Consider the following 72,089-nt stretch of genomic DNA (forward strand, 5'->3'; position numbering starts at 1 on the left):
ATTTCACAGATTTGCTGAGAGGTTTAAAGAAGTTAAAACATGCACATTCTTCAAACAGTGTCTGGGACATGGGCACTGATCAGTAGCTATGACCATTGTTCCAAAGATCTGACCACTTTTCGCTGCTTGCAGAGAGGTAAATGGTAGACGTTCAGATCATGAGGGAGAAACAAGTCTATTTTTAAGAGGAGAAACTGTGACAAGTAATAGAATATCTGCCTGGTTTCAGGAGAGGAGATGGTCCTAGAAACTTGGTGCGTCTTACACAGCTGCTGAGCCCCAACTCAATTCAGTTCATCAAAAGTATAGTGAGGATCTGCCGTGTATGAGGCATGTAAGTGTTGTGGGGAAATGGGTGCTTCAAGTGTGGAGCCCATCCTCTACCTCAGGAGGTGGAGCAGACAGGTAAAAAGGAAGAGTAGAACACGACAAATATCACAAACACTCAGGAAGACCCTAAGTTTTGAGAAGGGAGGAAAGCCCTCCTGGGTGTTGGAGAAGGTACAGGGACAGCATACCTCAGAGCAGGAAGGCAGGAAAGCTTGGCATATATTTGCGAAGAGGGTAGAGTCTATCTTGGTTGGAGCGAGCTTGGGAGAGAAAGGGTGTTGGAGAAGGTACAGGGACAGCATACCTCAGAGCAGGAAGGCAGGAAAGCTTGGCATATATTTGCGAAGAGGGTAGAGTCTATCTTGGTTGGAGCGAGCTTGGGAGAGAAAGGGTGTTGGAGAAGGTACAGGGACAGCATACCTCAGAGCAGGAAGGCAGGAAAGCTTGGCATATATTTGCGAAGAGGGTAGAGTCTATCTTGGTTGGAGCGAGCTTGGGTGAGAAAGGGTGTTGGGCTATCAGTGGAGAGTGTGGGATGCAAAGGCAGGGTGAGTTGGCACTGCATCAACAGATAATGGAAGTTCACTGGAGGCTTTCTGAGCAGGAGTAGAACCTTTTTATTTTGTGAAACTAATAGACCATAGTAGGTGAGGAAGGTGGAGGGATGAAAGATGACAACTTCTGTTCATTTGCTTGTTTTGCCTGGGTCACTGTCCACATGATGGTATCTGCTAGAGACAGGGAAGTCAGAAGAAGGGGCCAAATCACTGGAAGAAAGAAAATGCTTTACTTGGACAGTCTGGAAGGGAAGTGCCAGTGAGTCATCCTGGTGGCAGTGACTGGCAGATTGTTAGAAATGGAGGAGCTAAAGAGAGTGAGGGGCTAAGAATAGAGATATGGGTTTGGGAGTTAGTGGCAAATAGAGTCAAATCATGGGAATGTATATGATGGCCTGGGAAGAAATTATAGGAGTGGTAAGAAGGACTAAGGGCTGAGCCTGGGGGACAGGACATGGAGGGGAAAGGTAGCTGAGAGGATCCTTGAGGAAGACCGAAGAGGAATAATTACTACTGAGGAGAAGCAAGGTTGTTCAGTGTGATGGATGCTGAACGATGGAGAAATCAAGAAGTTAAGACCCAAGGAAAGGCTACTTTGGGGCTGCTGGTGACCTGGCAGAGCCGTGTTCATAGAGTTTTGGATGAGCAGAGAGAACATGGTAGTGTGAAGGGTTGTGGGAAGACCTGAGAGACTTTGTGGAATTAAGGAAGAGATGAGCCAGTAATCGCATTCAGTCCTGCCTGTCTTCCTAATGCGTGAATGAAGATCAGAAAAGAGAACCAGAGAAAGAGGCTGGATGGCTGCCAGAAGTCAGGATATTAAGAAATTGGTATTAGTAGCAGAAATGCAGAGTGTGAGAGGGTGTATATAAATGGATCACTAGGAAAATAAAGATTGTTTATAAAATAGAATTGCCTGATTATGAATCAAATATGAATCAATTAAAATATTTTAATATAGAACATTGATTCTTAAGGAAAACAACTTAGACAATGTCAAATATATTTAAAATATTGGGCAGGGAATGGTTATGAAGGGGGAAAAGCACACACTTTTCCAACTGCACCATCACTAGCCCCACGACTTACTGTGAGTTATAACCCCTCTGCTTCACATTCTCATCTAATGGGGATAGTAACCCTTTTCAAGGTTGTCTCATTGTCGTAAGGACTGAGCGAGCTATTGAGGAATCTGGATGCATGAGTTATTATCCCAGTGCCTTGTGCATGGTGAGTAGGTACAGAGTAAGTATTAGCTATCATTACTGTGAGCTTTTCTTGTCTGTTGGTAGTGCAGTCTTGGAGGGAACAGTTTGGCAGTCTGGGCCCTGAGATTTTGCTGGGCAGATGCTCAAATACTTGCCTTGAATGGATAAATGCAGCTGAAGTGGAAGTGAAAGATCCTATGTGACTAGACAAAAAAGGGAAGAGAAAGGAAAGGTTTAGGAGATAACCAAAGTGCATTTGTGTGTATGTGTGTGTGTGTGTGTGTGTGTGTGTGTGTGTGAGAGAGAGAGAGAGAGAGAGAGAGAGAGAGACGGGAGAGAAAAGGGAGAGAAGATGGTAATAATGGTAGGGAAAAACCAGCATTTCGTAACTGGTAGAAATGGGTTCCATGGCACCACTGCATGATCAACTTAAATATAGGAAACCCTGCAACTTGTGGTTTCACAATTCACAGTTGTGAACACTGGTGCTCTTTATCAAGCCCTTCAGTCGAAACTGCAAGTATACAGTCCAGAAACACAAATTTCTTTAGCTTTGACTTTGTAGCTAAGTCATCCTAATCAGTGACTCTCTATCCTACCCACACCCCAACTCAGTAAACCCAGAGAATGCTGAGAATATTAGACCAAAATATATGGTGTACAGTTTGGATTTGTGTTCTGTCTTCTCTAAGTCTCAGTTTTCTTCTCTGCGATGACCACCTAATATCTACCTTTTTGAATGTCTATGGAGATGCAGCTGAGTACTTGGTAACCTGGAAAGTGCTAAATAGAGGTTATCTTTTTTTATTTATTTGAGACAGAGTCTTGCTCTGTCGCCCAGGCTGGCATGCAGTGGCACTATCTCAACTCACTGCAACCTCCATCTCACAGGTTCAAGCGATTCTCCTGCCTCAGCCTCCTAAGTAGCTGGGATTACAGGCACCCACCATCATGCCTAGCTAATTTTTGTCTTTTTGTAGAGACAGGGTTTCACCACGTTGTCCAAGTTGGTCTTAAACTCCTGGCCTTAGGTGATTTGCCTGCCTCAGCCTCCTAAAGTGCTGGAATTATAAGCGAGAGCCATTGCGCCCAGCCAGAGGTTATCTTTTTATCCTAGTTTCCTTTATTATTTTATTTTGGATTTGTTTTATGTGAATTCATCCGAAGTCGACTTGAACCTGTTTACATTGTAATCTGTGACACATTTTGGACAATAAAGTTCATATGCTGACTAATTAGCTCCTTTCATTCATTCTAAATTTACTTTCTAAGTGTTCAGCTTCAGGGATTTCTCTTCAGGAACATTCCTGGATCTGGTGATCAAGTGGATCACTAGAGCCTCACCAAGACTTTCCCTCTCATTTCTTATTCTCTCCCAGTCTGAGGAGACCCTGACTCTGCCTGGTGAGGCTGTGCTCTCTGGTGCTGCCCATCCCGGCAGCCACAATGGGAGTGTTCTGGAGTTCTGCCCTGTACATGAGGTTTGTCCAGGTTGGGGAGGGAGCTGGAGTCAACATTGTATCCCAGATGTAGGCAATATGGTCACTGCTCTGGCAAGGTAATCTGTGAGTTTCTTTCTTTCTTTCCTTCCTTCCTTCCTTCCTTCCTTCCTCCCTCCCTCCCTCCCTCCCTCCCTCCCTCCCTCCCTCCCTCCCTCCCTCCCTCTCTCTCTCTCTCTCTCTCTCTCTCTCTCTTTCTTTCTTTATTTCTTTCTTTCTTTCTTTCTTTCTTTCTTTCTTTCTTTCTTTCTCTTTTTTCTGAGACGGAGTTTCACTCTGTCACCAGGCTGGAGTACAGTGTTATGATCTCGGCTCACTGCAACCTCTGCCTCCCAGGTTCAAGCGATCCTCCTGCCTCAGCCTCCTGAGTAGCTGGGACTACAGGTGTGTGCCAGCATGCCCAGCTAATTTTTGTATTTTTATTAGAGACGGGGTTTCACCATGTTGACCAGGATGCTCTCAATATCTTGACCTCATGATCCTCCCGCCTTGGCCTCCCAAAGTGCTGGGATTACAGGCATGAGCCACTGCATCCAGCCTACCGAACAGTTTTTAAGCCCATCCTGCTTTCTCTTTTGCTATCCCTTTCAGAGTGAGGGGGAAAATGCAGCCATATTTGAAAATTATCCCAAACATCTGCTGGTAGCCTCCACACAATCCAATGTATTTGACGTATTATGAAGTCCTTACACATGACTTCTGGATGATCCCTTTTCTTCAGCTACCCTCCATTAACAGACACGATGTAGAATTGCTTATGTGTATTTACATGGATCTCTCTCTCACCTCCTCCCTCACCTCCCACCCCAACTCATCCCCCACCCCCAAATACTGAAGTGTTAATGGGGATGGTGCATTGTTTAAGCTGTCACAGTGTGTGATCAAGACAGACTGAAAGTCATCTAAACTGTCAGTAGTAATTCCATTCTCTAGGAGAGATGGAAAATTTTTGCATGCAGGAGATATTAGTGGCTTTGTTTCAGTCTGAGTTGCACACAATTTCATGGGCTACTGTAAGGTGGAGTGATCCCAGATTGCCGGGGCTGCTCCAGGCATCCTAAGGGATAATGTGTAAGTGATCAGTAACCTGTAAAGTGCTGAATTAAGGTTATCCTTTTATCCTAGTTACCCTTAATAATATATTTTGGATTTGTCACATGAGTTTTAATCTAATGTCTTGTAAGTGGGTGGAGTTCTGGTGTGTCCTGATCTTTCTTGATCTACCTGGAGTCAATCAACATCCAGGAGTGAGGAGTGGGGATGAAGAATGGGGATTCTAGAACCAATATCTAAAAATATGTATGGAGGTGGGGGTGGGAGGGAGTTCCCAGGAGGCTATCAGGAGGATTCTTGCTTCCATATGCATTTATCCATAAATCATTTGTTGGGGGCCATGTTGTTTGGCGGCCTCTGTTGTTGAGCCATGAGGTAGAGCTGGTGGCAAAGATTTCACTCTGCCAGGCTCCTTGCTCTCTGAAGAAAGGCATCCCCTCTCCCTCTGTGAGGCCCACACTCTGCCTCTCAGCTCATCACTCAGTTTGAAACTGGGCTGTCTGAGCTGTCTCATTCCGTTTGTGATCATGTGTCATTCCGACTTTCTCTATTTCTTCTTCTTTATTTACTATTCTTTGGTCTTCCTCACGCTTTCAAAACTGAAGGAACGGTTGAGTTGCCATGGCAACCCTCTGCCCCCTACCTCTTTTTTCTTTCTCAACAATTTTTCTACATTTTAATAAAATGACTATTTATAGTGCACAAAGCTGCAATCCCCTCCACTGCAGCTCTGCAAGGGAGGTTTTCTGTCTGACCAGAATACTAATGACTAAAACATGGCTTTCCAGTGAGGAAGTGAGGAAGCCCTCCAGAGCAATCACTTTGGAAGACATACGTGTTCTTTAAGACATTGTTTAAACACTCTCCTAGCTCGCAAATGACGCCTGTAATCCCAGCACTTTGGAAGGCCAGGGCAGGTGGATCACCTGAGGTCAGGAGTTCAAGACCAGCCTTGGCAACATGGTGAAACCCTGTCTCTACTACACACACACACACACACACACACACACACACACACACACAAAATAGCTGGGCATGGTGGTGCATGCCTGTAATCTTAGCTGCTTGGGAGGATGAGGCTGGAGAATCACTTGAGCCTGGGAGGTGGACGTTGCAGTGAGCTGAGATTGCATCACTGTGCCATTGCATTCCAGCCTGGGTGACAGAGTGATACTCAGTCTCAAAAAAAAAAAAAAAAAAAAAGAAAAATCAAATCGATCTTTTACGGTTAAGGATCCAGTAAATGAATATAGACAAGGACTTGAAAGAGTGTTGTCATTTGTTATAGGCATTTGAATTATTATTTTAGTGGCTTATTCACATCCATGAAGACTGTTCCAAAGATGAGGTTTTACTAAGGTCTTATAGCTGTTGAGGGATGGGACTGGTGGAAGGGGTTAGGAGTGGTTATTTTGTATGGAATGAAACATTTAGACTTCATTGAAGAGTAGAAGGAGTAGCTTTTAAATTCTTGGTGTTCAATAATGAAAATATTCATTTTTATCGTGTTGTTTTGGGACTTGATAAAAACAAATTTTATATAGGAGCAAAGTGGGTTATTTTAGCTTAATTTGAACTTATATTGTTTATTCATTCAAAGGGCTCACAGGTGGAAAGTCTCTGTGAGGTTATACAGTGATGATCTGGTAGTAGTGCTACTTACACTTTCATGCGCATATAAATCACCTGGGAAGTTCATTAAAGTTCAGATTCTAATTCAGTGAGTTTGGGATGGAGCCTGAGATTCTACATTTCTATCAAGCTCTTAGTTGATGCTAATGCCTCTGCTCCCTGAGGACCACTGAGTAGCAAAGTTTAAGGTGTTTTGGGTCAGCTCTTCCTAAAGACACTTTTAAACAAAGGTGTGGGTTGAGAGGAAGGGGCTCTCCAATTTCCTAGTTAGATACACAAGGCAGGGAATTATCCTGGAATTATATTAGTAGAACTGGGCCCTCATGAGAGAATGAGGTTAAGAATCACCAGTGGAAGCCTTTTCTTTTTCTGAGGTTTTAACAAGAGAAGTCAGGGAAGACTACATAATTTTTTTTTTTTGGCCAGAAAGCTCAGAGGTGCCTGATTGCATTGTATATAGGCTCTTCTCTTGCTTTATAAGTCAAATGTGATTACTCAGTTAATTTTGTTCTTGAAGCATTTTCAGAACCCAGTGAAACTCATCATTTTCCTGAATGAGAGTTAAGACGTTTTTTTCTGGTGTGGATTTATTCAGAATATTTTGAAGATATGATTGTTGGACCAAGACCCAAGTGAAACTGAGCCAAAAGAAGATGTAATTATTAAAACATTAACTTGAAACTTCAACTCCTGTTTGAGAGCTTTGCTTTCCTATCTAAACATCTGGCAATCTCTGAAGCTTTTTTTTTAAACAAAACAAAACCTGTGACACGTTTTTAAGAACTAACAATAATGGTGATATACAACAGCTGCAGTCTCACTTCCGAACGGAGGAATTAAGGCTCCTGTTAGGAGATAAGAGGTCTAGCGACTTTATAGGATGAATCAGCTAGTGACTCACAATTACGAGTCATGTGATTTAAAAATCTCTGACTGTGAGTTTGTCTTTTGAAGACTGGGCAAACTGTGAAGGCATATGTGAAATTAGAAAAAGAAATGTGAAGTAGACTTCCTCTTTATAAATTAGCCATGACTCAAAGAGCACGGGAGAACATCTGTATATGCTCATTTTATTAGAAAGGCTATATCAATTGGATTTAGACTTCTAGCCATGTAATCCGTCTTCTTTTTGCAGGCAGGATTATCTCTAGGCTAGTACAGAAAAATTGTCATTTCTATTAGATTATTAAACAAGGTCTGTATCATCTCTCAAAAAGACTCACAGATGAAGATATGTTGATATCAGTTGAAGGGGAATTGCCCTTTTAGTGGCACTTTCAGCCTTTGCAGATGCCAATTCAATCAACCAGTAACAACTCAGATGGGAGATGGGAGAGTGCAGCTAAGATGGACAAGAATACACATTTGAAAATGCAAAGCTTTTCTGCAGCATTAGGGGTCATGGAGATGTTCAAAGACTTTTCAAAGAGAAATCACACAATAGGACTCCAGATTAAAGGCTCCTCGGTTGACAGATAACCAGTGGGAAAAGATGAAATGAGAATCATCTGAGAATGGCTATCATAACCTATCCTTAAAACAAAAAAGCTTTGTTCATTTTAAGCTTGTGGGAGCCTGTTATAGTAGCAGCCTTATAATTTGTCACTGAATAAATCACCAATGCCAAGTTACATTAATTATATCTTTCTCTTCAGCTCCCTACATTTCTCCTTAATAGACTTAAAGGAATTGTGATGAAAAAGGATTGAGACCATTTGCAACCTTTGGAGTTAGTGTTTTGCTTTCCAATAATTGACATTTTTATCTATTAATACAGTTAGGAAAATTCACATTTTCAGATTTGATAAGAATTTTGCCTAGAATTATCAGCGACTAAAATCTTACTCTAAGTTAGTCAATTGTTCTTGATGATTATAATGATCTAAAGTTTGATGCCCACAGCCTCATGTAGGTTAATTTCCATTAGATTCCATAAGAATCAGAGAATGTGCGTATGTTTTTGAACTGGGAGATTAACTGGGATCTACAGAGATATAAATGGGCAAATCCAGTACAGTTGAAACACAAGAGTTCTTATCCAAGTGGAATACTTCAAAGGGTTGGAGACTGAATTAGCCCTCTGATGAAGTCTAGAAACTACTGGAAATGTTTAAATACGGTGGTTTAAAATTACACTTGAGATAAAATCAGATTTCCTGTTTCTGAGTGAAAAAGCTTACAATAAGGACCTTGAAGATTCCTGGAATATTAAACAACGCTTCTAAAGCAGCAACTGGATGAGGTAAGTGTGGTTGACTAGAAAGTACAGATTAATTTTCTCAACACTACTCGTGTTTCAAAATTAAGAGGAAAAATTTCCAAGAGAGAGACATATTTGGGGTTTTGTTGAATCCAAAATAGTTTTAAGTGCTGCAACAGTTTGAAACAGTTTTAAAGGTTTTCCACTGCTAAGACAATCAGCTAGTTTCCTCAAATTGCATTTGTTTGACCATTCTAGTGTTGAGAGCCTCTTAACAGTGGTATATCAATATGCAACAGCTCTTGCAACTTATAAAAGATAAGTAGACTGACACTGGCTACAAGGAGCTGAAAATCCTTCCCGATCTCATTGGCCTCACTCAGTCCTTCCTACTTAGTCACCAAGCCTAAATTCCTCTCTTATTTCCTGAAGGCCCCTGAGCTAAGCTAATTTTCTCTTCTTTGAGACGGAGTTTCGCTCTTGTTACCCAGGCTGGAGTGCAATGGCGCGATCTCGGCTCACCGCAACCTCCGCCTCCTGGGTTCAGGCAATTCTCCTGCCTCAGCCTCCTGAGTAGCTGGGATTACAGGCACGCGCCACCATGCCCAGCTAATTTTTTGTATTTTTAGTAGAGACGGGGTTTCACCATGTTGACCAGAATGGTCTTGATCTCTTGACCTCGTGATCCACCCGCCTCGGCCTCCCAAAGTGCTGGGATTACAGGCGTGAGCCACCGCGCCCGGCCCTCTTCCTTCTTTCTCATGGTTCCCTGAACCTACCTGGTTCAGGGAATATGTCAATATGCCATAATCATAGGTGTTCTCATTTACCACTATTTCAATGAGATATTTGAGGGTCGAAGTTACATCTTCTCAGTGTCTTCTTTATTTAACAAATGTTTATTGAGCATCCGCTATATACCAGGCACTGTGAATTCAAAGATGACAAGGACGCAGAGTTAGCTTTCAAGTTACTCGCGGTTTTCTGAAAGAAACAAAAGAGTAGACAGTTATATTTGTGTCAAGTTCTTTGATGGACAGCTCTTGATGTAAAGTATCAGATAGCTACTTAGCTGAAATCTTCCTGGAGAAAATGTAAGTTTTGGAGGATAAGCAGCTATCATCCAACTGAGTAGAAGAACAATGTGGATGAGTGAAGTGGGGAAGAAAAATGAAGGTGTGAAGATATTTATGGGCAAAGAGATCAGCAAATGTGATGGCATATAAGGAATTCACAATAATTCAGGGTGAGTGGAGCAGAGAGTACATACTGGAGAGTGACAATTGATGAAGTTATAAAGGTAGACAGAAGCTGGACCGTGAAGGTCCTTGGATGTCATACTAAAAGGTTTGGGCTTTATTCTAAAAGGATAAAGGAGGAGCCATTGAGGTACTTTAGCTGGGAGAATCATTGGCACATTTGTGATTCAGAGATCATTTTGTCTGCAGTATGAAAAATTCACAAGACTACTGTAGTAACATAGGCAAGAAATCACAAGATACAAAAAATAATTCAGAGGTGAAGAAGGTAGCTAAAGGTGCATCAATAATTTAACGGCTGTGAAGAGTGAGGGAGAAGTCTGAGGTTAGTTGATTGCCAGATTTCCAAACAGTAGCATTAAGGAGAGGTGGTTTAATTACACAAGACAAGAAATACGGTTGAGATGACATTTGCTGACAGTGGGAAATGAATTGTTCTGCCTTGGACATGTTGGGTTTGAGGTATCATCAATAGTTTAGAGACCATCCAAAAGAATATTTATGGCAAAGAGATTGGTATACAAGAGATAAGTTGTCTGCGTGGGTCAGAAGACTCCATAAAGCTGGCTAATGCAATCATGGCTTATTGGAAGGTTTAGAAGAATCTCATAGAACCCAATGACAGAGGGTCAAGTTGGGCCTCCCATCTGTTGGAAAATTGTCTGTAGCTACTTTCAATCTTTCACTGGGGCAGTGTGATTGTTTTGCTTCATATCTGTTTCATTCTTCTTTTTGCTTCTCTGCTAGACTTAGTTACTACTTCTCCAGAATATAAACTACATGGACTTAGGGCTGCTATCATAAAACATCATAGCTCTTTGCCTAATTGTTTCTACTTCTAAGTCTCCAAGTCTCAATTGAAATTTGAAGGAGAGAGAAACACCTGGTCCAGTTGGGTTAGGTGACCACCCGTGGACAGAGAATGCGCTGATGTGGGTTTTAGGACTGTCCCTTCTAGGCTGTGGGTTGGCAGGTTCAAAGGTGAACAGGGCAGAAATTGTTGGCTGAGGAAGTGACTGGTACCTGGAATATGGTAAGAATAGCACTTGGGTTATAGCTCTGGACTGGAGATAAAAATCTGGGGAAGTAATTAAAAGTAAGATATTGGATGAAATTACCTAGGGAAAGTGTTGACTCTGAGAAAAAGTGAGGCCTGAGATCAGAATCTTGGGGAGCAGCAGTATTTAAAAAGTGGTAAGAGGAAGACAAGTCAGTGAAAGCGACTGAGAGGGGATGGAAGAAGAGATAAGATTTCAAAGTCAAGAAGGAGGGAGGGGAGGGGTCAACAGTGTCAAATTCTACAGAGTTGGAGAGGTAGAGAATTGACGTATGACAAGGAAACTAGTATTAAGGAAATGTTCAGTGCAGAAGTGGAGACTGAAGCCAGATTACAGAGGGGTAACCATATAGCAGAATGCCAAATAAATGAGGGGTCAGGATGTAGAGATGACTTCTTTTTAAGAAGTTTGGCTTTGAGCGGAAGGGAGCAAATAGAGCCAATAATGGTCAAGGAAACACATCTACTGATCATAGATTCTGAGGTGGGGAGATACTGAGGATAAGGAAAAGGCAGACAATATTTAATGCAGTCAAGTTCTGAAGGAGGTTGAACAGGATGGACTGGAGCTCCAGAGATTGGGATAACTTTTCCACTAAGTGAGAAGGAGAAATTGCATATAAGAGCTACTCAAATATTTTTGAAAGAATAAATGAATAGACTAAGGGAATGGTGGTTGATTTAGTTTGCAGACTTGGGTTTTTATTTATCTTGGTGTCTCACCTTAAGTTAAGGGGATTGGATCTTGAGCCTTGCTGAGGCAGGACGTGAAGATGGTATGAGACAAATGTAACAGCAAGGGCTTTATTCTGCCTTTCTTTGAGATTTTCTGATAATAATACTCTCAGTTTCTTCACTTCTTAGGGAAGCCAGAATTCGAGATAAGAGGGGTGTTGGGGAAAGGGAAATGTGGCTAAACAGAAAGAACTGCAGATCAGGAGTCAGAAAACCTTGTATTCTAGTCACTTTCTGACATTTACTGACCACATGACCTTAGGTAAATTGCATAACTGTGCATCCATTTTTTTCTTTTATAAAAAGCATGTGATACTACCTTCTCTGCCTATTTCACACTATATATATATATATATATATATGCATATATATGTACATATATAAAGTTGCTTTGAACTATATATGTCTATACTTAAAATATTGTAAATATTAGAAAGCGCAGTACAGATATAATGTCCCATTAATGTATATTCCAGACATTCTGAGAATGAGGGTTGCCTCTGAGGGATGCTCTGTAGAGCTGTCTAATCTTTTCTAACTCTACATACATGTATGGCATGCCCCTGGAGTTCTGTTTGCTAGGTTTTTTCTTGGCTACTACACATGCTGAGAGCTTGGCCTGATAGTGCAGAGCATTCCTACTGGCATGGAAAGTGCCTGCAGGGAGAAGCATATTAAAATCACAAATTCAATACTTCTCGAGACTAGGACATGCAAAGTTCAAACAGCCTTATAAATTGCCTCCAGGAATAAAGGCAAAATTTAACTCTACTTCAGAAATTTTCATTCACATTTATGAATGTCACTTTCCTCTCTCTTACTTCCATCTCTATTGCCACAAATTTAGACACAACACAAGCATCTTCCTCTGCTGAATTCCTCAGCTTCTCTATAGAGGTAAATGAAAACTAGACTTAAGGTATATTGATCATCGTTTACTCCAGATTCCAGATTCCTATTAGGCCCTCTGGCTAACTTACATCATGCTGTCTCTGATTGCTTTTAGATTCAGGTTATATGGAAACAGCTGTCTGTTTTCATGGCTGGCATAATGGGTATAAATTAGCAATACCTGGCATCTGCATTGTAAAGGTTAATAAACAGCACCTATGAATCAATTTGTGTTCATCTTCATTTAGAAGCATTTATTATGCCAAATCAGACCAGGCATGGGTGAGGAACTGTGCCACGTTTATTCATTTTCTTGTCAATTGTATGTTTTGAAATTAGGTTTCTATTTATTTTTTCTCTTGTGGCTCCATTTTCAAAAAAGTGACTTCACTGATCTTACATTTTAAGACAGTATTGTCACTGGAGTTTTAGTTCCTCATTTGGCTTTTCTAATTCCATGATATAGTCTCCTCATCTATGACTCAAGTTATCAGATATTATTGAATGTAAAAAGGATTATTTGAAACAAAATTAAGTAACCAATTTTTACTGTGATTAATGAAACCTATAAACAGTAAATCTAAGGGAGAGAAAGTCACAAAATTGATAAGGGTTTTAGTACAAAGGAAAGTACAGAAAAGTGAATGGATGATTGAGTGGGTCCTAACTCATAGGAAGTATACAGTAATAATTATATACTAATTTGTTTCGGTTGAAATCCAACAGAAAAGTTTGAATTCTTTTGGATGGAGGCATGGTTCAAAGAGATATTGGTAATCCCTTGGAAACAACCTGCATCTCTTAATTTACTCTGTGATTGTTTCCAAAGGACTTAAAGATTTGGTCCCTTAAAACAAAATACTTCAGGCCTGGTATGGTGGCTCATACCTGTAATCCTAGCACTTTGGGAAGCTCAGGTGGGCGGATCACCTGAAGTCAGAAGTTCAAGACCAGCCTGGCCAAAATGGTGAAACCCCATCTCTACTAAAAATACAAAAATTAGCTGGGTGAGGTGGCACATGCCTGTAGTCCCAACTACTCAGGAGGCTGAGATAGGAGAATCACTTGAACCTGGGAGGCAGAGGTTGCAGTGAGCCGAGATCATGCCACTGCACTCCAGCTTAGGCAACAGAACGAGACTCCCTCTCAAAAAAACCAAACGAACAAAAAAAAACTTTACAAATTGTCACTTATGGAGTTCATCACCAAAATTCTATGACCAGAAAGCTTAAAAAGTCATTTCTCATGTCAATTGGAGGATTAGAAAAATATGTTTTGCTCTTTTCTCTAATAGCTAATCACCACATGTGTAAAGCCATCTAAATCTGCACTTAGTTTTTACAGACAAAGTAAAATTCCAGATGGAAATGAGAGAGGGCCTCTATTTTGGTGATGTATCATTTGTTGACATTCCAAAAGTACAAACACATTTGAGTAACTAGCTGTTATTGGGAAAAAGAAAAAGCATTAGATTCAACATTGCTAAGCACAAAATAAGAACAATGGGTATGTACAGGGTGATTGCTAGAAATTATACTCTCTTATGATACAAAGACATTGGGCATACATAGAAAATTAATATTTATTTAATATTTGACCATTCTGGATCTAAAGAGGATCCTAACCTACTAGCTTGGGTATATATATATATATATATATATATATATACTACATACTGACATTCATACCTCCTGACAGTGCTGTGAACAGGGCAGTGCACACACTGGATGTCCAATAGATATTTGTAACTGAAATAATATACATTTGCTGTGCCATAATTTACACTTATATAATTAGCACAAAGCATAATAGCACAGACTATTGTCAATAAGTTTTGCCTTCCTTGAGACTCTACTGGGCCTCCAGCAGTATAAGGTAGGGAGCAACGGAAGAAACCTAGGGAATGTTGGCATTCAAAGGGCTTGCTAAGTGTAATACACAGACGTCTTCACTATAGTCATGTGGGAGAATACACAAGAGTCTGCGGAGTTAGTCTCAAAGGCAGCTGATGCTTGAGCTACTGACAACAGTCCAGCTTTTGATGTTTCTTTCCTCTTTTGCAAAAAGAAAAGGAAAGAAAGGAAGGGATGAAGGAAGAACGGAAAGAAAGGAGAAGGAAGTCACTTGGAACTAATTAGCAATATGCACAATGGGATTTTTTTCATCTTTTATTGAATTCTGCATATAACATTAGCAAAGAAAACATTTTAAATCCAATGACAAATTTTAAAAATGAATCAGATGAAAATATTACATAATCAAAACTCACAGGTATTTTCTGATATTTACTTAACAAAAGGCCCAAAATGATTATGACAAGAACATCAGAGAATATGGTATAAAGCTTATTTCAACTTAACAATAATATGTATTAAGTTAAAACAACTCAATGACAAAGAATAAACATAGAAAAAAATAGAATATGTTTGGTCTTACATCTTATTCAGAATTCCATTATTATCACTGCTCAAGAATATTTCATTTCATACAAAATAATATTTGCTTGACTTATTTATTTGATGAAGAGAACGAAGTTCAATGTTAAAAAAATTTAAATTCCAATATAATAAGTTCTATTTAAATATTCACAGTAACATTGCATTGCTAATCAGTAGAAGTACAGCATGTATCACAGACTGTTGACTTAACAAGGGAAAGCAGTAACAGTGTCTCTCTGTTGTCTGAGAAAAGAAAAAAAATGTAATATTGTGTCATGAATTGAAACACGAATGTCTTTCTTATTCAAACTAAGCAGTCATTTGATTGTAACTGGGAAAATTCTTTAGTAAAATTTAAAATATGTGGATACATTTTACTAAATATTTGAACTATGATAAAAGTAATATTGTTATCTAATACTTGATAATCAATTCTTTTTGAATAGTTACAGGAAATGCCTTTTCTTAAAGGCAGGTTTTCTCCCCAGTTCCTTTTCTCTGTCCTCTACTAATCACAGAATAAGTGTGATGAAATATGCTGAAAAATGGTTACTAGGATGAATCTGTTTTTTTTTTTTTTCCTCTGAATTAGAATGGATGCAGTTTCTTGGGTTGCATACTGCTTTATTCAACTGTTCAGAAATCAGTCATTATGATGGATTTTTGAAAAGGGAGATTAGAAATGGCAGTCAAGAAGATCAATTTTTATTCTAGGATTCTGACATCAAGTGAATTCAGTGTCTGTGGTCAGGGTGTGCATTTTAGGTGGAAAATGTTTGAATATCACTCTGTGGAAGGACTATAGTCTGAAAGTATCTAAAAAGGTCTGACAAGAACAGCAACAATTTATTTGCACTAAAACTGGAAAATTCCTAATGTATCTTTTAAAACTTTTTGTCAAAGTTTTAAAGATAATAGCAGTGACAGGATAAAAATAACATGACAAAAGGTGAATAGAATAAAGAACATATGAGGTTAGTGACCATATTATTCTAGACTAGTCACTGGATCTTTCTAAACCTTGGTTGTTTAATCTTTAAATTTCAGAGGACATTAGTATTTCATATAAATATTTTAAAGATTAATTATGTGAATGATCTTTGCAAAGTATGATAAGCAAATCTTATAAGTAAATGAATGCTAGACTCCATGAAAAAATTGAGGTGTTGTATTTGTTATTCTGACTTCTGCATAATCTATATAATACTTCAAAAAATGGATTATTATAATATGTAGCATATTACCTAGAAATACTACATACACTGCTTCCCCTTGTACGTGTGTGTTTATCTATCTATCTATTTATATTTGTTTGTGTATACATGTCTAAAAGCTTTTAAACATAAATTATACCATTCTGTGGGATAGTTTTGAAATGGTCTATATAGTGCCCTTAAAAGTGAAAAAAAAGAGGATATTCTTATTTGGCTTATAGTCATACATTTTATGGCATTTAAGAAAAACACTTTGATAGTTTAAAGTAAACTAAATACTTAACCCCACCCCCACCCCCAAACACAGCATTAAGTGATCACACCATAGAAACAATTTACCAGAAGAGATACTACTATGATTTGTTCAGGATAGCCAGTTCACAAATTATTGTAAGAGACAGTATTAATACAATATGTTAGAATCACCGTTTATCAAGTTTCATCAACTTTAAAAAAATGGACAAAATCACTTCTCACAAAGATCACAGTAATACATAAGTGACTCAATTATACCTAAAGTGAAAATTCAGATTCATAAAACCAAAATGATCAGATTAAATGTTTTAATTAATTGCTCCGCTAGTCAAAATACACACTTCCTATTATGACAGAGGCCTTTAAAAACTGCCCCCTTTTCTGAATGGAAGGGATATAAGACTAAACTTCTGGACAAATAATCTCAGTATGACAAAAAATCTCAGTATGACAAAATATTTCTGTATTAATCAATTTCCCGAGTATCCAAATTTTAGTATCCTTCTAATATCTTTCTGTCATAAAACCAGGAACCAGAATATACTCCTGTTTTTCAATAGGTACAGTTGCCTCTTACCTATGTTGTGCAAAAGCTAAAATCCTTCTTTACCTAACTATCCACTATTGCCAAACAGATGTGTTTGGGTTATCCCTGAATTTTGTTTCTCACTCCTGAGCAAAATGAATTACAATATGGCTCTATCAGGCCTCCTTTGTATTCAAAAACATTCACAAAATTTTGTGACTATTATTTTAAATTACAGTCATTTCTTCTGGGACCAAAAGAGCATTAAGTTTTTAATGTGACAAAAATGCACCTTACAATCTGCTACAGTTCATTGATAAGCATAATATACTTGCTTCTGATTTGCTACATGTTTATAAAACAACAAATTTAAAGAGAAGATTAACTGGAACAGACATTCTGTTTAGGTAACTCACTCAGCATTCAAAGATGAAATGACAAATTAGAATAGTTTAAAGCCAAAGTCAAAATAAAAAGATTTACCTTTTATATGTCTTGCTGAGGTCAATTATTATTATTAGAAATGAGAACATTTGGCCTTGCAATCTGTTCAGTCACTCAAGTAGAAATATGTGGCGTCTTAGTGAACAGAGGTGAGCAACATGTACATGTACACATATAACAATCTGAAAATGTCATAGAATTCTCAGAGATGAAAAGAGACATATAGATTGCTAAATTTAAAAAGTCTTCACTTTACAGATAAAGAAACTCGGGCTCAGAGAAGTTAAAGGAACTTTCCTAGGGCACATGAGAGTTTTTGGCAGAGCCAGCGCCACAGCACAGACACCTGCTCAAGCTCTACCAATCTGCTTCTTGTGTAAAAGGAGTCAAGAGTTCATAAAGCAAACACTTCTATCACTCCAACCTTTTCCCACATTTCCCTGCTCTCAGGCTTAAAATGTTGAGTGTGCAATAAGGCTCTGGCACTGTTTTAGCATTTCATAGACAATTTTCAAGTTGGCTTAATATTTAATTAAACAAATACCCTTCCCTCCTTCCTGCTATTTAATTAATGTTTCCTTTCTGCAGACTGATTTTTCTACTTTTTTGATCCCATTACAGATCAGTGAAAATTCTAAGGAGAAAGAATCCTATTTCCTTTTCTCACAATCAATTTGAAGAATGATGTATTAATGACACTTTCAAGGCTTAAATCTTACTTCATGTAGTCTTTCCTGCATAAGAAAATCTGGGTACTTTTTTCTTTTCTTTTCTTTTTTTGAGATGAAGTCTCCCTCTGTTGCCCAAGCTGGAGTTCAGTGGCACAATCTCAGCTCATTGCAACCTCCACCTCCCATGTTCAAGCAAATCTCCTGTCTCAGCCTCCCAAGTAGCTGGGACTACAGGCATGCGCCACCATGCCCAGCTAATTTTTGTATTTTTAGTAGAGATGAAGTTTCACTATGTTGGCCAGGCTGGTCTCAAACTCCTGACCTACTGATCCACACACCTTGGCCTCCCAAAGTGCTGGGATTACAGGCATGAGCCACTGCATCCAGCCCTAAGTTTTCTTCAAAGCATTTCTCAAATGTGTATAATGAGAATTTGGGGGCTGGTAAGGGTTTTGGAGATCACTGAATCCAGCATACTCATCTTACAATTCAAGCCTGCAAACTGAAGCCTAGTAATGTAACTGATTTACCTAGGGTCCCACAGGTAGAAAGTAGATAAGAATTCTGGTCTACTGTTATCTAAACAAGTTCCATTTTTACTATCCATTCTGTGAACCATATTTAGTATGACGGTTTACTCATCTGACACCATCCTGCACTTTTATCACAAAAATCCGGGCTTTATCTTTATTTAAAACTGTAACCTGAAATAATAATTCAGACGTTAAATATACTATAATGCATACAGTTGTGCCATTGGTGTTTTATAAAGGTAATTTTTGTGTCTATTTTTGTAACACCTACTGATCCTTACTAAAACATCTAAAACCTCCTGTGTCTAAAACCTCCTGTAACACAGTTGATTAGTTTGTTTCAATCATCCCAATAGCTGATGTGGATTACTTTACTGCTATCCAGGCTGTAATAATTAGTTACAAGGATGAGTTGGCTGCAATGGACTGACTATTCTCCAGGCCAATGTCTCTACTAAATGGGCTAACATAGAACAAAGAAAAGGTAATGGCTATATTTTCACTCTAATCACAAATCATCTTGACTAAAGGTTCACATAGCTCAAACCTGAGATAGCTGTCAGACTTTTATTTTCCTGTAGTGATCTGGTTTCAAAGTTTTGACACAAAGAAATTACCAGCAGATTGTGAGAAATTCATTGTAGACTTTGCCTCAAAGAAAGTTACCTAGATTGTATCTCGTATTTATCTGTCTGTCTTGCTGCAAGTATAAGATTGTTTTAGTTACTGATTCTCATACAATGCAATTCGTTACTTGTATTCCATTCTGTGGGGCATCAAAAAATGTATAATCTTGGTTTGCTACTGAAATGTTTTTATAGTAATTAAAATTCTATAAGTGCTCTTATTATCACATAGCATTGTTACACATTTAAATAACAGAAGATTGGTTATTTATGCATTTGTTTAGACATATTTTGAAACTAAAATGTGGAAATAAAAACTGTTCTATATAATAAAGTTTCACAGTTTGACTTTCAATAAGGCTTATGAAATAATATACAAATAGCTACCATTCTGCTGAAATGTCACAGTAAAATACATTAATGGCACAGAAGTGAAATGTCCCCAAATGGGAAACCATCTTTATGACCTCCTAAATCTCTTTTCCAACTAAAACTTTTCTTTAATTGAAAAAGAGTTCCATTTCTAAAAGAATATAAAAATAGAAAATGAGTCAAGGAAACTTTTACATATATAATTTTGAAGAAAAAGTTATAAACATTAGATGAAATATTATATTTAAGAATGTGCTTTGTTGCACCATACCAAACATCCCATGAAAACAAAATGAAATGAACATATTACATATGAACTGTTGAAAGTGTAACTAAATGTTATAATTTTAATTAAGATAGAATACTAAAACATATAATATCATATACTTTTGTAAAGTTCATCTCAGCAAAAACCCATAACACTAATTTGGAAATCTATCATTTTGAACAAAAAATAAAATAATGTTTAATCAAGCAAGGCACATTTCTTTCAGGCAAGTCTGTCTTTCATACCATTTATTTGGGCACAGTGTAGACCTCACTTATTTGTATGTAAATGGGCAAATCTATGTATGAGAGCCTTTGGTACAAAACACACCTTCACAAATAACATTGCACATAACCCAGAACATGGAATATAACATGACTATATCTCATGATTAAACACAGCCCACTAATTAATTGAAAAAAGAAAAACGTAATAGTTGGCTTGTTAGAAACAAATTTTAGGCTTTCTTTATCTGCAGCACTGATTATAGTTTTTGAATGATTTGATTTCATCAAAATGTCAAAAGGTTGCAATGATACCTTAATATTTTCAAGATTCTTCATCTATTGATCAAATGTCTTTTATATGGCACAAAATATGAAGCAAATCCTCTGACGTCAGAGTTGTTCCCTTAATATAAAGCATTTGTTAGAGACGTAATATTTAATGTCAACTGAAATAAAAATATGTGCTGTCAGATGGATCATTGCCCATCAGTGATATAATTGCCACTGTATTCTTGATCCAGGCAATTTAAAATGGAGCATCCTACTGGTCAGTGCAGCTCTACAGTTCTTTATGTGGGGGTCTCTTCAGGGATCTGTCAGACAGAGTAAACACAATAATTTACTGGCACATTTAACTTAAAAAAAAATGATAAAGTTTATGTCAACAGAAAATGTTCCATTTATTATATTTTTTAAAATGCTGGCTTTTAAAAAACTGTTACCCTGAAAAGTTCAGGCAATTTAATTGTCTAAATGTATTAACTATGTATTTCTTTTAATTTGTCACTTAAAATTATAAACATTTTTTTCTACTAATAATGACCTTGAAATTTAGTCCAAACCAGTGTGATAGTTTGCTTTTAGACAGAAAATTTATCTTCATCCTTTGAATCATCTGAAAAGTTCTGAGTACCTATTGATTTTTAGAAAAATGTATGCATTAATTTTCTCAGTGTATTTCCAAGAACTTTTTTTTCTGGCTATCCATCCTACTGTGGTAATCTATGATAAGAACTCCTGAAATAAATATCCAATGCTAAGTGTCATGGAAAGAAAGAGAGAGAGAGAGAGAGGGGGGGGGGGAGTCTCCAAATGAGTGCTGAGAAAACCATGGTCTATGTGCTAATAGGATGTCATTCCTATTATTTATCTCTTCATTACAAATAACTTTTAAATCTGTTGATTCTTTAAAATATGAACTCTCCATAGTTATGTACCACTCAAAATATCCCAAATTAAGACAATAATAACCACTTCACAGGGTCTATGGAGGATCAAGAAATAAAGGTTAAAGCTATGGTGCTTCTCTCTCCTAACTGCCAAAATAATTACTGAGAAATTTTGATAGCAAAATATTTCTTAAAAAGAGCCAAAGCAATATGAAAGTCTTATTTACTTTCTACATCCAGAATATAGAATGGTGTTTGGCATATGTACATACTTTATATGCTTCATGAATGAATAAACCTCTATCACCTTGGGTAGTGTCTGACACATAGGAGGTACTCCTATTGAATGAATAAATGGATATATAAAAAATAGATTTAGGTACTCTAAAAATTTACTAACTATATAATATAAAGACAGAAATTATAATGACAAAAATAAAAGATGTTATAAACCCAGCTCTGGATTTGATTATGTGAATATCATCTATCATAATATATGGAGAAGACTATTTCCCACATATACTCCTGGTTTTAGCACATGGCCAAAACCAGCGGTAAATGCCCAAAGACGGTGCTTTGAAATTTGAGTATGCTTTTGATGGAAGAATCATTCACTTGCTAAATTAAATACTGGATGCCTACTGTGTGCTGGGCAATCAATTATATATCTATAGAAAATTTTTTCTTATTGTCCTTGATTAAATACTTGGTCACCTTGATCTTTCAGATAGATCACTGCCCATCAGTGATCTGAAGTCTTAATATTGATGTTTAGGTAAAAAGAGAGTACGTTCATAGTATGCTTAATTTTCACTATCAGAGTTTTAAAGTTATACAGTTATTAATGGCTACTAATTATAAGAAATCACAAGTAACATTAATGACCTACATTCATTTTATTTCTGAAGTGCCTAGGCTCTGCTCAATGCTATTGCGGCTTTGCTTCCTTTCAGAGGTCTCCATTAAGCTATTCTTGTCTTGCTGCTGTTGTATTCTTTTTATATAAAAGGTTGGGCCTTAAAAAAAAACCTCATGTATTAATACCTGCCTCTGAAGGCTCTTAAGATTATTAAGTAAGAATGGTACAGGACGACATCCTAATCAAGTATAGGTGTTGGAGTTGTAATTCAACAAAAACAAAAATAAAAGTAATATCAGGATAATAATCATAATATCTATACTAGTGGTTAAGATGTGGGTTGAAAGGCTTAGAAGAATGAACATTAAGTATCAAAATCAATTCTATAAAAAGAGAAAAAGGTGGTACAATAGAAAACAGTGACCTATAATTGAAGATAATTTACCAAATAAATGTTCCTACTTATAGAACAAGAAAAGAGAGTAAGAATGGTCAAATTTCAATAATCATCAAATTTATGAAGAAGTTATTAATACCTCCAAAAGGCCTAAAGAAAAGAAGTACAGAAACCTAGCTTTACTTTTAGTCTCATTAACTTATATTTGATGAGAAAAGAGTTGAAGTCATTCTATAGCATGTATTTTTATGGGAACTTTGTTTTCATGTGTCTATATACTTTGACATCTATTAAATTACTTAGAGTTAGCTACACACTAATAAGTTTTTTTTTTTTTTTTTTTGAGACGGAGTTTTCGCTCTTGTTACCCAGGCTGGAGTGCAATGGCGCGATTTCGGCTCACCGCAACCTCTGCCTCCTGGGTTCAGGCAATTCTCCTGCCTCAGCCTCCTGAGTAGCCAGGACTACAGGCACGCGCCACCATGCCCAGCTAATTTTTTTGTATTTTTAGTAGAGACAGGGTTTCACCATGTTGCCCAAGATGGTCTCGATCTCTTGACCTCATGATCCACCCGCCTCGGCCTCCCAAAGTGCTGGGATTACAGGCGTGAGCCACCGCGCCCGGCCCCACACTAGTAAGTTTTACTAAGCAAATGGTAATGAATAAGCTCAAGGACTAGAAAGATTTCTTACTCAGTTATATATGATTTTCTGATTGAGGTCTTGAAAATTATGTACTCTTAGCAAGCAAAAACCTTGAATCTCAGTAAAGTCAGTAATATGGTAAGATGTGAGCTTTTAAAAAAATCTAGAAAGTCATGGGAAAATGAGCTGTAAGGTATAATCGATACTACTTTGAACAGTATTTAGATCTACTAATAATAAATATCCTCAATTTTTATGGTCACACAGTAAAATGCTCTTCTGAAATCAGTTAAAAGGTCTGCAGGTAAAAGGTCTACAAAATCCAGGTATAAAGCAATTCAAACAGTTCTTACTTGGAGAAATTATTTCTGTCTGTACTTTTTGGTCACCCAATACATTTTGCTCTTTAGAAGTCTAACACATAGTCGCTCTTGTTTAACATGCATTTCATAATAATTTTTTATAGAATATATTCATGATTATCTGATATTTTATTGTCCTGTAATCAGACATGAGGTAAATACAAAATGTAATGGCACATAAGGCTGCCTCTTAAATGTCTAACATGTTGACTAAACAAGGTTATAATAGAAAATCAAGTAAAACTCATACTAATTTAAATCACAAAAATAAACAATGTCACAATCTTTCATCCAAAACCAGAAAAAAAACAGATTTCAATAATACATTTTGTGTCATTTCTTTAACGATCCATAACAACATTTTTCCCAGAAGAGCAAAATGATCTTTATCCTACGTGAGCTTAACTGTATAAAGTGGTGTAAGGAGAAAACAGTTTCTAATTTCTAATTGCCACATATGTAAATTCAGTCATATACGTCAGTTTTAAATTTGTTGACACATTTGGTAAGGAAATTGTGCCACTTGGATATGCAGAGGCAACAATCAGGTCATTCTCTTGTCTGGTTTGCCTGAGAAATCCAGGGAAAGGAGAAAATTCAAAAGGGGTGCAGAGAAAATTCCTCTCTATTCTTATTAGGAGAATCTTTGTTTCCTACTGCAGAGGAAAGTGCCTTGGTTACAATATTACATAAAATCATGGAAATATCTGCAGTGGTCATATCAATGCTTTAATTAGTTTCAGTAATTCCATACTATATGTGATATTTCAGTGGTGCTAGGAATATCCCAAAACTAAGAACCAAAGGCTACTGGATTGCTTTCACCTTCTATCTTATTATTTAGAAGCAGTCTAAGTTTTGACATTTTATAAATATCACTCTAAGAATCTGCTCTTACTTATCATTAATTAAATGTCCCCATCTCCTTTCATGTATGAACAATCACTTCAAAATATAGCTAATTTTTAAATGTCATAATTTTAAGAGGTAATGATAATTACATTTAAAATTAGGTTATTTTGCAAAAGATATCCAGTCAGGCCATATCTACAGTGATGTAATTCTGTAATGTGATTCACTAATGAAATATAATGTTTGATTTAATCAGCTTCCATAGTAATGAAGACTCCATGGATTTTTAGGACTCATCATTAACTGAAACCGAGAATGAACTTATAGGGAAGTTTCTTAGAATGTCTGATACATAAGCTCTCTGGAGATATCACTTGTTTGTTCTGATTTTGCTGTGCCATTCTGGTCAATTAGTCAACATATTTATGTTATCATTAATAAAAAACACTCTATTAGCTATTATGTAGGATAAAAACACGGTCTTTATGAAGCATTCTAACTTCCAGGTATCCTTAGTGACTAGGTACCCTCAGTGATATCTCATATAAGATAACAGTTAAGTTACTTACATTAAGGGATTCCATCCCCATACTTGGGTGGTATAACACTTCTTGTGGAAAACTTGCTGGAGCATGTTTTAACAAATTAAAGCCCTCTCCAGGGAATTGATCACAAGGAATATTGTCCTTCAGAGCATGATGAGGAGCGTAAGCCACATAATGATTACATGAAGAAAAGATGCGTGACATGAAAATTTTGTTTACAAGTTAAAAACACCTCAATTTTGAATGCAATTTCCTTCCTCTCATCTCTCCTTCCAATAGACACTTATGGAGCACCAACTGTATTTCAGGTACTATGCCAGGTTTTGGGTGATACAGCACACTGAGCAGACAAAACTCCTTGTCCTCATGGAAGGGAATGCAAAACAGACATGAACAAAATAAACCAAATACTTAATACATTAGAGGAAAAATTAAGCAGAGAAAAGATATACAGAGTGTTATGAGGCTGCAATTTTAAATACTGTGGCTAGTGACACCTGAAGGAGGTGGTGGAGGCAGTCATGCAGATAACAGATGCTAGAACATTTCAGGCAGGGGAAACAGCAAATGCAAAGACCCCAAGGTGGAGCATGCCTGGTGCATTTGAAGAAGATCAAGGTGGCCAGTGTGGCTGCAGCACAGGATCAAGTGGGAGAGGAGTTGAAAATTAGGTCAAAAGGGTAAGGAGGGCAAAATGAGACAGGGCCTTGCAGGCCATTGTAAAAAAGCCTTTATTTAGTACTCTGTGTAAAATGGGGTGCCAAATGGTGGTCTTGACACAAAGATGTAATACAACTTGATAAGTGTTTTAAAAGAATCACTCTGGTTGTTATGTTGAGAATAGACTCAAATAAGAGGAAGGATGGAAACTGGAGGACCAATCGGGAAGCTACTGTAAAAATCCAGGTGAAGATAATGATGGTTTTTAGATCAATTACAAGTGGTAAGGCTCTTGAAACATGTTAAAAGTAGTGTCAACAGTATTTGCCAGTAGATTAAATAAGGAGTGTAAGAGAAAAAGAAGAATCCACGATAATTCCAAGGATTTTAGCTTGAGCAACTGGAAAATTGAAGCTACCAGTAGTGGAGGTGGGGAAGAGGGCAGGAAGTACAGGCTTGATGGTATAGAGAGTGGAGAAGGAGGGAAACTCAGTTTGGACATATTAAGTTTGAGATGTCTATTAGATATCCAAGTGGAGATGTCACATAGATAGGTGAAAAATTCAATTAGGAGCTCAAGGGAGAAGTCTATGTGGGAGATACAAATTAACATACATAGGTAGTCTAAAACTATGAGAATAAGATGGGATGAAAAATGAACAGATGAAAAAGAACCAGTAAATAAGATTAAGAAGGAGAGGCCAGAGACGTAGAAAAAAAATCCACAGTGTGATATCTTGGAAGTCAAATAAAGACAGTCTTCTTAGAAAGGGGGAAGTACCCGACCATGCCAAATGCTTCTGATAGGTCAAATTGAAATGAGAACTGAGAAAGGACCACTGCGTATCATTATACGAGGTCACCGGTGACCTTGCCAAGTACACTTTTGGCAGAGTGATAGGTGTGACAGCCTTTTGGAGCAGACTCAGGAGAGAGTGGGAAGGGATTCAGTGGTGAACAAAGAGAGATATAGTCCCCACTCTCATAGAAGAAACAGAAATTGATCATATAACACAAATTAATATAAAATTACAGCTATGTCAAGATCACATACTATATTTAACACATTCTAAGACACACATTTTTAGATTTGAGCATCTATGAAATTGGGATGCACCTTAAAATCACTGGTACTTTATCCTAACAATTGGAAATTAAAAAAAAATAGTACATAAATAATGGTATTTCTTATAATCAAGGGCATCTTAAATTTAATGAACTACTATACTGTAATAGGGGAGTTGAAAAAACTAGAGTCATGAGAGATGCCCTGGAGAAGTACTGAAGTAAAAATAGAAGTCAAGAGGTGAGGCGAGAAAGAGGAGGCTGGCAGTGAAACATTTGCAAAGATCTCCATTAGCTGAAGGAGGAAAGGGAGTTTATCCTGTATCTGGAAGAAGACCAGAGTAACTGGAGCGCAAAAGAATGAGGGGAGAAACATAAGCAAAGAGGAGATAAGGCTGGATATGAGATTATGTGGGACCATAAAAGCTATACTAAGCCTTTGGGTCTCTATCCTAAAAACAAGAAGACCCTGAAAGAATTTTAAGCAGGATGGGTTATGTAATCAGATTTTAGTTTCAAAAAGATCATTCTGGCTACCAAGTAGAGAAAAGGTCAAAGAGTGGCCATAGGAAATGTAAGGATGCCATTAAGAGACCTTCGCACTTACGTAGGATAGAGATGACAGTGTGATTAGAGTGGTCCTGGCAGTTCCATAGCAAAGTGGGCTGTTTTTAGAGATATTTGGGAGGCTAAATGACAAAATTTGGTGATAGGTTGAGTATATTTACTATTTCTATGAATATTATTTCATTAATAAATACATTGAAAACACTAGGCAATACATCTGTGTTTTAAGTAAGGCTGGAAAACAAGAAAAATGATTTGTAAATATTGATGCTGCACATATGGAATCAAAACCAATATTTTGGAAATTCACTAATTTCAGAAAAAATAAAATCATTTAGATCTACAGATAGAAAGTAAACTGTATTGCAGGATTGGAAGTAATCTATGAACAGGTGAGGTGTTTCTGTGTAGTGTGTGTGTGTGTTTGTGTGTGTGTGCGTGTGTGTGTGTGTGTAATAAATTGTCCCCACTGCTTCTCTTCCAAATTAAGTATGTTTTAATTTACAGAATATGTTTAAATGTATAAAAATAAGAACGTTAGTATTCAGAGAGACTTCCATAATGAACGGGAGTTTAAAATAAATGTAATGGAAGACAAATGAAATAACAGTGCTGTGTGATATAAAACACGTAGGCACAATGCTAACTTTCATTCTAAAAAGTTGCTGGGGGCCTCTATAGAGATTCCCAAGAGTCTTTGTGCTATGAGATTAGGAGTGGGTGTGAGGTTGGAAGCTCACTGGAAGAGAAAAAGCTTCTCCCCAGTCACTATCACCATATCGGAAGGTATGACCCTTGTATCTGCAAAGTCAGTCTTGTATGATCAAATTTATTCATAGCATTCTTCAGATATGATGAAATATAGCCTTTTCTCCACTTAAGGGCTGTATTGCTAACAACTAGAATCCCAGGTTTTATTTTTTAGGGCAGAGTTCCTATTCTACACTGTTGAGGTTACAACAATAACAATATGGCTCCCAAGAAAATGATGGGGGCGCTTTTCTAGTTCTCTTCTTAAAATGCATTTGACGGCTAATGGTGCAAATTTTGAAATAAAAGAAAAAATATCTGGTACAAAAAACCCAGAAAAATCATAAAAGTGTTTCTTTTTAAAATGAATTTTTCTTCACAATTTTGAAAATTAGCTCACATCATCATTAAAAACCAAGACAAACATCTGAAAGCTTTCTAGTAAGTCTGAATCATTTAAATTATACTTGCAAACTGAATATGAGTACATAAAGAATACTATTATCATATGCTATATAGCAATGGCCACTTTCTGCCAGAAAGTTAAGGGCTGAGTTACAATAATAAGGTCTAGGCTCTGATTGGTTTCTGCTCCCTTTTTCCTGCCTTCTTTGATTTACTTTTGCTCAAAGGTTATCAACCACTTCCTAAATGTATATAAAAAACAAATGATTTCACTAATATATATAAAATTGTCCCCCAAACCATAAGGAATTAATAGTACAAAAATCAGTAATTGTATCCTTAGTTTAAAAGGCCTAATACAAAACAGAAAAAAGAAGCTCCCACCTTAAAAATGCAATCCCTAAATATCCTCTTCCACATTCTTATGCTCCTCACCTCTATCTCACAGTGTTTCCATAAGTCTTCAGATTATGGGGCACGTGTGCTTCCTTGCATTTCTTAGTGGGAAGGGTTATCACTTCTATTCACAGCTGAGAGGTGGGAAGGACTTGGAACTGCTGTAGAAAATGTTGAAATTTTAAATGTATAGAAGTCAGTAAATTATAGTTATGGTTCTCAAGGGAAAAGACTACTAGTATATATTATATACATTGTATTTATATACTATAGCAAAGCAAATACTTGAGTATGTTATATGCCAAAAAGGTAAATAAGTTTTATGTCAACAAACCATAACTTTAAATCTCTTCATACTGTGCATTTAAAATTTCAATACTAAAATTTTATTTCAAAGTTTAGAAATAACTGACATAATGCTTCCTCCTATGTGTAAGGTGCCTGTGGTTATGTCACCATAATTGGTGCATCATATAGTTTTAAAACATCACAAAAGAAATAAAATAATAACAATGTTAACTTCTCTGTTTCTATCTGGATTCCTTAGCTGTAGGGCATATACATTTTTTCCCAGGGTGTTGATGCTTGTGCACTGATCCAGTCATGCCTCCTCACATGAATCTCTTGCTGTACACAGACATATATATATTTCTTCAACATCTTAAGACATTCAACTGACCTCAATAGTGAAGCATGTAGTTTGGCAAAGCTAGCCAGCATATGAAAACATAGACTCATTAGTATTTTGCTTTAAGCCCAAGTCACTATCCATTTTTATTTCATAAATGATTTAAGAACTTAGAGAAAGGTCTGCAGCTATTATGTCGGAAAAATTATATTTTAATTAATTAATTTATTTATTTTAGAGCACAGATGCCCTTAAAGATCCTTGGAGTGGTTAGGTAAGGCAATACTGTCACAAGTTTCAATGAACTGGCAATCTCTTTCTGCTTTTAATACTTCTGTTCTGAATAATTTCTTCCCTCTTAATAAGGGAGAGTCAAAATATTTACATGACTTTCTGGAACGGTTCTTCAGTAACTTAAGCAAAGTACAAGGCGATAGAAAAATAATTTGCCTAATGCTATCATCTATTGTTGATTAAAACACAAGAAAACAAAAAAATCTTAAAACTGAAAAATATCTATTGTCCTAGCAGTTATCATTAAACACTACCATGACTGGTTATATAGATAAACCAACTATAATAAAATAATCTTTTGTTATTAGAAAAGTCCATCTCTTCATCTGATTTAAATAACTTATATTTGATCCTTATATTTGGTTAAAATATCTGACGTTTTAAACAGGTTAATTTTCATTATACCAAAATGAAACAGATTTCTGGAGATATGTTATCTACATGAACTCATTAATTAGTGACATGGGCTGAAGCCAAGACTAAAGCGTAAGAGATTTATTTTTTGTCTTTCAAGTCACCCAATAAAAGTAGGATGTGTTTCAGAGCCAGAATAACCTGGCTTTAAATCATTGCTGAGTCCCCTGCTAGCTGTGAACTCTTAGAGAAATCACTTAACTTTAATCATCTATTTTTGCCCTCCTAAAATGAGGTTAATAGCACTTATTGCAGAGTTGACAAGTGTCCAGGACATGGTTGACCCTTAATCAATGGTAATTATTATTATTGAAAGGAAATAGGAAGACATTGATTATGTATTTCATATTCATGAAGCATTGTATTAATTATACAATGATTAATCTCTTAGCAAAATCTCTGATGCCATGTCATGAAATTATTTTTTCTAAGTATTGTACCTGTATTAACATTTACTGTTCACAACAAACCTATGAGGTACTATTTATCACCCTCATTTTACAAAGAAACTGAGGCACAGAGAGTAATTTGCTCAAGATCATAGAGCAGTCAGGATTCAAACCCCAGCAATATGACTGCAGAGCTTATGCTTTTAACCACTTCATTAAAAGACTGGAAATAACAGCAGTCATGTAAGATAATGGCTATTCACTCAACAAATATAAAAGGTGCCACATTCTGTGCTAGGCACTAGTACCCAAAACTTTCAAGACACAGAGCCTATAGCCTTTAGGGAACTTACAATGTGGTGACAACAAGCAATCATATTACCTCAAAGTTATGACTCAAAAGCCAGGATATTTCTCTGGATTAAAGAACAAAGGTCCCCTTTAAATTACTGCCAGTTAATAACCATAAGAATTATGGCACAACCATAATTTACTTAAAGAATTAATCAAGGTTTCTACATCTTCAGAATAAATGTAACTAAAATTGTCATTGCTCTTCATTGACCTCTGTGTTATTTTAAGAACAGATACAAAAATTATTTTTATGTAATTGTTATAATGTATCTAACATATTTTCAAAATGTGTCTTAAAAATAATTTCTGGTCATTAAGGGTACCAAAAGTTTGGTCAAGAGGTAGATCAATGTCAAAGGTTAACTCAAACAAAAAGCAAAGAAAACTAGGTAATAGAGTCATATTTAGATATACATAGATAAAAACAAACAACTAATCTATGATCAGGTATCTTTAGATTTCTTGCCTCTATTTGTTTGGTGTTTTCCTTCCTCATCACTCTCTTGCAGTCTCAATCATTATTTTTCACTGTCTTCAATGCATGCATCATAAATGAGCTCCTAACTGAAAATACTTCATGGGCTTTAAAAATAGGGTTACTCTAATTTACTCTGGAAGGATAGAATAGTTACATGCTATCAAAACCAAAAGGCAATTATGGATGATGTATAATTTATATACTGTATATGAAACAAAATGATTATGTTTAAATGTTACTCTTATTTTTAACCATTTTTGTTTGAAAGAACTGTACCCCTGCCAACTATTACATAATTATGTAAATTAAAATTGGACCAATAATCTAACAGCAGTAGATTCTGCCATTTATCCTTTTGTAAGGGGAAACAGGTTGATTGGAGGCCAAGTGAGTTAGTAAAAGGAATGGAATAATTTTCAGTTCTGCTTGGGTGAAGGTTATTCTGAGTAGCAATGACTGTTTTTTCATTCTTTTGTAATAAACAGGGAAACTAAAGGACAGTTAGCAACATGGAAATCAAATGAAAAAGGTGTAAATTATCTTTAAAAAGACACCAAGCATGTAACTAACATAAAACTATTGGTTTTGCAAATACCATCAATCTAGATATTAATGACAGTTCCCTGGCTCTGGATACAAAAGGGACTGCTCCCAGTAGATCACATAGTGCTCACCTGATTCTGTCTGTCTTCTGGCAACCCTTGGCATATGGCTGAAAGTTGCAGGTGTTCTCCCAAGAGCTGGTTACTTCCTGTCCCTCCTTTTTATTGATTTTCTGCAATTCATTCAGTTTAAAACGTGCATCCTTCATCTATTTGAAGATTAGCTTGTCAAGTGCTGTGATGATAGAGATGTTGTGGGATCTGTTTTTTTTTTTTTTTTTTTTAAGAGAAAGAAAGCCTGAAGATCCTTTGTTGTAAGGTTTCAGGTACACTAATTGTATCTCTCATTTGCTTATGCACAGAACACTTTTACATTTGCTTTTCAAATCCATTTGCTGGCTTGAAAGTTCTTGGAGAAAGAAAACTGTAGAGAAGAGTCTTTAAAAATTATTGCCTAATAAATGGCACTTAATCCAGATCATACCTTATTGTGGTTAATATCTAACATTCCAAACACCATATTTTCCTTCTTGATTCAGTCATGGGATGACATCAATGATTTCCATAGTTAAAAAATGCATTTGGGATTCATTTCACTTCCTTAGAGTCTCAGACTTAACTTTATTTATGCGGTTTATTCAAACAGTGGTTTTCCTTTACGAAATCATTTAAGTAGGAACCATCTGGAAAGGTTACTGTGGAAACAGCAGGGACTGGAAGGTGGGGCTAGAGAGCAAGAGATGCCATGACAACCTTTTTCGGGTTTCCCAGGAAACATGGGTTGCTATGGGAACTGCATCAGTCAGGTCCGAATTAGCAACTTCCGCTGGAAGGGGTGTCTGCCACTTTAATCTTCTTGCGATACTGCCGAAGCTTATCTCTCAGATGCATTAGGAAATTTTTTGTTTCTCTCAGCAGCACTGAAAACATCTGTTTCTAGACTTTGATAGATGTTGGGGCTGGGACATATGCACAGAACTTCACAGGAATCTGTTAGTCTAATGCTTTAGAAATGCTTAGCAAGCCCGAAAGAATTAAACTAATTAGTCAGATCAGGACATCTCGGGCATTTCCCTTCATTCAAAGTTGTAGAGACCCTTAAAATTCTGGGAAAAACCAAATAAACTCGTGGTGGGTTTACAAGTCATTATTCTAGTTAGAGTCTTCATCCACATATCTACAGGGTAGGCAACTGAAATACTTATTCAGTAAATAATGTTGAAAGGTCCATCATACTGAAGTATCATTTACTACAAACTCATGTGCTTAGGAAAGAAACAACTGCCATTAAAATTCTGAGGTTAAACAGTTACTCTAACTGTTCTTTAGTTTCGTTTCCTCCCAGGATGTACTGCTTTTTTTTTTTTTTTTAAATAGGGCGTGTACTAGAAATGAAGTTTAATGTAAGTTTGTTGTTTACAATATTGAGAGAGAGAGAGGGTAAGAGGAAAAAGGAGAGCTGAGAGAATGCAGCCCACTTGCAAAACAGGCACCTGTTTCAGTATGAAGCAGTAGGGAGAGGGAGAATGAAGTGTGCTTCCCACTTCTTCAGGTCCTTTCCTTGATGAATGGTCTGGAAATGTATAAAACAAGGGCATAGGCAGACCAAGGGGGCACGTTCCACACAATACTGAGCACAGCATGTCACTTGTATTATATATTAAACATCGGTGAATATCTTTTTGATGTTGACACAGGAGTTGGGATTATTGTTCGTGGTGCAGGTGGCAGTGGAATTGCCCGTTTTGAAAGGGATCTGGGGGAAAGCGCTATGGTTCATACCCCCCTCTTCGATCACCATATACTCCGACTTACTCAGAGTCGAGTTACTCCTTGCTTTTCGGAGCTCCTCGGCTGAAGAGGAGAGGTGCTGGCAACTTCCTACGTGCATGTACTGGGCTTGCTCTTCCCCTTCCGTCTCCCGGTGGTAGAAGTAATTGAAGTTGGACACAATCACGGGAACTGGCAATGCGATGGTCAAGACACCGGCGATGGCACAGAGAGATCCCACAATCTTGCCCCCTATGGTCACTGGGTGCATATCACCATAACCCACTGTTGTCATGGTTACCACTGCCCACCAGAAGGCATCCGGGATGCTGCTGAAACCTGAGGTGGGGTCGTCTGCCTCGGCAAAGTAGACCGCGCTGGAGAAAAGGATGACCCCAATAAAGAGGAAGAAGATGAGCAACCCCAACTCTCGCATGGACGCCTTCAGCGTTTGCCCGAGGATCTGCAGCCCCTTGGAGTGGCGGGAGAGCTTGAAGATGCGGAAGACCCTCACCAGGCGGATGACCCTCAGGATGGCCAGGGACATGGCCTGCTGTCCGTTGCCCTGTCGCTCGGCCAGCTCTGTACCCAGAGTGATAAAATAAGGGATGATGGCCACAATGTCAATCAAGTTCATGATGTTTCGCGAAAAGGTGGCTTTGCTAGGACAGGCGAAGAACCGCACCAGCAGCTCGAAGGAGAACCAGATGATGCACAGGGTCTCCACCACGAAGAAGGGATCGGAGAAGCTGGAGGCTCCCCCCGAGGCCCCCGACGTGCTGTTGCCGGCTGCATCGAACGCGTCCTGCGACGGCGAGGAGGGGTAGTCCTTCTCGTCGCGGAACTCCGGCAGCGTCTCCAGGCAGAAGATGACAATGGAGATGAGGATGACCAGCACGGACACGATGGCGATGCCCCGGGCCGGCCCGGAGCTCTCGGGGTACTCAAAGAGCAGCCACACCTGGCGCTGGAAGTCGCGGCGGGGCAGGGGCCGCTCCTCCTCCCGCAGGAAGCCCTCGTCCTCGCGGAATTTCTCCATGGCCTCCTCGCCCAGCTGGTAGAAGCGGATCTCCTCGGAGAAGATGTCGATGGGCACGTTGACGGGCCGGCGGATGCGGCCCCCGGACTGATAGTAGTAGAGGATGGCGTCGAAGCTGGGCCGGTTGCGGTCGAAGAAGTACTCGTTGCGGAGCGGGTCGAAGTACCTCATGCGCCGCTTGGGGTCGCCCAGCAGCGTCTCGGGGAACTGGCAGAGGGTCTTCAGCTGCGTCTCGAAGCGCAGCCCCGAGATGTTGATGACCACGCGCTCCCCGCAGCAGTCCTGCTCGCCCGCGGCCGGCAGTGAGGGCGGCAGCGGCTCGTAGCGGTCGCAGCCGCCGCCGCCGCCGCAGCCGCCCTGAGGCGGGGCCCCTCCACCGTCCGCCGCCTCCGGCTCCAGCAGGTGGTCCCCGGGCACCACGGTCATGTCGGGCGGCAGCTCCGGGCCTGCGGCGGGCTCCGAGTAGCCGGGGTTGACCAGCGTGTGAGCGCCGCCGCCGCTCGCGGGGCGCTGGGGAGGGTGGGCGCGGTGGCGGGCGGAGGGCAGCGGCGGCGAGCGCAGAAGGCTGAGGTGCTCGTCCATGCGGCGGGGAAGAGGCGGCGGCGGCGGCGGGGCCGGGTCGCTCCTCCTCGCGCTCCCCGCCCCTTCGCCGCCTCCGCCCCCGAGCGGAGCCCGCCGCCTGTTGCAGCTGCCGCCGCGAGGCTCGGTCAGGGTCTGGCGCGGTCCGCCGGGCTCCCGCACAGAGACGCCTCCTCCCTCCGCCTAGCGCTCTCCGCCCCCTCCCCCGCGGGGCGCGCGCCCGCCTCCGCGTCCCTTCAGGATTCCCGCCCACTGCGCGGGCGCGCATCTCGCGCCCTGAGGGAGCCGCCGGGCCTTCCCTTCTTACCGCCCTCACGGACCCTCGGTGTCAGTGAAGCGCCCTCATGTTGCACCTCGGCGCCCCGCGGGAATGCCCACCCAGCGGAACCGGCCCACGGGGAGTCCGGCTGCCGGCCCCGGCCCCTGGGCTCCTCCCGCTTCTGGTCCGCTTCCCTCGCCCCCGACCCGCGTGGCGGCGTCCCAGTAGCCAGGAGCTCCTGCGGCGGCCCCGCGGGCGCCGGCCCCTTGGCCTTCACATTCCCCCCGGGCCAGCCCGGGGAGGGCAGGAGGTCCCGGTGTCCGGGGAGGGAATGCAGGCCAGGCGGGCGCCCTGGGCCGGAGGCAAGCCTGACACCGGCATCCCAGGCTCACTTGAGGGTCGAGGGCCGCCAAGCCCTGGAAGGAGCGTGGGGGGGGGGGTCTAACAATTTAGCTCCTGCTAGGATGAGAAGCCGAACGGAGTAAGGGTGCTGATGGGCTTCGCAGACTGAGTCCGAAGGAAATGGACCCTTAAAGGCCTTCGGGCCCTGCCGCTTTAGTGATTAGTTCACACCCATTTTCGCTGCGGAGATTTCGGCCACTGGGAAGAATCAAGGACCAAGTTTCCGATTGGGATTAGCAGTGACAGCCTGGCCTTTGTACACTGCAGAGACTTCCTGTCGGCGGGGAAGTAAGAGGAAATGGGAAAGGAAATTCACATCGTCTAAGTTGTGTGGTTACAAAGTCCCACTCTATGGCTCAAGTGTGTCGTGGAAGGGATGAGAGCAGGATCTGTACCTAGACTTTTTACTTCATATTTCAGCACTGCCCTTGTGGTGGGGAATTTGTCAGGCTTTATTTGTTAAACCCGGGAGGGCATTCATTCTGCAACTTGTACCTCTTGCTTGATCTGGGCCCAGAGGTAACTTACATGTATCTTCTTTAAACGTATTTTTCCAAATTGTTGGGGTTTACTTTGAACACAATTGTTTCCAGAAATTTTAACAATCTAATATAAGCTAACCCTAGGCTTTAAAGAGTCCATTTTTTAAATTGTATCATTCAAATCATTTACGGAAGAGGAACTGTTGTCTAGACAGCTCCTCACCCACCCCAAGTTCGCTGACAGTTCAATTTGAAGTAAGTGATTTGTGGTCAATACTTCCCACCACCACTCCCAACCGTAGGGTTCTCTAGGGCTCAGAGTAGGTCCTGGCCAATTTATACTGCTAGCATCTACCAAAGTGCTTTGTAAATAGTGGGGATCAGTACGTATTTGTTGAATTGAATTCCCCAAGGAGTGGCTGTTTGCACTGCTATCCGCTTTGGAGTGTCAACATTTCTTCTTTTTGAGCCCAGGATCCTATTGGGATTCCTAAGATGCGGAATGAGGAGAAACAGAGTTCACCATAGAAAACACTGCTCATTTGGCCGGGCGCGGGGTGGCTCAAGCCTGTAATCCCAGCACTTTGGGAGGCCGAGGCGGGTGGATCACGAGGTCAACAGATCGAGACCATCTTGGTCAACATGGTGAAACCCCGTCTCTACTAAAATTACAAAAAATTAGCTGGGCATGGTGGCACGTGCCTGTAATCCCAGCTGCTCAGGAGGCTGAGGCAGGAGAATTGCCTGAACCCAGGAGGCGGAGACTGCGGTGAGCTGAGATGGCGCCATTGCACTCCAGACTGGGTAACAAGAGCGAAACTCCGTCTCAAAAAAAAAAAAAAAAAAAAAAAAAAAAAAAAAAAAAAAAAAAGAAAACACTGCTCATTTATTCCATAGGACTTCCACTTCTGGCTCTCCTGGGCACAACAGGCACCTATGTACTTTCATTGTCCCTTCATCTTCTGTTTCACCTCCTGATCAGTGCCAGGCAATGCAGACAGTCACTTATGTTGTGAGATGGCAAAACTAGGCAACCACGTAAAACTCTGTTTCTTACAAAACTCCAGAACATTGGAGTATGACAGACACCTCATTATTTTGCATTTTTTGAGCTGATGATTAGAGTAGCAGTATGATCAATCATTCATATATTTAAATCTTGGAATGAGACAGACTGCTGCAATGATAGCTCATGGAAAGGCAAAGACCCTATTTTTAAAGACCAGATGTTTCATGTGCTTCTATGTCTGACTTAGAAAGTGATTTATTCCTTCTTTTGCAGGAATTAGTACTGAAATTAATATTAATCAATGGCAAGGAAGACCAGAGCAGAGGATAGTCCTGTGATGAATGGTCACAAGCTTCTCCCAGCTGTGAAATATCTTTCGTTCAGAAATGACTATTTCCATTGCTTTCATGTATTTGCCTTGTCTGGAAGACTTTAATTATGAGCGTCTTAGGACATATATAAAGCCCTTACTTTGTATTTGAGGCCCGGAGAAGTTTAGCAATTTGTTCAAGCTCACATAGCTAGTTAACAGCACAGCTGGGCCCAAAATCTTGGACCATTTCCAAATCCAGCGTTTGCTCTACTGTATCGCACTGTGCAACTCTTACGTTGATCACTGTGAGTACTTAATATACTAGATTTCTAACAGCAGCCTATTTGCTTCTGATTGCCGACTAGTTCACTTCAATTCATATTTATCTTAACTGAAAACCACTCCTGACGGCTGGTCGGTTGTCTACAGGAAATGAGTTGGTGGGCTCATTCTAGCGCTGTTGGATAGCTGAACCCATCATAACAAATCAATGCCAAAAATGGCATTTTAAAAGGAAAACATACCATTTATTTAGTACCCCCAACAGAGCAGCTCAAAGTGATTTGAAAATGTCTCATTAATCCTCATGACACCCCTGCGTGATAATAATAATATTATTATAATGTTTAGGCGTAGAACTGTGGCAAAGCCAACAGCTTCTCTGAGCATGTGCAGTATTTTCTTATATTTCAGTCTGTAATACCAGAGCCTGACTAAAACCATCAGGTTTGCAAACAGCAAGGGTAAATAAATCTTGGTGTTTGGCCTTTCTATGTTGCTGTAGGCATAGCTTGTGTTTCCTGCTGACCACATCAATCCTAGAAATAGTTCACTATTTGTTTGCCAGATGGGATTAGCTCACAAGTGTTTGAGAGTGGGACAAGGCAGGGCTAGAGATCTTGATCCACAACTATAGACGAATAAATGGCGAAAGAGCACCTGCTAACAGTGTAAAAGTGTTATTATTTCTCCACATCCTCTCCAGCATCTGTTGTTTCCTGACTTGTTAATAATTGTTATTCTAACTGGCATGAGATGGTATCTCATTGTGGCTTTGATTTGCATTTCTCTAAAGACCAATGATGATGAGGTTTTTAAAATATGTTTGTTGGCTGCATAAATGTCTTCTTTTGATAAATGTCTGTTCATATCCTTTGCCCACTTTGTGATGGGGTTGTTTCTTGTAAATTTGTTTAGGTTTCTAGTAGATTCTGGATATTAGCCCTTTGTCAGATGGATAGCTTGCAAAATTTTTCTCCCATTCTGTAGGTTGTCTGTTCACTCTGATGATACTTTCATTTGCTGTGCAGAAGTTTTTAAATTTAATTAGATCCCATTTGTCAATTTTGGCTTTTGTTACTATTGCTTTTGGTGTTTTAGTCATGAAGTCTTTGCTCATGCCTATGTCCTGAATGGTATTGCCTAGGTTTTCTTCTAGGTTTTTTTATGGTTTTAGGTATTACATTGAAGTCTTTAATCCATTTGGAGTTAATTTTCTTGTAAGGTATAAGGATAGGGTCCAGTTTAAGTTTTCTGCAAATGGCTAGCCAGTTTTCCCAACAGCATTTATTAAATAGGGAATCCTTTCCCCATTGCTTGCTTTTGTCAAGTTTGTCAAAGATCAGATGATTGCAGATGTGTGGCATTATTTCTGAGGTCTCTGTTCTGTTCCATTGGCCTATATATCTATTTTGGTACCAGTATCATGCTGTTTTGGTTACTGTAGCCTTATAGTATAGTTTGAAGTCAGGTAATGTGAGGCCTCCGTTTTTAATTTTTTAATTTTTTTGCTTAGGATTGTCTTGGCTATATGCGCTCTTTTTTGGTTCCATATGAAATTTAAAGTAGTTTTTTTCTAATTCTGTGAAGAATGTCAGTGGTTCATAGAACCAACTGGGCTACACACACACACACACACACACACACACACACACACACACACAAACACGGATTGTTTTTTAAGTGACACTTCCTCCCTTTTTCTTTACTTTCCCTTCTGGCAATCCTGAATGGATCTGTCCTGCACTCCAGAATTATACATTAAACTCCCCTACTTGATAGTCTTCCTGTAGTGAACCAAACTTAATATTTATAACACTGAACTCATTATCTTTCTCCCCAAACTTGCTTCTCTTCCTGCTTTTTTTTTTTTTAAATTTTGTGCTAGAATACAGAGTCATCCCTGCATCCTTCTTCTGCTCCCATATCTCTGTGGTCACCAAGTGCTTTCCATTCCCCCTCCATGTCCTTCTCAATTCTGTCCATACCTCTCCATTCTCACTGCCACTGTCCTAGTTCAGGCTGCCATGACAGTTTCATAACAGACTCCCTGCTTGCAGTCTCTCTTTTATGTATTTAATCATCTAGGATATAGCCGAGTTATTTTTGTAAGACATTGATTTGATCACATTGCTCTCCAGTGCTGCCATGATGGCCAAACCCTGGCTCAGATCTGTCATTCTGGTCGCATCTCCACACTACTTGCTGGTCCCTGGACAGATCATCCACTGACACACTGCCAAGCCATTGCTTATGCTAGCTGCTTATGCTCTAGCTTGCTGGCTACTCCTTTCACCTTTTTCAATGGTGAATTCAATCTTCAAGTCCCAGCTTAGAGATCACTTCTATTGAGAGGCCCACCTTTTTGTCTGTCATGATTACCACTTCAAAGAAGATTCAATGTAACTGATAAATGAATCCAGTGATACTCATCTCATCAGAGCTCTTACAGTATTTTGTTTAAAGCCCCATTAGAGGGCTTTATTGTACTGTATTTAGGTGTGTATGATATGATCTGTCTTCCTATGAGAATGTGAACTCCGTAATACTAACAGCTAACATATTGAGGAGTGAATACACTATGCTAAGCCAGGCATGCTTTGAAGCACTTTATATGCAGTAACCTCCAACATCCCTGTAAGGCAGGTAATATTACTACTATAATATAGTAGTATTTCATAGATGAAGAAACTGAATGCAGGGTGTTGAATTCACTTGTGCAAGGTTATACAACTAGAAAATGGTAGAACCAGGATTCAAACCAAGAAGTTCACATCCTCAACCCCTACTGTAGGCTACCTCTGTGGCGATTAGAGGCCTTAGCTTATTCATCTTTGTATTTTCAGTCTCTAATATTGTGTTGCTATATGATAAATGCTTTTCATGTAGTATAACAGAAGAAAAATGATTATGAAGCATAATAGGTATTTGCTAAAAGTCTGATAGACCATGATGAAAGAATTAGTCCTATTCCTCAATACAAGGGCTATACATGGCCTTTCCTGAATCTGTACCATTTTTTTAAGTAAGAAAGATGCAAGGTATAAAGAGAAAGTTGTTCCAGAAGTAAATGCAGATATGGGTCCTGGCTGGGACTGAGATGGTTCTCCGGTATTGCTGTAGCCTCACAATGACCCAGCAGTCTAAGTCTTTGTTCTCACATGGCAGAGTGATTTTCAGAAAAACATTTCCAGGCTGGGTGTGTTGGCTCACACCTGTAATCCCAGCATGTTGAGAAGCTGAAGCAGGCAGATTACTTTAGGACAGGAGTTCAAGACCAGGCTCTCCAACATAGGGAAACCCCATATCCATGAAAATTACAAAAAATCAGCTACTCGGGAGGCTGAGGCAGGAGAATCACTTGGACTTGGGAGGTGGAGGTTGCAGTGAGCTGAGACTGAGCCACTGCACTTCAGCCTGAGTGACAGAGCAAAACTCTGTCTATAAAATAAAACAAAATAAAATGAAAAAGAAAAATATTTCTAGTCAGATAAGATTGGAACTCTTGTCAGCAAGTATGCCAACAAAAGAGTTAAAAGTATTGTGTTAGACCAAGCATTTACATAAGCCAGATTCTTGAGCCTCTATGTGTAAGACACAGCAATCAGACACTGAACCACTTGTATGGCCTTTTCTGGTTGTAGTTATTTTATTGAAAAAACAGGCACAGTCACACCTCTAATCATAAATAAGATGTACAGTTAATGATGAGATAAGCTGTAAAGTCCATAGTTTATGCCATTTTTTTTTTGTTGTTTTTTTGAGATGGAGTCTCGCTCTGTTGTCAGGCTGGAGTGCAGTGCTGTGATCTCGGCTCGTTGCAACCTCTACCTCCAGGGTTCAAGTGATTCTTCTGCCTCAGCCTCCTGAGTAGCTGGGACTACAGGCATGCACCACCATACCCAGCTAATTTTTGTATTTTTAGTAGAGACAGAGTTTCACCATGTTGGCCAGGATGGTCTTGATCTCTTGACCTTGTGATTCACCTGCCTCAGAGTGCTGGTATATGCCAATTACTTATTTGCAGAGGGGAATCTTCTCAACATTTGTAGAAACAATTGAATGGCTTTAGAGCACTAGCACACATATTACAGCTCTTTTAGCAAGATGTACACTACAAATAATACTTTCACCATGATTTTTCTCAAAGTGGATTTGGCCAAGAGTGTTAAAAAATATCTAGAACATTAATTTATTTTCTCATGTTCCTTCTGTGAGGTACTTTGTTGTGAGGCTGTGGTGAGTCACAATAAAATTAATTTTAAGAACTAAAAGGTATTATTTCAATTATATGATTGAGTTGACATCCATGTGAACTGTTGAACATAAGTTGACATAAAATTGTAAAGCCTTAGCAAACACCTATGGGAAATTATTGAAACACTGTTAAGGTCAAGGATAAATTTTGATTGAGGTTTTTGTATTACCATCTGGTGAAGCCAAAAACTGATTAATCTACAGGCATCATATTACAGTGTTATTACTTTGTCATTAGGTTTTGTAATTATGTTGATAAAGCAATTTAAGAACATGTCTGTAGAATAGCATTACAATTTTATTGAGTTTTCATTACAACGGTCATAATGTTAATGAAAGTATATGAAGGCCCGTACTGACCCCATTAATGCTGAGTAGTATAATGATAAAAGAATATGAATAGAATTCTTTGGGGACTTAACCATACCTGAGATAAGGTGCAATGGATACATTACTTGTTTATAAAATGGATGCAAATAAAATTCAACGTGTTGTGATATGTCAGTCATTGCCTAACCCAGGCACAGCTGCAAGTATTGAAAGCTTTCGTTTATAAGCTCAGGACAATTTAATTCTAGAGCCAATTCTAAACAAACTTATGGGAATATATTAGAAAATCTGATCTTCACCCCAGTCGCTGGCAGAGGTTCTAGCCTCTTTCTCGCTGCTCTAAGGTCAGTGTGTCTGAAGCGGGCCCCTCGTTGCCTATAAACCTTCTTCCTGGTTCAGAGCTTCATCATCTTTTGCATGTCAACAGGACCATGACTCTACCTTAGCTTGTTACTGTTCTCTTTCGTTTCTCCATTGATACCGAAGCCCTATCCTGAAACTTCAACTATCTTGTTTGAGATTCCATTTTTCTTTTCAGTGCTTAGTAGGATCCTTAAAGGCTGAACCTTGCCATGGGCTGGAGTCCTTATTTATGCTGGAGTCTCTTGGAGCTGCACAGCTTCCACCACCCACCTGACTACCAGTATTGCCGTTGCCATGACCATTCCGTGGCTTGCATCCTCCACTTGTTTGGACCTTATGAGTGATAAGACTTGCATTCAAATTTTATCCTTCCCTCTAGGATTTTATAATTTGAGAAGCCAGCCACCCATCTTGGGGACCTGTCCTAAAGCTGAATTTATTCTCTTAGCATCAAATCTCACCATTCCCAACCTATTGAAATCCTAGCATGCCTCATGATTGAGTTACATATATTGGCATGCACAGCTGGAAACACTAAACCAACTTGCACTGAGGTTCATTGTATGGTCATTTAAATGAACTATATAATGAATAAATGGAGATTGATATCAGTTGTAAGGATAAATTGTCTTGATTTCCCACCCCCATCAAACTTAGGAATCCACCTGTAGCATGCCATCCCTAATGTGCATGTGAACAGAACTTTCTGCCAAATGCTTTTATGTTGAAGGTTGACTTTCAGGAAAAGCCTATTGTATGAGTATGTTTATCCATTATGTTATTGAGAACAAGCTAATGTAAGGATGTGTTGTAGTGTACCAGAAGCATTTTAGCCTTGGATTCAAACCATAGCAGTCCCCCTTTTATCCATGGGGGATATGTTCCAAGACCCCCTGTGGGTGCCTGAAATCACTGATAGTGCTGAATATGATTGCTGTCAATCATAACATGTTTCACGTCTTCCACCCACAAATTTATACCTTTTCCATCTTAACTAAGCACTTGTCACATGCTGTGGCTGTAACTTTTGCAGTTTGAGGTATGACAGCAAAAGTAGCACAAATTTCTTTTTCCCTCTTCACAATTGCACAGACAGAAGATTTGTTCTCACTCAGCATAAGATTTTTTTTTTCCTTATTAAGTTGAGGACTTTCACCTTTTCACTTTTTTTTTTTTTGCGACAGAGTCTCACTCCATCACCAGGTGCCAGGCTGGAGTGCTGTGGTGCAACTTCGGCTCACTGCAACCTCTGCCTCCTGGGTTCAAGCAATTCTCCTGCCTCAGCCTCCTGAGTAGCTGTGACTACAGGCATGAGCCACCACACCCAGCTAATTTTTTTTTTTTTTTGTATTTTTAGTAGAGACGGGGTTTCACCATGTTGGTCAGGATGATCTCTATCTCTTGACTTTGTGATCTGCCCTCCTCGGCCTCCCAAAGTGCTGGGATTACAGGCGTGAGCCACTGCGCCCGGCCACCGTTTCACTTTTAAAGGAAGCACTTTATAGCTTTTCTTTGGCATATCCAAATTTCCAGCAACACTACTATTGCACTTTGGGACCATGATTAAGTAAAATAAGTGTTACTTGAACACAAGCCCTGTAATATCACAACAGTGGAGCTGATAACCAAGTGGCTATTAAGCGACCCATGGGCATATACAATGTAGTGAATAGCATATACAATGTAGATACACTGGACAAAGGGAGAATTCACTTCCCAAGAGCTATGGAGCGGGAGGGCAAAAGATATCATCATGCTACTCAGAACAGCATGCAATTTAACCTTATGAATTCTTTATTTCTGTATTTTTTCACTTAATATTTTCAGACCACAATTGACTGAGAGAAACTAAAATTGTGGAAAACAAGACCACAGATAAGGGAGATTACTGTCTCTGGAGCTAAAAATGCCCTTGAGAAATTCATTTTACCTCTCTCTGTCTTAATTTCTCACTTGTAAAATGAAGAAAATAATAAATTATAGAAGTGGAAGTATTCAACTCCTTGCCTTAGATACAATAGATGCTCAATAATTACTTGCTGACTTATATTTTCTATACAATATAAATGCATAATGCAGGGAAGGTGAGAGGCATTAGGACTTTCATACTTCTCATTGCAAAAGGCCACAGGCAATGCAAACCCTTCATCTTCATTGTGTCTCAAAGAGGGACAGGCCTCTTGCTTATGACTTTAATTAATATGTAGTCCAAGAGCACTCACACTTAGCAAGGCTTACAAAATTAGTCACAGAACGAAGTACATGCTTTAGAATAAGAATTCTGGTCTTTCCTGATTTTTACTCCTTTTTTTTTGAGATGAAGTTTCGCTCTTTTTGCCCAGGCTGGAGTGCAATGGTGCAGTCTCAGCTCACTGCAACCTCCGCCTCCTGGGTTCAAGCGATTTCTCCTGCCTCAGCCTCCTGAGTAGCTGAGATTACAGGCACCCACCACCATGCCTGGCTAATTTTTTTTGTAATTTTAGAAGAGATGGGGTTTCACCATGTTGGCCAGGCTGGCCTCGAATTCCTGACCTCAGGAGATTCACCCACCTCCGCCTCCCAAGGTGCTGGGATTACAGGCATGAGCCACCGCACCCAGCCCTATTACTCCTATTATCTCAGTTTCTTCAAAACTTGTACTTGGCAGTTAGTAGGCATTCAAAAATATTTGTTGCAGTAAACTTTGCTTTTAGGTTTTCTAGTGTATGCATTCTTTTTACAGATGGAGTAAGTATGGTCTCAAAATATTAAGTCACTTATATCTGAAGTCCAGCATTTAGTCAGTAGCAGAGTCAGGATAGAACCTAATATTATTAATTTCCAGCCAAGTTAAATTGATTGCTATTTCTAGATTTGTCTTTTCTTGTTCACTCCTCATTTGGTGACCTTTCTCTGGTCCCTCTCTCTATTTCTCCTTGCTTTCCTTCCCATAACACCTACACTGGCTATATGCTGAGACTCTAAAGTGAACAAGACATGGTTCCTCCTTTTATACGTGCCTGAGACATCCTGCCTTAGCTGAGCTCCCTGAACCCGCACTAGTGCTGCCTGCTTATGCCTACCTGACTGCATTGGCTGACTTCTCTGCCAAAATCTATGGTTACCTTCCTTTTCTTCTAGCCTTTTTACCCTTACAAGCTTTTTCAACCTCTTGATTTATTAGTCATCCTCTGCCCATAAATCAGGATTTCCTACCTAGACCTGCTCTCCTTTTGGCCCCTACATCCTCCTGTGATGTCTCAGGGCAGTGAGAGGTCTTAGGCACAGCTTGAAATTCTGTCCTTTTGGTGGCTCTGCAGGTGGCCCCCTGCTGGAGAGTGCGTGTCTCCACTGCCTTCCTCAACCTCTGCATGTGGAGTCTACACTTGATAAGATCAATGCTATGTGAATCTCAAAATTATTCTAATTGAGGCAGAAGCTTCAGCCACACCAGCTTGATGAGACCTGGAGTAGGTCATAAATCCTAATTTCAATGTGCCAGTGTAAGCATAAAAGGTATCTGCATGTCTAACAAGGTGTTTTCTACCCCACCTCTTATCCTACTCTGCTAGTTCTTAAGACGAGTTCTGCCTTATTTTCCTTTTGTTTAAAATGGACTGCCTCCCTTCCAGCTCCTACTGGGATCGTTCTTGGGAAACCAGCCCTGCTCCTTGTGTCACCAACTGCTGTCTGAATCTTGCTCTTCAAAGGCTACAGTCCTGAAACTATGGATCCATTGCCTATGCAATGCCAAGCTTCCTGGTTTCCACTGGTATACCAACCCCGGTATGGATGGGAATGGTCATTTTTCCCACTATGGATGTAGCTGACCTTCCCTCCTCCACTATCATGTTGAGAAGATGACCTTTTGGGTTAGACCCTACGGGACTACAGGCTTCAGAGATGGGTACAGGGAACATCACTTTCCTGCACCGAATAGAAAAAAATGGCAAAATCTGGAGGGAGAGATTCAGTCCCTAGATTTCAATATCCAAGAGACGTAGAAACTGACTGTTCTGTGGTAATACATATTATTAATGGAGATAAGTGCCCTTTTGTGCCCAGATAACACTGGCTGCATAGCTTTGGGAGATAATGCATCGCTAAGTACTCCTGACACCCATTGCAAGGTTGATTTCTAAACAAATGGGCTGAAACTTAATTAGTTCTAATTCTAAAACACAAGGGCTCTGGGCCCACCTCGGGATAAGAATGGAACCAAAGGTGCCAACTAAAGAGAATATTCCAGATGCCCACATAGAAATATGTAATCTGAGAGTGTTTTAAGTGCATCTGAGTACTTTAGTGCTTCATAAATGGTCGAGCTACATTATCAACCCCGGATATTGAGACACTAATAAGCAAACAGCTCTTACTTTTTATAATGCTGTGTGCCTGAGTCAGAGGAAATGTTGTGGATGACAGAATACTGGAATACTCCTTTGTGGTTAGATGTTACTAAATAAATCCCAATAGACTTTGGAGGTCAAAAAGTTTTCAACTATATGCCACGTAGAATCTATTATAAGTGGGGATTTCTGAGATCATTTTCCTAAAATAATAAACATAACAACAGAAAATTGACTGCATGAGAATGAAATGTAGAACATTCAGTTTTCCAGGTGTCCTTAAAAAAATTGCCTAGTGAATGATGATCTCTTGGTTTAATAAAGCAACTTGTTTAGGAAACTCCAAAATAGATTGGTTTTATTATCTCTTTGTTTAGATGAGGAGAACAGGGCCATGTCTTTTTCATGATTACCTTTCTCAGTGCCTTGTATAGTGCTTTGTACATAGTAGGCCTCTATAGTTATCAATTGAGCCTTTCATGAGTCATTCATTCTCTATAATGACCAAAGAAGCCTTTGCACTGATAAATTTTAACATAACTTTCGCTGCCTTCATGCAGCATTGGTCATAGTCTGCAACCATTTATGCCATTTCCTCCTATCTTAATATTTTTGTTGCTTGTATTATGTCCCAGGTCTATGAAATTTCTGAGACAATGTATAAGGTACAAAGTTGATGCTTCTTTTGCACCCAAATATAACCCTTATGAGAATAAAGTTATGGATTTCAAACTTATATTTTAATGTGACAACAATATAAAGCCAGGTTTATATATATTTTTAAATCATTTTCCCTACAGCTTTATCTCCACCCATCCTTCCCCAAAACCTTATGGCAGCTTTAGCAAGATATTTACTAATTTAGATGCATCTTCCATACAGTATTGGGTTTGTGTAAATGCAATGCAATTCATAACACTCCTTTATAATATAGGGCAGAAACAAGCAGAGCCCTTCTGTTCTCGAGGCTGGAATATAAAGTAGTTTCAGCTGCTGAGATAGATTAATTCTTTAGAGTCAGAAAACCATCTTTAACTCCAGCCAGCCCAATTTCTGCAAAATAAGCATGAAGATAAATGCATCATTCTTCGAAGACAGAAGACATGTTGGGAATCAGGCAACTTAATTTCAAATATGAAATGTATCTAATTGATTTGCAATACTGTCCCTGGTGTCCTGCCCATTGAAGATGCAATATTCTAAGGTTTCTGGACCTGTGACACCAGCTAGAAAAACATCATCTGCCACTCCTTCTTGAGCGATAAGAAGACATAGGGAAAACATGACGGATGATGATGCATGACTCTTCAAGTTCTGTGGGCCACTCAGAGACTAGTAGCACACAGACATATTATGGGGCTGATTTTGTCCTCTGCCATATCATCAGTTGGTGTATGTGAATCACCTGACCCTTAATGGGAAGCTTCATATACAGTCAGAGACAGAATTTAGATTAGGATATAAACAGGCCAAAGAGGTTGCCTCTGGCAAGAGATAAGTGTGCTCTTTTAGCCTATCTTCATCTGGCTAATGAAGTAATATTACCAAGCAGTGATTTCTTTTCTTCTTGTGGTTTAACTTTGGTCATTTCTTTTTTTCCTCTAGGACTGCATTAAATTGCAGGAATGGAACTTCAATTAATGTTATAATAATCCTCATTGCTGACAGTGGGTTTTACATTTCTGCATCATGACATTTCTGCATGATGTGTTAAAAATGCACAAGAGATTTAAAAATCATGATTAAATATTTCCAGTTCTTACTAATATAAATTCATATAGACTAAAAGTATTAATGTGATCAATGCTAAGAATAGCAACATCCACAGAAAATATGCCGAACCATTGTAAATTGCAATATTTATCTGGTTTATTTTCTTGAATGTTGTCTCCTACTTCAAAAACAGATTATTAGAGCATTCTCCTTTGTATAAGAGATGTCAGAAATAATTTTGGCCAGCTATGTGAGGACCCATTTATGTGTCTATTACACATCTACCAAATATTTAGCATAAGGTATCAAAATAGAATGCGAGAATAGGTAATTTGTTACAACAGTAAAAATCAATACCATAAGTAAGTAAATAACTGAAATAATTTAATTAATTAATGATTGTTTAAAATGTATTGCTTGTTATACCTCTTGAAAATTGGGCAATTAGCAAAAAGTACTAATTGTATATTTTATGTCATGTACAATACATAAAACATAAAAGTATGTTTTATGTTTTTATATATTTTTTCATTTAAAAGTTGTGGTAATGGTTTATGGGGATACTAATTCTTTTAGACAGACTGAGGTTTTATCCTATAAATGGGAAACCTCATCTGAACATTAGAGCTACTTTTGGAGTGAAATTGTTTAATAAAATTCTCAAACAGTTGTTTAAAATGTAAAGGACTATAGATAATACACATAAAGCACCAAAGTATTTTATAAAATACTGGCTCTTTTAAAAAAATGATTACCAATATGGCTATATAATTATATATAATATATACATGTATATATATTTGAGCCCTTTTAAAAAGATGACTCATAATAGCAGTAATAATTATATTTTTCTGGAGCTCTTAAATTATTTTGTTACATGATTCCTGTTAGCCAAATACATTTATAGTATTCTGTATTTAGCATAAACTTTTCCTGATGATATGAAGAGTGTCTGACCTTCCAAAAGGATCCCAGAGCAGTGAAGAGACTTGGTTGTCAAGCATTGAAAAGGGTGTGCCAGCCACCTCTGTTCTAGAGACAACTGGTTTTACCTTGATATTTGTTAGTTTTCACGTTCGTTCTGTCCCCTCTGCCAGAGCACCACATTTATTTTTCTGCATATGAGTTTGTGGCATTTCTACTCTGAAGAATTCCTGTATAATAAACTCCATTTCATGATTTTTTTAAAAAAATCAAGTAGCATAGTATAAACTAATGGACACATTTATATATGCTCCAGTGCATTTCTTCCTGGGTACCTTCTAAAGTATTCTTAGGACATGTTTATACTATAGCACTATTTTTTTTTTTTTTATTGAGACGGAGTTTCACTCTTGTTACCCAGGCTGGAGTGCAATGGTGCCATCTTGGCTCACCGCAACTTCCGCCTCCTGGGTTCAGGCAATTCTCCTGCCTCAGCCTCCTGAGTAGCTGGGATTACAGGCACACGCCACCATGCCCAGCTAATTTTTTGTATTTTTTTTTAGTAGAGATGGGGTTTCACCATGTTGACCAGGATGGTCTCAATCTCTTGACCTCGTGATCCACCCGCCTCAGCCTCCCAAAGTGCTGGGATTACAGGCGTGAGCCACCGCACCCAGCTATACTATAGCACTATTAATTCATACTCAAATAGGTAACTGGGATTATATTCTAGGGAACTGTCTTAGCAACAACATCATCACTCCCAATTATAGATCATGGGACTTCAAAAAGTCCATGGAAAATGAAAAAACTATACGTGGACTTCAAAATTTTGCTGCACAAAAAAACCCTGGTACCAACTTGTTGTGTCTGAACAGGATCTAGTTTGAGGCATTAAGAGGCATAAGACATTAATTTGAAGAGAGCCCCTATCACAGCAACATAAAATTGAAGCAAGAACAAATACCAAGTTTATGGTGAAGCTTGGGTGGAAGAATGGTGAAGTCATTGATACTTTATGAAAAGTTTATAGAGATAAGGCCCCAAAGAAATCAGAAGTTGGCCGGGCGCGGTGGCTCACGCTGGTATTCCCGGCACTTTGGGAGGCTGAGACAGGTGGATCACGAGGTCAGGAGTGTGAGATCAGCCTGACCAACATGGTGAAACCCCATCTCTACTAAAAATCCAAAAATCAGCCAGACACGGTGGCATGTGCCTGTAACCTCAGCTACTCAGGAGGCTGAGACAGGATAATCACTTGAACCTGGGAGGTGGAGGTTGCAGTGAGCCAAGATCACACCACCAACTCCAGCCTGGGAAACAGAGCAAGACTGCATCTAAAAAAAAAAAAAAAAAAGGAAATCAGAAGTTTACAAATGGATAGCTTATTTTAAGAAGTAATGAAATGGTGTTGAAAATGAAGCCCACAGCACCAGACCATCCACATGGATTTGTGAGGAAAAAATTAATCTTGTTCACGTGCTAATTGAAGAGTGTAGATGATTATAGCAGAAATCATACCCAACACCATAGATGTCTCAATTGGTTCAGCTTACACAATTCTGACTGAAAATGAAAGTTGAGCAACTTTCCACTCTGGGTGCCAAAACTGTGGCATCCAAATCAGCTCCAGACAAGAGCATAGCTTTTAATACAGATTTTAAGCAAGTGGGATCAAGATCCTGAAGCATTTCTCCAAAGAATTGTGACAGGAGATAAGACATGGCTCTACCAGTATGATCCTGAAGACAAAACACAATAAAAACAGTGACTACCAACAGGTGGGAGTGGTTTAGTCAAAGCAAAAGTGGACCGGCCACGAGCAAAGGTCATGGCGATAGTTTTTTGGAAAGCTCCAATTGTTTTGCTTGTTGACCTTCTGAAGCACCAAAAAGTAGTAACATCTGCGTATTATGAGAATGTTTTGAGAAAGTTAGTAACTTTAGCAGAAAAACACCCAGGAAAACTTCACCAGAGAGTCCTTCTCCACCCTGACAATGCTCCTGCTCATTCTTCTCAACAAAGAAGGGCAATTTTATAGCCATAAAATTGCTGTCAATGGAAAATCATTAGGCATCCGCTTTACAGTTCTGATTTGACTCCTTCTGACTTATTCTGTTTCCTTATCTGAAAATATATTTAAAGGGCATCTATTTTTCTTCAGTAAATAATGTTAAAAAGACTGCATTGAGATGGTTAAAAACCCAGGACCTTCAGTTCTTTAGGGACGGACTAAATGGCTGATGTCGTTGTCTAACAAAAGTGTCTTGAACTTGACAGGGCTTATGTTGAGAAACAAAGTTTATATTTTTAATTTTTATCTTTTAATTTAATTTTCCACGAACTTTTTAAAGTCCCCTCTTATTGTGTTTTTCTTTATACAGTTAGGAATTTATTTACTTGGCAATTTTAGAATTGTCTTCCTTTTATATAGTTTTTTTTTTATTTTTAAAAATACTGAAACTATAAAAAAGTCTCTAAAATGTATGTTGCTAATTCCCATAAGATACTCTTTAATTTTGCTAAGTAACATAAATGGTTTAAAACAAAATATATAGAATTTCATATTCATAAGTTTGTGATATGGAGAAATCATATGTTATGATTTTTATTATGGAGAAAATATATTCTCTTAGTTAATGCTCATGTCTTTGCCACTGACTTGTTTACAGATTATTTCATTGGCTTGCCCTCTAATTTTGAGCTTTTATAGTCTTAAATCCGCCCAGTGTATGTACAGGTAAAAGCCTGGAGAAGCTTTGGGGTAATAGGAAGAACTCAGGACTCTAAGTCCAGAGACACGGGTTTGAATTTCTAGGTCCCTGGGTTCCTAAATCTCTCTGAGCCTTCAATTTCCTCATCTATGATAAGTGGATGACAATGATCAGTTTGCAGGGTGACTGGAAAGGATTAAATTAAATAAAATGCTTTGAATACCCAGCAGTGCTTAGTATATATTTAATTTGACATACTCTAACAGTGTTTGCCCAGGTTTGCTGGAAGTAAAAAAATTGGTGCTCAGCATCACCTCTCATTTGAATGGAAGAAATAGCCATTGGACGGAGACATCTGTGTATCAAAGATTGACTCAGAGTCTGTTTAGTTTTATCTGAGTCAATGATAAGTGCCCATACAGCACTTTGTCCACTACTCAGATTCTTTTTTATTTTTTGAGACAGAGTCTTGCTCTGTCACCAGGCAGGAGTGCAGTGGTACAATATCGGCTCACAGCAACCTCTGCCTCCTGGATTCAGAGTCTTCCGTTTCAGCCTCCCGAGTAGCTGGGACCACAGGTGCATGCCACCATGTCCGGCTAATTTTTTTTATTTTTTGTATTTTTAGTAGAGACGGGGTTTCACCATGTTGGCCAGGATGGTCTTGAACTCTTGACCTCGTGATCCTCCCGCCTTGGACTTCCAAAGTGCTGGGATTACAGGCGTGAGCCACCGTGCCCGACCCACTATTCAGATTCTTAAACTGGTCTGTGTCAATTTCTGTAGCAGCATACCTGCCTGGTAAGTTTCCTGGATTTGCTGAGCTTAAACAAGTTCACTGGCACCCAGTTCCACCTGCGTTGAAGATACACCTATAGGGTTGGAACTGACAGGGAAAACTTTTCACCCAATCTGAGGTCACCTTCACTTACAGGATGCTGGCTGCTGATAAGTATCCTATCAGGAGAAAAAGAGAAAAATAATTTGATACTCATAGGCTGTCTTGAAAGATGAGATTCACATATCAGCAAACCAGATGAAGAGAATCACTGAACGCAGAAATGAGATCTGAGCACAGTAGAACTCAGCTAGTCTATCCCTGCCAGCACAGGGTTAGTTGCTACAAATTGCCCGTTTCAGTTATTTAGCCCTATTTTTACCCAGAGATGGTGTGTTTCACATAATCAATAGCTGCAAAATAAAAGCAGCATCTGCCTTGCCTTCTTTTCCCCTTCATTGGCTGTGGCCTCCTAAAAATGTGACAAACGGAAGAAGAGAGAAGTAAACAAGAAATCAAAGAGATCTAGGGGAGACGGCTAATGTGGGGGTGAGGAGAGCAGCAAATACCAGTTTCCCAACAGGTTGAATCATTGCCAAGGAACCTGGATTGACAAGTATGATATACTGTTGAGATTCTCAGTGGCAACTGTTGCCAGTTTTGCAAAAGAGCAGTGTTATTGGAGCTGGAATTTGAGAGCAGATTTTGTGAAGAATCTAGGATTCTGCGCCTCCCAAGACTCGGTTCTAATTTTGTCTTTGGGCTGTCCTCAATGCTCCCACCTCTCACGCATTTGTTCTATTTGGGGGCTTATTGTGGAGGAAGCCAGCTAATGCTACGTCCAGAAGAAGAGAGAGAGGAAAAAAAAGTCCAAATATATATTTTTCTTTATTGAAATAGAAAAACAAATTCAAAATTATCTGGATTTTATGTTTCCAGCCATCCTTAGTCACAGACAGAGCTCGGCAATCTGCTCACCTTGGCCTACTGAGAGCAGATGTTTAACTGACAATTTTTTGCTCACTTGTTAAAAGTTCATCTCTCCCAGCTGAGTATTGGTTCCCCACCCTTCTCCTTCTTCAGACTCTGCTCTAATCCTCTGCATTCCCAGGCTTCCTGGGGCTGATGGGAAGACAAAGGAGGAACCCAGGACCCTAAGAAAAGGCAGCCTTCTGATGTCCACTGCTATGGATCGTTATAGGAGGGCTGGTACTTGGCAGGTAGCTGTGAGAGGCAGCATAACTGTGCTTTCTGCAGGCAGGGCTTCTCCCTCAGGCTTGGGTTGCATCCTTCATGAACTTGTGCTAGGCCTTCCAGTGCCAAGCTCTTAGTCTTAGAAACTCCTTTACTGCTAGGACCTTTTGGAGTAAGGTCGGAGGCAAGGACAAGACTGAGGGACATCATGTGGCAGGCCTGCTCCAGTCCTGGTCTGGTCCTGGGGATGAGCATGTTGTGAAGGATGGTAGGTTGGTTCCCCTCATCTCAAGCCTTTGGGTGCTCTGGTTCCCTTGGCATGTGGGTATGGACTGGGTTGGTCCCTAGGATCCCCTACCTACCTTTTAGAATGTTTGAAGTGGTCCTGTTTCCACCCTAATGTGAAAGAAGATCTTGCCATCTTTATACGCAAGAGCAATGGGTTCCACCACATGGCCTAATGTTGGCCATCATAAGATGGTCAGGCTATCTTTTTGTTCTTCGAGGTATAATTACAAAGTAGATTGAAGATAGGTCCACTCTGTAGAATTAAAGTCATGTGCATTGCTTTTCTCTATTTGCGGAATTGCTGTCTAGCACATCTTTTTCTCTCTGAGCTGCCCGTCTTTTCAAGGGCTTAAGGACCCCTTTTCTGATTCGGACATGATGCAGGAATTTATTTTTAATTTTTTCTTTCTCTATTTCTGGTGCTATGACACTTGGGCTTGGAGTTGGAGTGGTGGCTGGGTGTTAGGCCTTGACTGGGCTTTCCTAATTTTCAGCAGAGCTCAGCTGGCTTTGGCCCTGTTTGGAGATTCTCCAACTAAGTCCCACCCTCAGAGAGGATGTCACGCTCTCGCCGTTAGAGAAGCAGCTGGGAGTTACAGCCACAGCAGCTTTAGCAGAATCCCTAGGAGACCTACAGGGGCATAGCAGAGAAAAGGAAAAGGTCCTGGAGAAGTGAGATTTTTCTCCATTGTCATCAAGAGTTTCAGACTGCATTTTCCAAAAGTTGCTACAGCTCATACAACTGCTTTGCAAACTCAACATCTGAGTCTGGCCCATTGAAAAAAAAAGTCTGCTGGATTCATTTACTACTACTTTCGGTCTATGCTGTGTTTCAGGCTTACAGCCAGGCTTAGAGTTGTGATAAAAAGACTAAAATAATATTTCCTTTCATAATATTTATTTTGTTTCATAAGTGTTGACATGTAAGTTGTTACTGCATTTTACGGATGAGGAAACTGAGCCTTAGGACTCAGAAATATTGTGAGGAACACAGAAGGAACAAGACACATTAGGTGTTATTATCCTTGGTTTAACCTATTGCCGTTTGAGGATGCCATAAAGAGAAACAAAACTATTACTTTCTTAGAGAAAGCTGGCTGCTCTCTTAGACCAGCTTTGAAGGATAAGGACCCTGGTTTGGCCATCACAATCTAGGTCCATGGTTCTAAATCTTTGGCTTACATCAGAATTGGCTGTGTAACTTTAAAAAATAGAGATTCCTAGGTCTTATCCCATACCTCCCAAATTAGAATCTCTAGGGACAGGTCTTGAAAGTCAACATTGAAAAAATAAAAAACAAAATACCTTTGGTTGAGTGATACTGCTGAGTAGCAAGTTTGGGAACCACCTAAGGTTTTACCTCTAATTTTGGCCCTGAAAATTCTTTGCCAGAGGTAATAAGTCTGGAGATAGACTCACATTAACACAATTATCACAGGTGACTGAGACATGGATCACACTGACAACGGACAGTGAGAATGATCATTGACCACCAGGCCTTTGTTAGTAGAAGTTTATGCTTTTCCTGGAGGCTGCATGTAGCCAGGTGAGCAGGGATCAGAGGCAGAGGAAGTGGATCATCATGAGAGGTGGGACCATCAAATATGATGACCCAGAGGCTTTCATTTTCATCAAAAGTTTCCTGCTGTATAAACAGAATACTCGTGTTCATGGGCTCAGATGCATCACCAGATTTTATCTTTGACCATCCCATTTACGGATGCCTTAACCCCTATCCCTATCCTGAAAATAAATATTTTTATTAGATACAAAATATAGTATAGTTGATTAGATTTGTTCTTTTCTAGTTAAAGATCACCGCCCAAATGTTCATAGTTAGCAGAAGTTTAAGATAAACAGGAACTCTTATACTTGACTTGCTACTGAGAAATTAGCACAATCTTTTAAGAGGGCCTTGAAGTATTGGTAGCTACAAGGGTAATTTGTGGCACTTTTAACAATACTGAAAAGTTGGAAGCAACCTTTATGTCCAATAATAGAAGTAGATAAATTTATTATTGCATATGCACACACACAATGGGCTGATACATAGTCATGGTTTAGAATAAAATTTAATTACGTGGAAAATACTCACAATATATTGTTATGTGAAAAAGCACATACAAATTCTTGTATGTGCGAAAAGAGGTACACCAAAATGTTAATGGTAATTTTCCCTGGATGGTTTAATTATGAGTGACTTTTCTCTTTTTTTATTTATCTCCATATCTACTTTATTTTATCATAATAATTACACACAAATTTTGTCATAAGAAAAAGCCAAATAAGCATTGCTATAGAAGTCATAATTCAGATTTTTCTTCCTGACGTTATATGTGGGTCATCGTGTCTATTAATATATTTTGAATGGCCTTCAAATATAGTTTTGAGTTTGTGTGATTTCTATGAATGATGGCTGTCATCCCTTACCCCTTTTTCTGGGTCATCCCTTACCCCTTTTTCTAGCTTCATTCACAGAAGCCATCTGAATTCAGTTTTGGAGTTTGTTCAACTTCTGATGGTGTATAAAGCAATTTAGCCACTGTGATGGGGAGATTCATTCAAGAAACATTTCTTGCAGACTTTCTCTTGTGGACTTAGAAGGTATGTGTTTGAACAATATATGTTACTGCTGTAAAGGAGTCAGGTGGGGATATAAAGAAATGTAAAACAAAGAAGAAATAATTTATTAGAGATAGGACTGTGAGATCCCAGAAGAAGGAGAGACTAATTTTGACTGGGGAAATAAGTCTTTATAGAGGAGAAAACTTTAAAGCTGAATCTTAAATGAATAGAAGTTTTCCAGGTGAGGGAAGGTGGGAGAGCATTTCTCGGAAGAGCAAACAACTCATGCAAAGACACAGGGTAGTGAAAAGGCACAGTGTGGAATATTGAGAAGTTCAGCGGGGCTAGAGCTTGGGGTAGTATGGAGAGAGAAAAGGAGGTGAGACTAGAGTGAGAAATTAACACCAGATAGTTAAGTGTTTTGTATGTCATGTGACAGGATTTTAATTTGATGTTTTGAGCAATGGAAATTGGCAGTGATTTATAAACAGGAAAAAGACACGATAGAACTATTTTTAAGGACATAACCCTGGGGAGGATGTGGAAAATGGAATAGATTAGGGCAGAGGCCTGAGGCATGGCAGATAGTTGGGAAGCCATTGTAGCATTCAAGGTGAGAGATAATAAGGGCCTGGTCTAAGTTAGTGACCCTGGAAAAGGAGAGAAAAGGCTTGATCTCAGAGGCCTCTAGCCAATAGGGAGAACATTTTCCCATTCCCCTCTTATGTATTGTAGTTCTTAATATACTCTCTATATGCTTTTAGAGACCTGAGCTTCCATATTGAATATTTATACTGCCAACCTGAATTTTAATCAATGCATGAGCACCTGTGCTTGACAAAGCCCAGTGTATCCAAATCCAGTTTGCATTATGTCCCCAAAAATGAGTAATGGCTGCAGTATACAAAACAAAACCACCCCCGGCTCACATGTGTTTCTAGGATTCCTTAAGATGCCGGAAGAAGATGAAAACAGTTACCAGTGTTGGTTTTTAAGAAAATGTCAGATCCAAAACATTCAACCATATTTTCCTTCTGACTCAACATGCCTGTAGTTTTTAGTGAGACACCTTTAGAAATCACATAATCCTTTTGGTTGAGAATTCGTCATTGAGTAATAAAAAGGATACAAGATCTGTATCCAGATAGACCTGAATCTGAAATAATTGTGTGACTTTGGGTAAGTTACTTAATTTCTTGGTTTACTTATTTGTGAAATGGAGGTATTCATATCTCTTTTTCAAGGCTAATGTGAGAATTACAGATCATATATGTTAAGCATCTTGTATATTCTTGGTCCACAATAAATGGTTAGGGCTGGGTGTGGTGGCTCACATCTGTAATCCCAGCACCACTTTGGGAGGCTAAGGTGAGTGAATCACTTGAGGTCAGGAGTTTGAGACCAACCTGGCCAACATGGAGAAACACTGTTTCTACCAAAAAATACAAAATTTAGCCAGGCATGGTGGTGCATGCCTGTAGTCCCAGCTACTTGGGAGACTGAGATGGGAGAATTGCTTGAATCCCAGAGAGGGGGCGTGGGTGCAGTGAGCTGAAATTGTGCCACTGCACTCCAGCATGGGAGGCAGAGGCTCTGCCTCAATAATAATAATAATAATAATAATAATTGATTAATTTTAAAAAGTGGTAGCTTTTAATTTACTTTCAGAAGCTTGTTCTGGGCAAATGATATCTGAAGGATTGTGTTTGTTTCTGTTTATGGCGGTTTAGGAAAGACACTGATAAGCTAAATGCTGTTAGAGAAAGATGCCAAGGATGACAAAGAGACTAGAAATAATTTTTGTGATGTTTCCTCTTCCTGGTACCCAGAGCTATGTAAGCGCATCCTATTTTCCTTATTGTCTTTGCTGCCAGGAAACTCAGTGTCATATTTGAAATTTAAATTTAGGAACCACATTAGCTCTTTGGATTGCTATATCTGCTTTATCCTTTTGTTTGTCACCTTAAAACTTCTTTGGAAAGAGATTCAGCACAAATAAATTCAGGAAACAAAATGAAATAAAATGTTATATGCAAACTTGTAAAATAAACAAGTTTTAAACATGCAAAATAGAAGCCTAAAGAGGGAATTAAAATTATCTTCAAGTATTTGAAAAATTGTCATGTTGCAAAGAAAATAGACTTACTTATTTGTATTCTTCTAAACAGCACACACCTGCACAGTAGAGAGAAGGTGCAGGATAATTATTTAAGTAAAATAAAAGAAAGGATTTATAAAATAGCTGCACAAATGGAATGGAATTTCTATTAGGAAAATGAGTCCTTCATCATTAGAAGAGTTAAACTTTCTATATAATTATTTACAAAAATAGAAAAGCAATCTTATAATTCATATGAAACCAGAAAAGACCCCCAAATAGCCAAAGCAATCTAGAGCAAGAAGAATAAAGCTGGAGGCCTCACATTTTCTGATTTCAGAATATATCACCAAGCTACAATAATCAAAACAGTACAGTACTGGCATAAAAGCAGACATATAGACCAATGGAACAGACCATAGAGCCCAGAAATAAGACCATACATTCATGGCCAACTGATCTTCAACAACAGTGCCAAGAACATAGAATGGGGGAAAAGATCGTCTCTTTAATAAATAATTTAGGAAAACTGAGTATTTATATGCAAAATAACAAAATAGAACCTTAATCCCACACCAGAGACAAAAGTCAACTCAAAATGGATTAAAGACTTAAATATAAGACTACTAGAAGAAATCATAGAGAAAAATTTTTATATTGGTCTGGGCAATGATTTTTTGGATATGACACTAAGACAACAAAAGCAAAAATGGACAAATGGGATTGCATTGAACTAAAAGCCTTCTGCAAAGCAAAGGAAACAATCAACAGAGTGAAACAGAGTGGGAGAAAATATTTGCAAACCATATGTTAGAGAAGGGATTAATATTCAAAATATATAAGGAACTTGTGCAACTCAGTAGCAAAACCCCCCGGAAACCTCATGGAAAAATGGGCAAAGGACCTGAATTGACATTTCTCAAAAAAAAAACCAACAACAAAACACGCAAAAATACAGATACTCAACAGATAGATGAAAAGATGCTCTGCGTACTAGTCATCAGGAAAGTGTATATCAAACCACTCCTCTCACCTGCTGGAATGGCTGTTAACAAGAAAGATAACAGTGTTGGCAAGAATGCTGAGAAAAGGGAACCCATGTACACAGTTGGTGGGAATGTAAACGGTTACAGCCATTATGTAAAAACAGTATGAAGGTTCCACAAAAAGCTAAAGCAAAAAATAGCTTATGATCCAGCAATCCCACTTCTGGGTATGTATCCAAAGGAAATAAAATCGGGATTTCAAAGAGATACCTGCATTCCCATGCTCACTTCAGGATTATTCGTAATAGTCAAGATATGTAAACAACCTAAATGCCCATCAATGGATAAAAAGATGAAGAAAATGTGCTATATTATATATACAGTGGAATATTATTTAGCCCCAAAGGAAGAAAATTCTGCCATTCGTGAAAACATGGATGAACCTGGAGGACATTAGTCAAAATGAAATAGGCCAGAAACAGAGAGACAAATTCACAGAGGCTGAGGGAGGGGGAAATGGGGAGATGTTGGTCAAGAGTTTCAGTTATACGGGATGAATAAGTTCAGATCTAATGTACAACAAAGGGACTATAGTTAATAATACTTTATTGTATACTTGAACTTTACAAAAGGGGTAGATCTCAAGTGCTGTTGCACCTCATATCCCTCAAAAAGAAAACAGTAATTATCTAAGGTGCTGGCATGTTAATTAGCTTATATATTTATAATTATTAAACTACACACTTAAATACAAACAATTTTTAATTGCCAAATATACCTCCATAAAATTAACTACATATTACTAAAAGAACTTACTGTATATTTTAACTGAATTTGATGGCCTCTAAAAACTCTTTTAACCCCAACTCTCATGGTTATATATTTTCAAGCAGCTTCTTTAGAGCAGTTTGAAAATGTCACCATCCACTGACTGACAAGGAAACTCTCCGTCAAGACTGCTCTGAAGCTGTTGGTCAACTTTTTGGTGTCCAATCACACAAAGATGGTGTGAGTCTAATATGCTCTGGAGAGACCCAGTTTTTACTTCTGGTAGCCTCATTTAGTTACTTAGCAAATATCTGTTTTGTTTGTCCCACATAGCCAGACTCTGCAGAAAATGAGAGTTCACAAAGAGAGAAGACTCCCTGAGGCCCCATCACCATGGCATTAGAGACTCTCTCACAATGATGAGCATATTTCACACTTAATAAAGGCTGTGATGCATTAAATTTTTCTTTTTGGTGCCGCAAGAAAAATTGATACTGGGACAAAGGATCTCTCAGCAAGGCAATTCTTTTTACTCTCTGCAGAAAGGGTACTCCTGTTAGCAGTCTTGCCATGAGAGTACAATTAACAAAGGAAAGCAGACATATTTATTTCTTAGGCATTTGGTGTCTTCCTTACTTCCTTGTCTGATCTCTGTTGGCTGGAGCCAGACCTCACAATCTAAAATAAAACCTGATTGGCTAATAACTTGAAACTTTTCTAAACAGATAAAAGCAATGGAGAGCAAAAAAGGAAGTCCAAATAAGGAAGGGACATAGGCTGTGAGCTGGGACATGCCTGTGAGCACATCCAGCACAGCTGCGTGCCTGGAAGCATGTGTAACAGCTACATAGGATAGGGCTTCTAGCAAAAAAGGCTTCTGAAGAAAGTGTTTAAAACAAACTATTATTTCTAACACTTATACATTTTTCTTAAACAAGAAAGGAAACTTTGAAGAGGAACTTTTCTACTTCCCACATAGGCTATTTGAATTGAGTGGCTTCTGCACCCAAGAGATGACAAGGTTATTTATGTAATAATAACTTATTATTTTGAAACAATTTGATCTCTGGGGTCTAATTTCATCTTCTTTCAATGTGGTTCAATATATTGGGACTGGATAAAAAAACTAGGTCACAGAAAGGCTAAGTGACTGTATTAGTTACTTAATGCTGGCTGCACCACATAAAACACAATATATCAATGACTCAACACAATAAAAGGGTATTTTTCATGTCACAATTAGATGCAACTCAGTGGTCTTTCTCCATCTTGTAGCTATGCCATCTGGAACGTGAGGCTTCCAAGGTCACAGAGGAGAGCAAGAGACAGACTGAGAAGATACACTGGCTCCTCATACCTTGTCCTGAAGGTGACACAGATGACTTTTGTTCACATTTCATCAGCAAACTCTAGTCACAGGATCCCAGCCCAACTGCAGAGGGGCTGGGGAAGGTAGAGGAACATATGAGTTTTTGGTGAGCACTATCCTGACACGGTGACTGAGGTCACTTAGCTAGTTAATGGCTTACCTAGAACTAATCTTCTGATTTCCAGCATTTAATTCTCTGCTGTGAACTCTGATGCCTAATTTTCCTGTTGAGGTGGAATGTGGTGTTTAGGGATCAACTCAGAATATTTTGGGAACCAAGGGGTCTTGAAACCAAAGACTTGAGCCTGGAGACTGGGGGCCAGGCTATGGCTTCTTATAGGATTTTCTAATTTTTTTTTTAAAATAGGTTGTCTGGACCAAGATTACCACACTGAGAAGAGGGGATGTATGTGAACAGTTATGAAATCTGGGACCACAGGAATCCACTGTAGAGGAAGGTGTGGTAGTGGAAGATAGAGAGAGGAGAGTAAACCAAAGAAACTCCCCACCTAGTGGCCTTATTGGGTCAACCAGGCTGCAGGCTCATAATCTGACTGTTTTTCAAACCTGTATTTGTTAAACATTTGCTTCTCTTTTATTTAGAGAAGAGGATGGATGCTCCGTGGAAACAGGCAAAGAAAGAAAACAGCTGGTGGCAGATAGCACACATTCTCAATCGTCCCGAACAATTTAGCCCTGTCCCAAATGGGCCCGTTGTTCTTGCAAAGCAAAATGTCTGCGGTTAAATGGACTCATCCCTTAGAAGGCGGTTAGTAGTCTTGAGAGACTCACTCCCTTATCCCCAAGGAACTTTACAGAATATTATAATTTTAAAGTTTCCCCCATTTTACTGCCTTACTAAGGATATTTTGATGTTCATTATTGTCTGGGGCTCCAAGTATGTTCTCTCCATAGAAGACCTTGGGATACGTAGATGCATTACTGGAATGGTCTGGGAGTGGGCACCCATTGCCTCCTTACATTTGGGATATTTATGTCCCATCCCTCTGACCTGATGTGTGTAATCTACAGAGAGAGGCTGCTTTGACTGGATCTATTTCCTTCTAACCTTCTAAATTCTGTATTTTCAGGAGAGCACAATTACCATTTCTGTAGGGCTTCAAGATATCCTGTTCTCAGCCTGGAGTGTCATCCCTAGATTTCCAGGAAATGAGACACAGAAACCTGCAATGGTGAGGTTTAGAGTGGGAAACGTTTATGCAAAAAGTTAGTGTACTTACGAGAACTTTGATTTTTGCATTTCTTGACTTACTCAAAGAACCTTGCTCAGCAATACTTTGTCATAATTTCATATGGGAGTTTTTCGCACACACACTGATAGCTTTCTGTCTTGGTTACTAGGAGAGAGAGCAAGACAAAATAACAGAATATTGTCTTTCATTCAAGCATGCCAAAGAATACTAAACAAGAATATGTGCATTTAAATAGATGCTTTTCTGGTATAGACTCTCCAGTTAGAATTTGGTTTACTCAGGAAAAAATCAGCGACTTGTTTTTATCTCACACAGCTGTGAGAAAATAAGCCTACCAAACTATACAAATGATTGAGAACATTTGTTTCTCAGAATTTCAGGCTGGGTGGCGGCAATACAGAGTGAAATAGTCTACTCACAGTACTTTTCCAAGCCTTCCTCCTCCTTATGAAGGCCTACGTGGAAGTCCTTCATAAGGAGGTCTAAATAAGGAGGACTTTATATGAAGATCTAAATGTTTGAGAGGCACTTATTTGATTTATTCAAAAAGGAAGAAACTTGTAGAGATGTCCCAGAAAAAAAATAGTAAGAAATGCTATCAGAGAACAGGGCACGTGTCCCACCATAGGACAGCGCCTATGAAAATAGATGAGTTTTAAATCCTCTCATTAATTGAGTTAATTCGTGAATGAAATTCCCCCCTTCATTGTTTAAAGACACAACGAATTTCTACAATATCTTCTACTATTGCTTTGGTTATTATTCTTAACAACCAATTGTAAAATGTGGGGAGATTTTATCATTAAACGATACACTCTCACATTTTTTCTCTTCCACCAGCACATATATTATCCACTGTAGAACTGTACATGTAGTTTTTGGTTCAAGGACACATCTCATTGGTGCTGTATGAGAATGCATCGGGGGAGGTGGGGTGGGAGAGAGAGAGAGAGTGTGAGAGATTGAGATTCAAGAGATCCCTGCAATCAGTTGTGGAAAGTCACAAATAAGCCTTCACATTACACAAGGATCTGGTCATAGGTTTGCAGCACTAGACAGTTCTTTCCAGGGGTCATTCCCTTTCTTTAGTTGATGGCCCATCTTTTAGGCCCTGATTCTTGTGGCTGGGCAAATTTTGGCATCCCATGCTATTTTCACCTTCCTATTGAAGGTTGGTATATTAGTCTATTTTCACACTCCTGATAAAGACATACATGAGACTGGGGAATTTACAAAAAAAGAGGTTTAATTGGACTTACAGTTCCACATGGCTAGGGAAGCCTCACAATCATGATGGAAAGCAAGGAGGAGCACGTCCTGTCTCACATAAATGGCAGCAGGCAAAGAGAGAATGAGAAAGGCCTCGAAAGTGGATTCACCTGATAAAACCATCAGATCTCATGAGACCTATTCACTATGATAGGAACATTATGGGGGAACTACCCTCATGATTCAATTATCTTTCACCAGGTCTCTTCTAGAACACGTGGGAATTATGGGAGTTCAATGCAAGATAAATTTGGTTGGGGATACAGAATAAAACCATATCATTCCACCCCAGCCCCTGCCAGATATCTTTTTTTCATATTTAAAAACCAGTCATACTTTCCCAATAGTCCCCAGAGTCTGAACTTATTTTGGAATTAACTCAGAAGTCCACAGTCCAAAGTCTCATATGAGACAAGGCAAGTCCCTTCCGCCTATGAGTCTGTAAAATCAAAAGCAAGCTAGTTACTTCCTGAATTCAATGGGGGTATAGACATTAGGTAAATACAACCATTCCAGATGGGAGAAATTGACCAAAACAAAGCTGCAGGGCCCATGCAAGTCTGGAATCCACTGGGCAGTCAAATCTTAAAGCTACAAAATGATTTCCTTTAACTCCGTGTCTCACATCCAGGTCACACTGATGCAAGAGGTCAGTTCCCATGGTCTTGGGCAGCTCTGCTCCTGTGGTTTACAGGGTATAGCCCCACTCCTGGCTGCTTTCATGGGCAGACATTGAGTGTCTGTGGCTTTTCCAGGTGTGTAGCACAAGCTGTCTGTGGATCTACTATTCTGAAGTCTGGAAGATGGTGGCCCCCTTCACACAGCTCCACTAGATTGAGCTGTGAGAAGGGACTCTGTATCGGGGCTCTGACCCCACATTTCCTTTCCACACTGTCCTAGCAGAGGTTCTCCACCCTGCAGCAAACTTCTGCCTGGGCATCCAGGTGTTTCCTTACATCTCCTGAAATCTAGGCAGAGGTTCCCTAACCTCAGTTCTTGGCTTCTGTGCACTGGCAGGCTCAACACCATGTGGAAGCTGCTAAGGCTTGGGGCTTGCACCATCTGAAGCCATGGCCTAAGCTCTACATTGGTCCCTTTCAGCCACAGCTGGAGCACTTGGACTCAGGGCACCAAATCCCCAGGCTGCACATAGCATGGGGACCCTGGGCCTGGACCACAGAACTGCTTTTTCCTTCTAGGCCTCAAGGCCTGTGATAGGACGGGCTGCTGTGAAGGCCTCTGACATGCCCTGGAGACATTTTCCCATTGTGTTGGGGGTTAACATTTGGCTCCTTGTTACTTATGCAAATTTCTGCAGCCAGCTTGACTATTTCCCCAGAAAATGGGATTTCCTTTTCTATTACATTGTAAGGCTGCAAATTTTTCAAACTTTTATGCTTTTTCTCCCTCTTAAAACTGAATGCTTTTTAACAGCACTCAAGTCACCTCTTGAATGCTTTGCTGCTTAGAAATTTCTTTCACCAGATAGATACCCTAAATCATCTCTCTTAAGTTCAAAGTTCCACAAATCTCTAGGTCAGGGAAAAATGCCACCAGTCTCTTTGCTAAAAGCTAACAAGAGTTATGTTTTGCTCCAGTTCCCAACAAGTTCCTCATCTCCATCTGAGAGCACCTCAGCCTGGACCTTTTTGTCCATATTGTTATCAGCATGTTTGTCAAAGCCATTCAACGAGTCTCTAGGAAGTTCCAAACTTTCTCATATTTTTCTGTTGTCTTCTTCTGAGTCCTCCAAACTCTTCCAACCTCTGCCTGTTACCAAGTTTCAAAGTTGCTTCAGCAATGCCCCCTTTTACTGTTACAGTTTACTGTGTTGGTCTGTTTTCATGCTGCTGATAAAGACATACCCAAAACTGGGCAATTTACAAAAGAAAGAGGTTTAATTGGACTTATAGTTCCACATGGCTGGGGAAGCCTCACAATCATGGTGGAAGGTAAGAAGGAGCAAGTCCCATCTTACGTGGATGGCAGCAGGCAAAGAGAGAATGAGGAAGCCTCAAAAGTTACAAGCCCTGATAAAACCATCAGATCTCATGAGACCTATCCATTACCAGAGAACATTATGGGGGAACCACCCCCATGATTCAATTATCTCCCACTGGGTCTCTTCCACAATACATGGGAATTACGGGAGTGCAATTCAAGATGAGATTTGGGTGGGGACACAGAACCAAACAGTATCAGTTGGGTTATTGTTTTTTTAAGTTCCTTTCCCTATTGGTCTTTGAACAGGGAATGTGGAGTATAGTTATAGAATCCAGCTTTGATCAGCTTGGGAGATAAATTTTCCTCCAGTCATATAATTTTGCCATTTCACCAAGCCTAGATGTCTCTGGTTCTCTTGCCTCACTCCCCCTAAATTACCCTTGTCTCTTCCTGCTTGCACCATATTGCATGCCTGCCTCCCTATCTGTAATCCCTTCTCTTGGGCTCAGGAAGCCTCGATAAGCTGCCATGCTCAAAGAAATGTATTTGTAATATTAATGTTCCATGTTGACCGAAAATGGTGGTGGGGGGCAGATTAGAGAAAGAGAAAGGCCAAGCACCCAGCAAGTGTCTAAGTGCCATTGTTTTATACCCATATTCAGAGAGAAGCAAGACCACTAGGACCTCTGAGCTCCTCTGACATAGCCATCTTGTTTTATAGAAAAGGAAACTGAAAACCATAGAATTGAGAGGCAACAAGCACTTAAACAGCCCTCAGTTTTTGGCTCCTGGCTCAGTGTTCCTCTGCCCTTTATAGCTGCCCCTGTAGCCACTGGCTATTTTTTCCCCCAAACCTGGGGCAGACTTAGGAATTCTTCCATTTCTGCCAGAAGCAGATCACACAGGAATTTTCTCCTCTGATCTGACTCTCAGGCCCAGTGTATTATCCATGTAACTCTCTTAGAAGTGGAATAAAATTCCCTCTAAAGCCAGGAGTTGGGAGGGGTCAGCCTAAGAATCACTAGGCTGTTAGTACCAAGCTCCTCCGAAACTCCTGTGTTATTGCCCTGGTGTTCCCGAGAATGCCAGCAAGTCCTCAACATTTTCAGAAGCTTGTTTTTGAATGTGTACCTGCTGATTAATTAATTGAAGAAAGCTACTGGAGCACAAACATAATCTCACCCTGTGTTAGTCATTCCTGGATGGGGAATGTGTTCCTGGGAAGGCAGTCATGTTAATGTTGGCAATTTCTATTCTGCTCATGTCTCCGGAGCCCATCATTGTGGCCCACAGAGCATGAGCTCATAAGCTCATAGTTTAATTGAGTTAGAAATTAAATGAATGCTTCTTTTCTTCTAAAGGAGAAGGAGAGCCGCCCCATACTAAGACTAGCAATTAAAACTGCAAGAAGATAACTTGTCAGGAGTCTCAGCAGTGAGGCGCACATGAAGTAGAGAGGAAACAATGCTCTTATCTCCAGCAGAAGCCAGAAAGTTTGACAGGTAGCTGTGGGGTGGAGGGAGAGATGGATTTACAATAATCGCAATAAACTCAAAAACACGCATATGAGAGAAAGGGGAGACTAAATTATATCATACTCATGTATGTTTGTTCTTCCATGAAGATAAAAAATCTTCTGGATGAAATATCTAGTTGAGACGATTCTAAAGCTCCTTCCGAATCTAAATTGTGATGTCATCCAAAACCCAAACCTAGCATCACCAACTTATAGAGTCACACACCCTGTATCTCAAAATCCTTGTTCTTCTCACCTTGGCCTCCCAAAGTGCTGGGATTACAGGCATAAAGCCACGACACCTGACCCAAAACACTTTTCTAGTTGTTTGGGATATAGCAAAGCACAAGACGGACAGAAAATGCCTGCCTTTGCATCTTTGTTATGGGGCAAGACACACTTGATATAAATAAATTATATATAAATAAATAGTATGTTAGATGTGCTCAGATGAAATAAACTAAGAATGGGGACAAGGAGTGTTGAGGGAGGAGCTGGCAAGGGGAGCAAGGAAGTCATCACTGAGAGGGTGACATTTGATCCCCGAAGGTGATGAGAGAGCATGCCATATCTGAAGCAAGAATATTCCAGCCTTGGGGAACAGCAAATGCAGAGATCATGAGGTAAACAGGTGAATGGAATAGTCAGGGAACAGCAAGAGGTCAGTGTGGCAAGGAGCAGAGTAAAGGAGGGAGAGAGCCCGAGGAGGTGAGGCCAAAGACACAGCAGGGGCCACATCTTGCAGGGCCTTGTGGCTTTTTGGAAGGACTTTGGCATTTACCCAGAGTGAGATTAGAAGTCATTGGAGAGTTCTGAGTAGAGGGGTGACATGATTGGGCTCTTGTTTTAACAGGCTAATTCTAGATGCTCTCTGAGGAATGGACTGAAAAGGGCAAGGGTGGAAGCAGGAAGTCTAATTAGGAGGGCATTGAAATAATGGAGGAGAGAGGTGATGGAGGCTCCTACCAGGGTGGTAGCTGAGGAAGTAGGGAGAAGGCACATGCCATGTGCTTTCATAATTCAGAACATTAATTTCATCATGCCATATTATTACAGCATTTGGTTTCTCTGGCAACATAAAATTTTGGGTTTTTGATGATGAAATAAAGTAACATATATATAAGGTACAAAGATGGCCCTGGCCTATGATAAGCAATTTGACTAGTGCTAGTTACTGCCTATTTTCTAATATTTTCTACTCTAGCTACTTCTGAAAAGGATTTGGGGCAGCTAATAATAAAAACTGTGTATCCATGCACATAATCGGTTAAATGAAAAAGATCAGAAATCGTGTGTAGGAGGAGAAGATTGTAATTGGACAATAAATTAGATTATTATTGCAAGTAGGCACTAATTCAACTTCGGTGCTTCCTAACAGGCAAGACAAAAAATAAAATTCAATATTTTATCAGGTTTTTTTTCTGGTAAGAGGAAACATCAATTTTCAGGAGACCCAGACTTGCTCCTAGCACTAAATTCCTGTAGATTCCTAATATAAGAAACCCTGATTATTAGTATATAATGTCCTCGACAGCAATTCAGCAGGTAATATAGAGATAATCTTTGTTATTTCCTTTATTGATTCACAATAGAATTATTAAATAATAACTCAGTAAAGCCATTAAGAAAAAAACACAGGGTAGTGAAACAAGCATTAGATAAGTTCTTAGAAAACTGAGTTTGAGTCCCAGTTTTACCTGTGTGAGCTTAAGCACACTTAAACCTTTTGAACCTTACAAAAGTGCTGTGAGAAGCAAATGAGACGATACATTTAAAAGCTCATTGTAGGTTGTAAAACATGTACTCTTACAATACTGAAATCTGAGTTAATTCAATACATGTTCATAAAGTATGAAGCACTCAATATGAAAGGAAAATGATACCTTCACTAATTCAATCAACAAATATTTACTGAGGGTTCTCTATGTCACTGTTATAGGGGCTGAGTGAAAAAAGAAGAAAAAAAAAAAGCCCAGGCTCATTCTAATCAAGCTTTTATTCTAGTAGGGGAAGGCAAATACATAAAACATACATTTACTAAAATTAAGTCATAATAAGGGACATTAAAAAAAGAAACTAAAGCAGAATAAATGGATAAAAGAGTGAATCTAGAGAAACAAGGAGTTAACGTGTTCCCTGGCAGCCTTTGTTAAATATCACTTTCCATCTGCATTTTTGACTGGAGTCTACTTCAAACAACATTTACAGAGCTACTCCCACATGTCTGGGCAGTCAGTTGAGTACCTGCCAGTTTATTATCATATTGATTCACTCACATCTCCGGACATGCCATCTTGTGACCAGCAGCACACCTAGGTGGGACATGGATGTAGTTCGTGTGAAGAGCAAGGCGAGATGGTGGCCCTCAAGTGTGCCCATATCACCAAACCCAGCTTTTTCTCCCTCTGCCTTCTTACACCCATGAATGAGTCTGCTACGGTTGCCATAACAAAGCACCACAGAGTGGGCGGCTTAAACAACACAAGTTTATGGAGGTTAGAAGTTGAAGATCAAGGTGTCGGCAAGGCTGAGGCCTCTCTCTGGGGCTTGCTTATAACTGCCTTCTCACTGAGTCTTCACGCGGTCTTTCCTCTGTGCGCACATCCCTGGTGTCTCTTCTTCATAAGGATGCTAGTTAGATTGGATTAGGGTCCACTGTAATGGCCTCATTTTAACTTAAACATCACTTTAAAGTCCCTATGTCCAAATGCATATGTTGAAGTTTTTGGGGTTAGAGCTTCAACTTACGAATTTTGGGGGGACATAGTTCAGCCCATAACACTCACTTTCTTACTCTAGTTGGGCTGTTCTGCCATCATTCAATAAACATTCCTAGTGTTTTGAAGCCGGAAAGTCTCTTCCTCTCTCCTTATCAAATTCCCATGCATCTTCAAGGCCCAACGAGAATGCCATTTCTTCTGAAAAGCTTTGTCTGATCAGCCCAGCAGGCATGATACATTTCTCCTTGGCCTTTCTTTAACACTTAACAGCATGAATTAAATTTCCTCAAATTGTACGGGTGAATGCATATGGTTTGTCTTTGTGGTTATAGTTTAGACTTCTGGGGGGTAAGAATTACATCTTAAATCTCCTTGTTGCTTCTGTATATCATGTCCCTAGTATGGGCTGGTATAATGTATACACATTAAACATATGCTGTCTTATGAACATGAAATCTAGTACCTCACTGATATGAAAACTTTCATTGGCAATTAGGCAATTTGTAAATAAGAAGATGGCTGTTAAGTATACTTGCTCCAAAATGTATTTCTTGAGGGTATTTCTTATTATTCACTAAGTTCTTACTTTCACTTTCAATCCTTATCTGCTGATAGAAACGGTTCTCCATCAGAATGGAATTACTATGCTACCTTTGAGGAGGTAATTCTTTAGCTCAAAGTGATGTACTGGGTTATAATTTTCATCATCTGTGATCATATATTGAGTTTTTTGGAGGTTTTTTAAAGAAAAATTTAAGTTGGCCAACTGTCCAAACTACCTAGGTACGGCACC

At 39.3% G+C, this 72,089-nt stretch overlaps 1 protein-coding gene and 1 non-coding gene across 2 annotated transcripts; both read right to left on the reverse strand.

The window, feature by feature from the left end:
- Positions 1-19,067: 19,067 nt before the first annotated feature.
- LOC100387503 (potassium voltage-gated channel subfamily A member 3) lies at positions 19,068-32,089 on the reverse strand. Its single transcript, XR_013520586.1, has 3 exons — positions 31,899-32,089; positions 28,707-28,828; positions 19,068-20,588 (listed from the first exon to the last, which is right to left on the reverse strand). It is a non-coding gene; the product is annotated as a potassium voltage-gated channel subfamily A member 3 (transcript).
- Positions 32,090-33,143: 1,054 nt separating this feature from the next.
- Positions 33,144-35,351, reverse strand: KCNA3 (potassium voltage-gated channel subfamily A member 3). The gene has a single exon (XM_078333076.1). It carries the CDS (start codon positions 35,215-35,217, stop codon positions 33,487-33,489), a length of 1,731 nt encoding a protein of 576 aa, XP_078189202.1. The 5' UTR covers positions 35,218-35,351; the 3' UTR covers positions 33,144-33,486.
- Between the last annotated feature and the right edge of the window lie 36,738 nt (positions 35,352-72,089).

Source organism: Callithrix jacchus, chromosome 7 (assembly GCF_049354715.1).
Source record: "Callithrix jacchus isolate 240 chromosome 7, calJac240_pri, whole genome shotgun sequence".
Taxonomy (NCBI): Eukaryota; Metazoa; Chordata; class Mammalia; order Primates; family Cebidae; genus Callithrix; species Callithrix jacchus.

Coding starts and splice junctions, on each gene's coding strand:
- KCNA3 (XM_078333076.1), bottom strand. CDS start 35,217: ATGGACGAGCACCTCAGCCTTCTGCGCTCGCCGCCGCTGCCCTCCGCC.